We start from the raw sequence: 71,632 nt of genomic DNA, 5'->3' as shown, positions 1-71,632 counted from the left end.
ACTTCAGTCATCACTGAGCTGTGATTGCCTCTTGGGTGGCAGGCAGCACTTGTTTAACTGCTTAGTGCTTGAGGATGGAATAAGAGGAGAGGAGACACAGCCAAGAGAATTATACCTGGGCAAAACAGCCCAAATCCTCAGGGGTACTTTGGCTCTAACTCTCACTGACACCCATGGCAGTTTGGCCCTAAATAACCCCAAGGAGCTGTGACAATGCAGTTAATCCAGACAGAGTTTGGTCAGCATACAGCAGTAAATGCTCTGTCCTCACCAAGAGTGATGGTCTGCAATGGGAAGTTGAGACACACTTAGTTTTACCCCTCCTGCCAATGACAGCCTCCAGACAGAGCTATCAAGAGACAACTGTAATAGAGTTACTAGTCTCATTGCTACTTCACTGGGTGGATTATAATGCAGAAGGCTGCCCAGTGTCCATAGCAAGTCTAAACATTAGCATTTACATGTCTGTATCAGCACACTCCAGATCTGAGCAATTCACAGCAAGCTGCCAGTCCAGAGAGTATTGAGCTTCCGCAAGTCTGAAAAATTAAGCTAACAAAACAAAGTGTATAGACAGACATTATGGGAAGCAAATTATCAGAATTACTATGGTAACAACACGGAGTGAATGATGACTTCAAGGCCATGACAGCATGTGCATTTTATAGGAACAACTAATTGTCTGACTCTGCTTACTGGCACCACAACATATTTTTCACTAAATACCTTGGTATTTGAATTTTGCTGCCTCCAGCTACTATTAACATATTTTGCATTCATGCTTTGTATAAATCCCCAGTAATGTTTCTAGTTAAAGTTCCCAAACATACATTGAATTTATATTTAATGAGACAGTGTGAGTTAAGTGAGCGCTAATTAATTAAAGCATATGTATAGTGGGCTGTGAGGATTAATTAGTTAATGTTTGCAGAGAGCTTTGAAAAATGTAAGGAACCATGTAAACATGAACGGTGCTTTGGGAGAAAGGAGGAGAGTGAGGAGATACAGTACATTATATCTAACCTTTAATGAACACCTGTTTAATATCACGCATGGTTTGTCATACAGTGTTAACTGCAACAAGAAAGCAACTATACATAGTTAAAATCTGGTTTATCAGCTGTTACTCTTCTGTTAAAAGTAAATGGGCCAAGTTCTCGAGTTCTGTCTCTCTAGGGACACTGTCACTTAACACAACTAGCTCAAGTTATCCAGAGTTACTGGATAAGCACCAAGAGGTGACAGCAGGGGCCGAGGGGAGGACCAGTGGTTGAAGAGTCCCCAGTACTGGCTTGCTGAGTCCCAGTGGTCTCCAGCTAGATGCAGAAGCCAAACTTTTCTAATGCTCCAACCCATTTCTGGCAGCTCCATCCCTAGCTTCAACACCCAGTGTCTCATAGCCAGAGCTGCTGAGTCCTCAAGGGCTGTGTGGACAAGGACAAGCCCATGCTGGCACAGGCTGGCCAGGACCAGTGGCATACACAGCTTGACACAGGCTGAGTATTCACCAGAGTCTCCCATGGGGTTTGTAGTCACCACAAAGGTCACTGCTGCCATAGCTAGGGGCTGGCAGGATCTGAACATGGCCGAGAGGGTGACTGCATGGTTGGCCTGCCCTGGGAGAAGGATGACCGCATGCATGGGGACATCTAGCAAAGCAGCCACTGCATAAAGGGCCTTAGCAGCTCTGTGCCTCTGCTTCTCCCTCCTATCCTTTTCTGTAGGGGAGAGGCATTTCTCTCTGCTCAGCTCTGTGGCGGAGCTTCACCAGTTTCCTTCAAACAGAAAATTGTGATTAATTGGTGCTGTGGCTCTGTACAGAGGAAAAAAATAAATAAATAAAAAAAATATCAGACTGGAAGAAACTATCTGGGTTACCAAGTCCTGCCTGCTCCATTCAGACAGCAACACAGATGTTTAACCCAGGGCACCTGCAGAGCACTTACTGCAGCCCAGGCCACTTCCCTCCTCCTGTGGGGAACTGCAGTTCTCTCAGGCAGCTGCACACCAGAAACATTCCGCTGCTCACGAGACCTCATCTTGTCCCCACCTGACAAGGACACCTAACTCTTACCTGCCCAGTCCCAGTACTCCCAGAGCAAATCAACTTTTCCCACCACTTATGTTCTCTGTTTGCTTTGAGCAAAGATCTGCATGGCCTGAAGAGTAAATTCACACATGGACTTGAGGGCAAAGGCTAGCAGAGGAACAGCATAACTTCCAGCCTCAGGACAGTGGCACTGGAGGAGGTGGGATGTCTCAGATACTTAAAGCACAGATAGCTTTAGGCTGGGGTTTGTCTTCTGAACACATCACTGCATGAAAACAGCAAGGCACATAGGCATCGAGCCCTCTCTCATGGCTCCCATTTCCCATGGCATCCAGCAAGTCCCTGAGCTCAGCACGGGGACTGCCAGCTCCTCTCTGGCCTCAGGGTAGAAATCTCCAACACTCTCATCTTGCTGCTGCAACCCATAAACACAGCTTCCCTCTCCTCCCTCTTTCTCTTAATTATTTCAGTTCTTCTTGGTCCCTGTCTGTGTACTTGGAAACCTGCCTGGCAGCGTGAATGAAGAATGAGAGCACTAAGAGCTTTCTAGCACAGTCTGCCACTGGCAGTGAGAAGCCAGCTTGGTCAGTGTTAACTCCATTGCTCCCTGGACTGCCTGCTGTGACATCTCACCCCCTGCAGCCTGAGAAACCACCATCCACACAACCCCGTGGCTGAGAGCACCGCTCTGTGGGCAGCATCTCAGGGGAGTGCTGGACCCTTGAGAGAGACACAGCCAAAGCTACCCCACATGCTTTCACTAGCCCTCCTCAGCACTCAAGGGATAACCAGGGAGTATTTGTAGGCAGACAGCCAGGAAGATTTCAGTGTGTTTCTTTGACTTTTGCCAAGGTAGTTTGTTTTATACAGAGCTGGAGAGAAGGGGCAGAACAAAGTAAGCCACCCGGGGAAGACTTCTTTAGACAGTATAATTGATGTAGGCTGCATATTAGCAGAGCTTTCCAGGACAACACACTGGTAAACCTTATGCTCCTGCAAAACAGCCCTAGAAATAAATTTGGCTAACTGCAAACAGAGTAAGACAGCCTGTCTGACCTCAGGGTGACTCTTCCAGCCAAAAAGGGATACGGAATGTGCTTCCACCTTCACCTCCTGAAGACCTAGTAAAATAGGCTGAAGAAAGTGAGCCTACATGTGCTAGGCTGCACACCACCTTGGCTGTGCTGTATCCTCAGCAGAGCCAAGGACTGAGTGTGCAGGGGACCAAAGCTCTTCCCAGCTCCACATGAGGCACTGAATAGGGGGAAAAACAGCACAGTATCTGTGAGGGCTCCTGCCATGGTGGGTGCTGCTGGGGCTTAGGTGGCACTCCTGGTGCCATGGGAGGTTTAGGAACATCTAGGTTGACCAACAAGGGGTTGTATCTGGATCCTGCCCTACTTCCTTAGGACACAGTACTAGCTGCTAGGATGTTCTTGTCCTCATTATGTTGTGATGAGAAATGGCCAAGGAGAAACAACATGCCTTTGCAAAATGAGATGTGAAGGGACTGTCAGTAGGTAGGAGTCCCAGCAGAGAAGTGCTGGGATTTTGCTCATAACAATAGGGTCTGCTGCCCTTGTCCCAAGGGCTGGACGAGAGGACACAGATGACTGAGTGGACCCTCATCTGAGCCCCAAAATTCTCCCAAGCCCCCTTCAAACAACTCCTCAAATTGCACCTGGACGCCAGGACTGGGGAAGGCACATCAGTGAAACATTTAAGGCTGTATTCAGGGAGCTTTCTTGTGGGTTTCCTAGAGCCTGGTGGGTGGAGGATACCCATGTTCGTGTCCCCAGTGTCCTCACACACTAGCTGTGCTGGGTGTTGTGTGGTACCAGTGTTGCAGTGCCACTGGGTAGCCCAGCATCCTGCCAGCCTCTGCTAACCCTCTTTCTCCTGCCTGATGCTCAGCCAGCCTGTGTCAGTCCCCAACAGAAAGTGACTGAAAACCCATCTGATAGCCTGTGCTCTGAGCCACCAGAGCAGTCATCACCCACTCCATTTTCAGCTAGTTTCCCTGACAGAGATGAAGGGTTATCAGTGACAGGGCCAATGCTGAGTATGGATGTGTTTCCATGGCTGCCAGGAGCTTGGACAGAGATATCTGTCCCAGTAGTCAGTGGCTGCAGCCTGCATGTGTTCCCTGCAGAGTGAGCTCCATGACCAACACCCAAAATCCTGAACCAAGGACAATCATGTACCTATTTACCCTCAAAGTCAGTGGGAACCTCCCAGCTCTAACCCCCACAAGAGGGGACAGTCTATTTAAACAAGCTCTGGGCTGCTGGGATCCACCTTGAAAGCCCAGATACATAGAAACACACCCCTGAAAGGATTTGGTTAGTTATAAACTCCAACTTATCACAGCCCTGTGGCTGAAGATCGCTTGCACTTAAATCCCATTTCCATAGCCGCTACCTGGCTGGTGCAGAGAAAGGCAGCTTATTGCAGTCCTCTTAGGGAGAGATCCTGGCTGCTGCCCCAGGCACAGCTTCCCGCAGGTTAGGAGATGCTTCTGCAGTTTGTTTGGATACTGTTCTGCAGCAGTGCCAAGAGGAAAGGCCTTGGGTGGCAGGGGCAGAGAAAGCAATATAGCCAGATGCAAAGATGCATGGGGAGCAAACCAGCACAGAACAGCTTAGCTTCCAGAAGTGTCAGCCACTGGGCTTCATTATTCCCTGAAGGGGAGTGACCTGCTTGCATGATGTTTCTATTAGCCCATCAGCCACACTGCTAACTTGCAGGGCTATCTGGGCAGCATTCCCTAAGAAAAACCTCAGCTGCTCACATGCCTCCGAGCAGCTGCTGCCAGCATGCCTGGTGTGCTGCTTGGAGGAGAAGCGCCTCTCCTTTCAGGAAAATAATCTTCATTTGTACAATATACTTAGCAGGGTCCCATTGGTAAGGAATGCTTGATGATTTATTCAGCAGTGCCTTTGTCCTGGAAGGACATAAGCCATTCCCTTAGGAGACCTACAAAAATCACATTAACACTAACATGTTCTTTGATGATTAGAGACTTTCCCTGGCAACGCTCCATCAGTGCAGGCTGGCAAAATATATTGCCATAATTGGAGATAGACTTTTCCCCCTTTTGCATTACAAAGTAATCCAGCCAAAGGGCTCCAAGTGGATTCTTTCACATATGGTGCCATGGTATCAATTAAAACTATCTCCTTTGAGATGATGGAAGGAGCATGTTTTCAGGAATTTTCCCATACTGGCAATTGTGTGCCCATGTGGTTTAGTTTAACACAAACCAAGAACTGAATCCCCCATCTGTTGCTCAGTAGCTTATGCATCATTTAGCTGAGTGTTTTGTATTAATGATGATCACCATTAATAAAACAGTTTGTAGATTAGGAATTTATCCCACCTTTTATGCTTAATATAGGCAGCTCTTGCTAATCTCCTCTATGGTACTTTCTGTCCTAAATTCTCAAAGCACTTTTCCTTCCTATCTACATCTCACTGCCAGGCCATAACCTACCATAGACAACTGCCTCAGTTCCTAATTGGGGAAAAATGGAGATATGGCAGGGCACCAGCTGGTTCAGCTATTGCAAGAAATCACAACTGTCAGACTTACTGAGAAAGATCACGGCAACAATTACAGTAGCTGTTGCATCAAACATCAGTCAAACTTCTTTATTCTTCAGTAGACAAATACAGTCAAGACCTCTAACATTTGCTGGAAGTATTGATTAAGTTTGCAAGTACCAGCACCCACCTGGGTAAGCCAACCTGGCCATACTTCTCTGTGTAACTAAGTCTCAACAAACGGTTCCCTGGGAAAAAGATAAGAGGCTTTGGGAATTGCTACCTGCTAAGACCTGGTCCAGTCTGGCTCCTGATAAAATTCAAGCAGCTTCTAACCTCAAAGATAACTCTTGAAGTAATCACTGGTGAAAAGACAAAGCCTTGATCTCTCCCTAGAAGTTGGACTTGAAGTCTAATAAAGGGTCCTGAAGAAACATGAAGCATAAATTATTTCTGTTAAAAGTACAGCATTAAAGTTATGTTAATAGAAGTCATTTGGCCATCTGAGCAGTCTCCTAGCAGTTGCATAAATTACTGACTGAACAAGGACTTTCAACCAGATCATTTCATGGCCAGAGCCTGACTGATTTCCAGGCAAGCAATAACAAGCACTCTGGAGGGAGTTGCTCTATCCTCAGATGAATGGAATTAATAAGTCACAGAAAGCTGTTTAATAAACACATTCACCCTTTTTCTCTTGTGACCTGTACAGGAACAGAGTATGTGAACACAGAAGCCTTTTCTATTTCTGTGTATTTCCCAGACCATTTCCCCATCAAGCCCTCGCCCCTCACTTTAAGCCCATCACTTCTGAGCCCCAAGCTGCTTTGATCTGCAGCACAGACCCCATGGCACTGCTGCCATTTCCTGAGAGGGCTTGTTGTCACCTCTATAAATCCATATGCTCCACTCAAAGGCGGTTAGTTTTTCCACTAGTTTCTGCCTCCAGAGGCAGAGTGGCAGAGTTTTGGTTCAAATCTGTTATTCCCCTCTAAGACTCAGCCATTTGTAGCTCATAAATTGCAGCTTAGCAGATAGATTGAGACGTTTCAAGTTTATCTTCCCACACAAGTAACAGCAAATTGTAGCATGAGAATTGTGTGCAATTTTGCTCAAGTGCCCTGAGGCTGGGAAGCTGCTCAGGGAAGCTATTTTGCTGGAGATGCACACTTCCCCAGTCACCAGCTTCCCAACACAAAGCTCTCCTCCCTCTGAAGTGGCTCTGGGAAAGGTGATGGACACATTGCAGGCAGGAGCTTTATAAAAGCTCCAAACTGAAAACCCATGCAGTGAGCTAAAACTGCTTGTTTGAGACAAACCATAGGAGAACTTTTTATTGGGTTGGAAAAAAAGTCATTCAACTTCTTTTAATTGTACCTGATTTATATATGGCTCTGTACATTCCTACAGAACAGCAACAGTCCTGCTGAATCACCGTAAACAAAAGCCTGTATCTAGGTAGATCTGGGTTTGCAGAAGCAAGATTTCAAATTCTTTAGGACAAGAAGGATTGGAAAGACAATCTAACTGCACACATGCACAGCATTTAACACAAGAGAGCTGGATCCTCCAGCTACTATTGCAGTAAAATTTAGCATCACCAGCAGAAATGACTATGGGAAACTTCTTTTCCTGAGACATTTCCATGTGAAACTGTGGCTGTAATCACATCCAGTTTATCTGTACTGTGCCCAAAGCAATCTCAGCCCCAGCCATCTCTCCACAACCTAAGGCACAGAGATATCACAGTCTGGCTCCAGCAAAAGCTAATCTAGATTTTTCATCATGCATAAGCAAAAGACTTGTCGCAAATACTATCTTTAGCACTGTGATGGTGTCAGACTGGAAGGAGCATCTCTGTCCCATCTGAATCCTCAGCCTGTGCCTGAGTGTCACAGGGTGATCAGCTCAGAGGACAGCCTGGCACACCCGCAAAGCCATGGGAATACCCAGATCTCCTTATGACCCACCCCCACACAGAGCTGGGTTTCATGGTTTTGGCAGCACTTGGCAATTCCCCTGTGCAGACCCCACCAGGCAATGGTGAAGATTTTGGTCTGATACTTGCTAAGCCACATCGTCCCCTGCATGGAGACGCTGCAACACTCTGGCATCTTGGCCCCTTTCTGCCATTGGATTTTGCCTAGTGGGGAAGCAGATAGGGCTGTGGACTGGCCAGGACGCCTCATCTCACATTTCTATGGCATGTTTTACACCTGCAGCACTGATGGGGGCAGATCCTCAGCAGCTCCCTTTGGAAAGCCAGGAAGATTTGGGTAACCAGTTTCCAATTCGTTTGAAAAGCTGAAGCTCATTAAAAGAAACAAGCAAGGAAGGGGAACTGGCATGCTGCTCTATCAAGCCTGATCTCTGAGGAGCAAGCCTATCACCGCTGCTGCTTCCACCCAGCTCCAGTTCCAGCTTGACCTCTATTACCCACCGCTCTCCACAACCCACAGAGACATCAAGCGGCCAAATAGTCTAACTGCACGTATAAAGAGACTGCAGATTTTGCTGAGGAAGGTTTGAGAGGACAGTGGGGCATATCAGCTTGAGCAAAGTTGGGCTATTCACAGCCCAGCAAGTTTTCTTTCCGTGTCTTTACTGAATGTTATTTCATTTTATTCTTCCTTTCCCTCTTTTGAGTGTAAGCCTAGCAAAAACAAGATGAAAAATACAAACAGAAAAGAAACTAGATGATCCCTGAAGACTGAATGGTTTGCACATACCCCCCCCCAGCCCACACAGATACTGCCCCTACAGTGTGTGACAAAGCCCCTCGACACCCCAGTCTGCTAGAGGAGACCCAGGCACTGGAGCCTGTGTTCAGGCAAGGGACCTCAAAGTAAATAAACAGGTTGTGCAACTTTTATTTCCTTGATTTTGCCCTTTCTCTCCTTCTCCCTGTATAAAGTAAATCAGCATTGTGTTTTTTTTTTTTTTTCCCCTGAATCCCTGCTGTAAGGTTATCAGCAACACAAAGCAAATGGAAGAGAGCCTGCAAAAGCTGAAAATCATTTGCTATTGTCAGTACTGTGGGGAGAAGTCTTTCTCTCAAAGAGCTGAAAAAACATTTCAAAGCTAATCCTAGCCCAAAGCACCCATCAGCTGCTCCTTCTCTCCATGCCTTCGCTTGTGATAATGAGGGACTGTGGCTGGGGAGCTCGGCAGCAAGCCCAGGAGCCCAGAGATGCTGGTAGGTACCATCCCCAGCTGTTAATGCTGTCAGGAGCCTAGCAGTACCTTATGGGAATCAACTTACTAAATCTTGTATTAAATAAGTTGATTCAGAGAGGGTTTCTCTCACACCAGAAGCTAAGAAGGTGAGGAATTATGTGTGCAGGTGTAAGAGATGAAGGACAGTTACAGCTTTTGCAAGCCAGGTTTACAGGCTTCCTGTGATTCAACTGTTAAACACCGCAGCAGGGAGCAGTCCCAAACCTCACTGCTCCCTGCAGTGCTGTTCCAGAAGAGACCTTTGCTTTCCCACTCCTAAGCACTTGTCATCACGATCTGCACAAGAGCTGAGAGTGTGCCCAGAGGTCAACAGGTAGGTGTGAAGACAAGACCCCATGCCTCCAGGTCTGCAGTCTCCCCAGATATCGTTTTAATTAGACACATAATCAGCCCCTCCTGCTTGTAGCAAATAACTCTCTTCAAGTTTTCCCTTTCCTAGAAGGAAGAAGAACGCAGAGTCCTGGGACAGAGACTATGGACGCCTGAATGGAGAGGCCAGGCTGAACGCATGAAGAAGTCTTGCCCCAGCATAGAGGACAGGCTGGGCACCAGGAGTCACCAAGCACATGGCTAATTCAGCTCTCAGTCACCCTGCTATAAGCTTGCCACTACAGAAGGAAAGCACGTGTGATGGGATACAGACAGGGATTGTTACAGAAAACCCGTATTAAACCTGCCAGGAGACCAATGTTTCACATCGAGGTTCAGGCACCCACTTGAACCAGCAGCCCTTGCACTCCTGAATCATTGAGTCATGCCAAATTTCCTCCTGACACCAACTTCTCCTCTTTTCCTTCTCCCAGCATCCCACTGCTGCCTGTGGAGGTTCAATACCCAACACAAATTCAGTGTGCTTCACACAGCACCTGGGGAGATCAGCTGCCTGGCTCCTGGGGAGAATCAAATACGAGTTGCTTCCTGAGCAACAGAACATGCAAAGCCCATTTTCCTTCAGCAGCCACCAGTGTGGATTCTCTAGTTGCTAATTAGTTGAGCACCTGCTGCAATACTCAGCATGCCTCTGGCTAATGCCACTAAAATTCACCTGTAGAGTCAGAGGAGCACTGACAGAGTTTCAGGTCAAACCACAGGGAGCCAGGCAAGGAAAAAGGTACATCCCAAAAGAATTTCCACCCAGAAGAGTTTCCCCAGCTCAAACCAATACCTCCTCAGTAACCAGACAATAACTGTGTGTTAAAGAGAGCAAAGCTTGTTTTACTACACTTCCAAACTCCTATCTGGGGAGAGCTGAGCTCCCCAAGGCCGTGACCAGTGCCCTTTCATACACATTTGAAAATAACATCAAGATAAACCCTTCCAGCTAGTTTTGTCTTTCCAATGCTGGTTTAAAAGCTGTGCAGACTATACAGCACTGACACTGCCGCAGTTAGAGATGCATGAGGAAATTCCACTTTTAAAATCCAAAGTTTGTTTGATGTTACCCTCTGTCCAGCTCAGGAACCAGGAGCGCAGCTGGGACAGACATCACCTGTGGCTGCTCCCTTTCTGACAGCAGCACCTCGCCGAAACTGCCTTCCTCATATCAGCTTTAAGTCAGGACAAAAACGCATATAGCTGCTCTAGCTCTATGAATATCAAAGAGACAGCTCTATTAAACCCAAAGGACAATTGTCCTCTCTGTATTTCAGATTGGTCTAAAACTGTGCTACAGGGGACAATTAATCTTCAAAATCAATTTTTGTCAGGAGGCTAAATTTCAATTGTCTCAGGAAGGGCGGTGCTGGGCTGGTAATTACTGTCTGATGAGGCAACCTCTGAAGTCACTGCCCAAGAGAACACTTTTTATTAATAACTTTTGTCACAAACCCCAGGTCCTTTTTTGACTTTGAAAAAACATTTTGCCTTATTTACTGTGTTAAAAACCTCAAGCTGTCAGGAGTCAGATGATTTGCTGTGGGTTTTCATTGCATTGTGAGACAGGGAGTAGATATTCCCTTTTCCCCAGGAAGGCAAAGCAAAAACCCCAGTTTGTTCTAGAAGAAACAATAAAAATGCTAATTTGTTTTCCTTTGCATTTGTGTCCTTTTTCCCTATGCCCACTGCACTATAATCCTGACTCCCCTACGTCTCCCTCCAATTATTTTCCACACTGTTGCTTGTTGTCTGGCTGTTGCAAACACCTTAGCCATTTGGCTCCCTGCTTGCCATCACCCAGAGGGACGCAGTGCCCAGAAGAGCCTCTGAGCACATTCAGCAACAAGCCTTGGAAGCCACAGAAACACCAACTCCATCCGCCTACTCAAGGTGGGGCTGCCTCAGGACTGTCCACCCTGCGAATGCCAAGCTTGGCTCCCTACAGCCAGAGTATTTCAGGATTTAATCCAATGACGGTGTCAAATGCCTAAATCACTGCAGAAGCAGGACTGATCCAGGGCTCCCTTCTTTCTGAGGGACACGGAAGGATCCCCCTTGCACTGTTCTTTTGGCCCTGGGAGCTCAGTTCATCACAGAGCAGCAGAGCTTGAGCACCAGGGACTGGAGAGCAGAGTCTTATCAGGTTAAGCTTGTGTAGCCAGCACACTCTCCTGGCACAGCAGAGACATGGCTTTGTATCTCAGTGAACAGACGGAATAAAACATGGGTTTTCAACTTGCTAACCACCTACATTTTGGGTGCAGAAAACTGATATGCTAGCGCAGCGGATGTTGCCTGGACGGTATCTAAGTCTCCTCAAGCCATGAAAGCAGATGTCAGCCTGAGCCAGGCACACTCCCCATACACATTGAATTTCCTGGAAAATAGCTCAAAGTGTGTCAATATACTGATCTTCTAAATCATACTTCCAAAATACCGGATTTCCCCAAGAGAAATCTAGTGCTGGCAAGGCATTTCATATTCCTTGCTGGGCACCAGGCAGCTCCCACTGCAGAGCTCAAGTCCTTTGCTGGTACCCTCAACCCTGCCAACATTGCACTAGGAGTTTGCATTGAACTGGAAGACAGGTCCAGTTCTCCTGACTCCCAGTTTTGCATTTTCTGCTACAACTGTCCCTCGCAGTGGAGGAGTCCCAGTGTTTTGGGAAACTGGGCTCTGCAGGAGCTACCTTTTACTAGCAAAGGCATTCTACTGAATTTAATCTCCTTTAGGTCCCTGCATGCTCTTTATTTTCCAGCTCACCCAGCTAAAGTTCATTTGATTTTAAAGATAATCCAATAAGCATCAATTAATAAAATTAACTTTGCAAGTATTGGATTTCCTTAGTGCATGAGACAGTGAGATTAAGGGACAGGCCAAAAAGGAAACAGAGATGACATTTCTCTTATAAAAAGGCATTTCTGTTAAATCCTGGACATTTTCCTTCGTGCAAATGAAGGTTCAAAGAACTTCTGCTCTGCAGAAGGCCAGGCCAACACTGTATGTAGGCGACTAGATCCCTTCCAGGCATTGAAACAGGTCTTGGAAAACAAGCTTTGTCCAGCCTTGTTCTGCATGCCATGAGAAGCAAGAATGCTGCTGCAAGAGTATTACAAGCAATGCAGACATGCCAGGTCCCAGTTCCCTGTTGGAGGCTCTGCTGTCCCCACATTCACTCTGGGCCCTGCACAGTGTGCACAGGCTGGAGCTTCTCCATCACAAAAACACATAGTGATTTTCTTGGAGAATGAAACAAATAGAAGGAAAACTCCAGAACAGAAAGGAACATGGATGACATGCTTGGAAGTGAGGACGGTAATGTCTAAAAGACATATTGCAGTGTTTCTTTACATCCTGTAATGTTTGTATTAATATTTGCATTGGCTGGTCACAGCTGGAAGAATTCATTCTCTGTCACTGAAGATCAAATTAAGCTTGCTAAAAGCCCTGAAACGAAAAAGTGCAGTAAAAGCTCTCTGCTGTCTAAATATTCTGTTGAGTGGTTAGCACCAAATTAAGCTCTTTCAGTCTTAACCACAGAACCATTCTCTTACCACAGACCAGCATGCTTGTGAGACAGCTTACATGTATATGGCTAAAGGCAAGAGAGAGTCACGGGGACTCTCCTGAGCTGCAGGTGTGTTTTCTGAACAGGTTTCCTTCCTAGCACTGAAATGAGAGTAATCCATTTAGTGACCTCAATTACATTCTCAAGCACAAAACATACTTTGACACCACAATTCATATATCACAAAAACACCACGCATGTCAAGGAAAAAAAAAGGAATGATACTCTTTCTTTGTTACAAGGAAATGCCATTAACCAAGACACAGTTCAGGCCATGAAAAATTAAAGGCAACATAGACCTCTAATGCATCATGTATCAGGAGAACCATTAAGTAATCAGTCAGCATTCAGTTTTATAGGCCATTTTGGGCATAATTCAATCTCCATTCATTTTAGATCATTTCTTTAATGAAGTAATGCACTGGACATAAATATTTCAATGCAACTCTCTAATGCCCTTTGAGTAGCAAGCAGTCATCAGTAACACAGAACCCAGAATGCAAAAAGGAAAAAAGGACAAGATACAAGCACAGCTTAAGTCCATGGGATTCAGGCAAATAGATACAGCTGTGGTTTTGGAGTCAAAAAATTAAAGAGACAGGAACAGCAGAAAGAGCCAGTACTAGTGAGCTGCTATTCCTACAGCTAGACTGCCTCTCCCTTACATGTGTATCATCTCAAGCAATTTGGGGTAAGGATGGTTTTTCTGTTTCAGGTTTGTACAGCACCAACATAATGGGATGCAGGCAACTCTTGGAATGGAAGTTCCTAATATTCTTCACAGCAGTGATGTTTTTTCTGCCTTCATGCAGAGCAAAAAGGGGAATGGTTTAGCAGGAGGAAGGTTTCCTTAAGTGCTTTTACCCCCCTTTCACAGCACTAAGTGGTAGTTTTGCTACAGAACAACTCTCTTCCACAGGTTATGGTGGCTCAATAGGAGGTTTAAAATAGTTACTAGCAGTTTACTACAGCAGCTTGGCTGCAGGGCCTGGGGAAGTGCTCTGTACCAGCTTGTACCACAACCAGACCCTCCAGTGCTGCAGAAGCCACCCACACCAGTTCCCTTTGGAGGGAAGGTTGCAAGGCCAAGCTTTCAGACAGGTTGCTTGCATATGGGTATGCAGTATAGCTTCCTAAAAGCACTACACATCAAAAAGTCACTGCAAGCTTCTTTGCAAAGGAACAGCCACAGCTTTCACTGGGGTTTTGCTCACACCATAGTAAGAAAAGATTCTCCAAAACACAAAGCACTGCAAGCCAGAGAAAACCATTTACTCCCTTTGAACCACAGGCTGAAGTATTTCACACCAATAGCTAAAACAAATATGAGGGAACAAGCAAGGAAATTCATTTTAGCTTGTAAGAGCCTATTTCTACTCCTCTGAGAAAAAAAAAGTAAACCAAAATACTCACAACAAAAGCAGAGAAAAATTTAAATCCACCGGAAGGATAGGAAAAAACATCTTTCTAAGTGTGAAAGGGCCTGTCCTTAGGAGAGCAAGCTAGAAAGGCTGGCTATAAGAGGGAGGTGCCAGTTGCTTCAGGGCGTTAAGAGCCTATAAGAGAAGTTGGTGGAGACTCTGATTCCTGGCTGGAGCTGTAGGTGCTTGGTTATTTGTCAAGAAGCAGAACTCCCTGGTTTTTTAGGGACTTTTGGCTTTATTTAATGCCTTAAAACTTGTTTGGCTTTTTTTTTTTTTTTTCTTTTTATGTCCTCGTAGCTGATGTGTTGCTGTATTGCTAGTGAACAGTGTTTCTATGGCTGTTATCCAAAGTTTGAGGTGATGGCAGTAAGCAGCATCAGTCACAGCTCATCGCCAAGCAAGCTTGCCCTGGGGCAGAGGTAAGAGTCCAGGGAAAAATACTGACCCTGATCTTATCTGGCTTACGCTGTGTACTGGCAAAGGGACTAAATTAATATTATCATCTCTGCTATTTCAATTCTGCTATTTCCTAATTTTTGAGTGTTTGGCTTTGCCACATAATTGACATTATTTAAATCCATGTTTTTGGCACACAATTTCTATAATGAAATGAATACAAGATGTGCAATGCTGTCAATAAGAAAATTTCCCAAATATTACACTGCAAGCAATCAATAGTTTAGGTGCCAATGGTTATTACCAACCATGCTGCCAAATGATATAAGAAAAAATAGAGGCCTCCAAAGACCACTGGCCAACCCAGAGGAGGAATTGCTGTCGGTTCCCAGCTGCAGTGTGCTGAAAGGAGCAAGGCAATGGTACAGCTCTCAAACTGTGAGCACTGTTTTGTAGCCAATGTGATACAGCTGTAATGTAAATACCTGACCCCATCTAGTTGTATAAAGTGATGCTCAATCTATCAGGTGTTTTGACTTCTGGCAGGCTTCAAATGGCTTCATCCAACAGAGCCCACTTGCACTTTTTTCGCCCTGAGGGCTTTGCAGGACTGAAGCACCATCAATGCATCTGTCTCAGATTTGATTCCTCCATTGGCACACCTCACAGGTGGGATTATAGGCTGCATTTGCCAATGCAAATGGATTTGCCAATCCATTTGCTCCTGTGGCCTGCTTAGTCCATGCAGGAGGCACATCTGCGAGAGGGGAGCCTACAGCTTTGCTGCTCTCTGCTGTGGGGTGTCAGCACCCCAAAACGCAGCTCCCTTGGTGCAGTTACACACGTCGTACTTGAAATACAGCTCTGCCACTGAGCAGCTGTAGAATCTTTTTCTTGTCTGTGGTCTGGCCACTAGAGAGAGCCATGGTATAAAATGTGCTGCTCTGGAGCGTCCCCAGGCCCAGCACAGAACACTTGAACTGTCATCCGTGAAAAAAAAAAATCACTTAAAAGGAAAATAAAGCATTTTTCCACCTTCATTTTTTTTCAAGATTATTATAACTTACCGTTATTAATCTAACTTTGTTTTCAAGCATGTGTTTTTAATTTGCTCTTCATTTCCCAAGGGAGAGCTGGTTGGGAGGAGAAGGGGTAGGCAGACTAACAAGTGTTTCTCCCATCCCTTGTTAAGGATATTGGGGGAAAAGATTTCTCACCAGAAAGGATGGGATTGCACACCATGGCTGGCACTGAGACTGAGTTAAGTTCACTCATGTGAGGAACATGAAGTTGATAATATACCCAGTAAACGTGGGGTAGAGGTACCAAAACACGTCCATGGGAGCTGGGGACCCATTTTCATAGTGCGGAGGGATCAGTGTTAGCTGCGATGGAGTTTTATCTGAAAGTAAAAGCAGTTTAGTGCAACACAACATTTGAATGTATCTGCCTGGCTGTCAGGCTGGGTTGCATTGCTCCAGCCCTGACCCATGCTCATGCAGCTGAACCGCTTTTAGGACTGATCTAAAACCTGTACAGAGCTATGTTTTGCACACATTAAGGTTGCAGGGTGATCAGCGGATCAGCGCTAACTTCAGTCTTTGGGCTGTGTGGTACCCAGGGAATAAGATTCAAGGAATAAGCCCCCTCTGATGCTCTCCTTCTTGCCCAGGTTCATACTGCCTTCATGAATATCCCACTAACCAACTACAAAGGAGATTATTTCTATTGAAATGATTTGTTGTTTTATTTCTGCAAGAACTTTCAATCCTCTGATTTTTAGGGGTAGCAGCTCATTTTGAGTGTTTTCTGTTCAAAATTCAGGTGGGTTGGACTCAGTCACAGGGTTTGGTAGCCCAGATGGTGAAATCTTCCCTTGTTCCTGGGGATTTTATTTCATTCTCTCCTAGGGAATACTTGCTTTATTTGCACACCTGCAATTCAGCAAATTGGAAGAATATTTAGAGAAAACAAAATGTTTTCAGCTGAGCAGAAAGTGACTTCCAAATTACAGTGACTGGTCCTGGTGTCCTGTCAAGCAGCACATCCTAATTTCAAACAAACATCTTCCTGAGACCAGCTACCAATGTCTGTCTCACAGAGAAGAAAAGCCATCCCTTCTTGGCCTACCTGCTTCTGACAGGAGCCATTGCTGTCAGCCAGAACCCACCAGGGCACTGGTCTCTTCCCAGCTAAAAGTGCAGAAGACTGAGAACAGCAGGGCTAGGAGGGATTAGCTTTGGTCGGTTGTTTCAGCATCCTTAGGGATGAGGCAAGCTGGCATTAACTTGCACTTTTGCACAGCTGACTTAACTCCTGGCATCAGGAGAGCTGGCTTAGGTTCCCAGAAGAGCAAGCACCAGGAGGACCTGGTCTGCTGCTGCTGTTGGGAACATTACAGTTCTCCCTGGCAAATAGAGACCCACCCATCCCAATTGTCTGTACTGCTGCTCTTGGTCCCTCTTATCCCTTGGGGATGTCAACAGGACACAGCTGCTCTCAGATGTGCAGTCATGGCCATACTCAGAGCAGCTGTGGGTCCTCTCTGCCTCAGGTGCTGCAAAGATGCATCCCCTTCTCCTGTGGGATGGTCTGCACCAACCCTCCCAGTCTCCTTGTGGCAACAGGGGTAGTCCTGTCTGTGCACAGGACGTGTTTCCTCCAGTTGAGGACTTTTCCAGTAGGATGAGCTGGCTGGGTTTGCTGTCAGACTAGAAAATTCACTAAGAAATCCTTGTTCTTGGCGCCTGCCTTTGTCTTTGGAGAGGAGAATGCAAGCAATCTCTTCCTCCAGACCTGCCTGCACACTTTGTGGTGGGGATGTTCCTGGACATTAACATGCACCCTCAGGCTGACCTTCAGTCGTTCATCAATTGCAAGTAATTAACGAGTAAATAAAAGTACACAAATGAAGTGCTCGAGTGGGGTTTGTGTGTCCCTTGACAAGCTGAGCACAACTTCACGGGACAGCGTGCAGTGTGGCAGCTGGCAGCGGGAACAAACCTTGTGTAGCCAGACATCTCATCCTCTCCCCAGACACCACCTTCCCCTGGTAAACCTCCAACTGTTATATCAGTAACTGCTAAAACTACAAATCAGCTCTTTTCCAGCCTCACTGGGACAAAGCTCATGCTCCCCAGGTACCCTCTGGTGACACACACATGCATGGCCGTGTCATCGCCCTCCAGACACTGCCTGTACCTGGGGAGGATGAAGAGGGGAGGAAGGCCACGGTGTGGAGCACACTTTGGGTAAGCGCCCATCCCAGCTCCATGCTCAGCCCAGGGAAGGGGATGCTGGCGTGCTTCTGCACTGCTCACCTGGGCATGAACCCTATTAGCGAGACACACAGGTGTTCCTCTGGCTCATAATTAGGTATTGCATATGTCAACCGTGTTTTAATAAAAATGAAATAGCATCCAAATCTAAAATAGCCAGGAAAAAAATTGTCCTGTGACGTGGCATTATGCTGTTCATACATAAATAGAAATCATGTGGTGGTCCTGGAGCCCAGCACCAGCTGGGGGCTACTTGTGTCTGTGTTTGAAGCCTGGCCTTGAAAGGCCACGAGGTGAGTCAGCGAGGTGGAGTTAGGCTGCCTGTTTTGGGGGACAGGGCAGGACAGGGGAGCTATTACTAAGGCAAAAGCAGTGCCAGGGGAAAGGAGACTTCATGAAAACCGAGGTGTCAGTGCTGCTGCACACCACCACCACCATGAAACAGGAGGAGGTTTTGGCACAGCCGCCTGGGTGCTTGTCTTGGGCTGTCTGGGGTCAGAGAAGCGTGGACATCCAAGAAATACCCAGCTGCTAGACTCAAGTTCTGTACTTGTTTTAAACTCGGTTTGCAGTCTGATCCTAGGTCTCTCACTAAATCTCTGTTTTACCATTGACTGTTAGGAAGTCTGGCCAGGGTGAAGCAGGATAGAACTGATGGACTCAGGGTGCTGTTCAAGGATCACTGTCTCTGAAAGAACAAATCGTGGTGAAGGACACATGTACCTCTGACCTGAGATAACTGATTGGCGCCAGGAGCTGTCACTTGTTTGCTAGCATGGTGGCACAAAGGATTGGGATGTAGGGCCTGGTTTTGCTCAATATTGAGATTGAGAAGGAATAGTCTCAGGCATAACCCAGGGTGTCACATGGCAGAGGGATGTTCTCCACCTCAAGGCAAACTGTAACCCACCAGGTCTCCAGGAAACAAATTGAGAATGGTACATACATACCATGTGTAGTACACCAAGTAATTTGTATTTCAGCTACCCCAGCTTGTTTAGGCTTTGGGTCACTCTGCAGCCATGGTTTGCCTCGTGAACAAGAGGAGCATCAGTTCTAGATAAGAGAATCATGTTTCCCCACCAGCATCTGCTCCCAATGCAGAGCGTGAGCCAACACACAACAGCTCAGTTTAGCCCTGGCTGTCCACCTGGATGTGTAAAGCCATTTACCTGCTGTGTGTGAGCACCCCCAGCCCTGCAGTTCCTTCCGCGGGCAGCCTCTCAGCAGGGCTCAGCCCTCCCAAGCCATGAGCAACGCACAGCAAAGTCTTCCTGGACAAGAACCCCCAGTTACTCAGCATAGACCTGGATGAAAGACGAGCATCTGGACGTGTGCACAAGCGGGAGATGCAGCTGCCACCTGCAACTCCTGTCTTGCAGTGCAGGATGCAGCAGCCAAGCGGGCAGCAGTTAAGCTGCTGGGTACAGAGCAATGCTGACTTCAAGCAGTCTCTGCAGGCTTACCTTCTCTCATGATTGGAGGATACCTGGGAAACCTGGATCCCTCACCAATGGCACAATGGATCACCACCCATATCCATACAATTTGACAGCTGCATGTGAGAGATCAGCAATTCCTCTGATACAGCAAAAAAAGAAGAAAAAAAGTCCCCAGGGGCTCTTCAATGTTCCTTTTGTAGTTCCCACAAACAGTCCTCTGTGTGCACATCCCTACAGCAGGTGAAAGATACTACTCAGGGCTCCAGCTGGCCCCCCTCCCACCACAGCCTAATGCTTAACTAAGTGCCAAGGCTCACATGAAAGATGCCTTTCAAAGAAAACAGACCAATCCAGTCACTTCAGACAAGAAGCTGAAATGAACTCTAGGTTGGCAGAGCTCTTGGCAATTCCAAGTGCCCTGTTTTTACAACCAGGCTCTTCTAGTGCTAGCCATATCCTAGTATTTTTAATTTTTTAACTGTTTTGCTGGTCCCTACCTCCACTCCCTGCTAATACCTAAGGGACTCAGATGGAGTTGGTAGGAGGTAAAGAAGATGTAAAGGCATTTGAAAGCACTGGGGTAGTGCTGTGACACAGCCCCAGTCAAGCCCAAAACTGAACCCAGTTGGAGTCAGAGCACCCCTGCACCAACCCAGCCCCTGGCCCACGCAGGGACAGCCTCGCACACCCAGCAGTAGGGCGTGAAAGGGCTGTCTGCTTCCCTGTGCAATGGTTATACTTAGCACACAGAGGGAAATGAGTAAATAAACATTTAAGAAAGGTTTACAGTTTGGACTCAAGATCTGGAGTCTATATTTTGTAACCTCTCCTTTGTTTTAGCATGTTGCATCACCAACTGAATTAGTGACATGGAAATGGCTTTGTGTCTGCTCATGTTTGAGCTGCATGCGGCTGCATCATCAGCTAATGCCTTTGAAGACATCAGTCATGGACAGGGCATTTACCATGTTTCCTTCTTGTCTTCCATCCCACCACTGCAGGTGTGAGTTGTTCTTGAGAAGCTTCAAGTAGGCTTTTTGCAAACTAAAAAGCTATGTTAACGAAAAAGAAAGAAGTATCCTACGCTTGTGAACAATTACACTGCTTTATTTTTCAGTATCACAGTCTCAGGAAATGAAACAGTCTAGATCCTTTCCAAGATATTACATAGCTTTTTTTCCCCACTCTCTGGCCATAAAATAATCAAATTAAATATAAATTTGTTGTTTTGCTACATCTATTACATTGGAAGAACATAATTATTGGTAGAAGCAGCTAAGCTCCAGCAGCCAAGGGTGGAATGAAGCGCTGTTTTCTCCTGCTCTCCTGTAACCCACTTCAGCGTTACCAGAAAAGCACACAGAGGGACAGAAAGATGTGGTGGATAACAAAATACAGCGGTTTATTGAACAAAATGGGGCAAGGCAATGTTCCCTTTACATTCAATGAGAATTCAGGAGTATGAAGCAAAACATGCTATACACACACAGACATGATACTTTGGTTAAATGTCATTCAGAAGTTCTATGCCAAACCTGAAAAAATTAGAGAGTGAACAGTCAAAAATAAGAAAAAACAACCTAGATTTGCATAGAGGATTACTGTCAGTGTGCAATTTATATTTAAGGATTAGCTGTTGCAACGCAGGGTACACTTGCAGCTCTGAAGAATTTAAGCCTTCTGACTAATCCATCTCATCGCATGGCTAATATTTAGATTCAACAGGCTGAAAGTTTATCCTGAAGAGCTAAATGAGACAACTGCAGTTATTTCTCTGAGGCAGTTAACCTATATTGCAGTGCACAGATGCAGCTGGAGACACACCGTGGAGTCTACTTAGAGTGAACACTGATACAGTGGAACTTGTTTACAGTGACATAGAAAATACTCATTTGTGTGTGCCACTGTCCTCTCTGGGACTCTCCTGGAAGAGCCCAAACTGCACAGCTAAGCCTTGCCCTGTGCTACTCACGGGGAAGAGGTGGCTGATGACATCTCCAGCCCAGAAGCTGAGGGCAGTGCAGCTTCTCAACACAAAACCTGTGTCCTGCAGCCTGTCCTGGGCTTAACAGTCCAAGCGGCACAGCCAGAGCCTCCACGGCAGTGCTGCATAGCCAGAAAGGTGCTACAGCACGTATTTTAAAGAGTATAGTAAACTGGGATCTCTGTAGGTTTATGCCTGTTCTCTGCAATTAAAAAAAAGACAAGCTGCCTGTGGTATACGTATGTGAGGGGCACAGCTGTGCCTCGGCACTATATCCCACAGCCACCTCCCAAAGCAACTGCAAAACTAAGCACTGAGCATCTTGAGAAAGCGGGGCAAAACCAGAATTGTCCATCAGCTGGGCATGGATATGGGGCAGAGTAACCCTCAAAGTCACCCCCCGATAGGAATTCCTGCTGCAGCATCCTCCCTGGCATCACTGCCAGGAGCAGGACAGCAGAGAGCTCGGTCACCCATCGGTCCGTGCTATGAGCTGTGCTTCGTTTCCTATTGCATCTCAGACAGCCTTGCAGTGTCAGTGCTGCTTGGAGGAACGGCAGGAGCAATCTGCTTGGGGTGACAGACACCCAGGAGATCGTTCTGTGTAAGAAGCGATGAGTTTCATGGACTGGCTGCATTAGATTACAAGAGTGTAAACTAAGTAGGGGAATCCTCAACACTGTCTCCACATGCTCCCCTTTATATATAAATTAGCAATCTACAGTTAGTTTGCATACAGGTTAATATGAATTAAAATAAAAACCTTAATAATAAAAATATATAATATACACATTGATCAATAGCAATAAACTGAATAAAAACACTAGAATGTAACAGTGGCTGTAGTTTGGCACAAAATAAAAATGCACAAAGGTCTAGCACTGTAAAAAAAATCCATTTTTTTTTTCCCCTAAGTAAGAGAATGTTATTAATCCTGATTCAAATCCTGAAAGGTGGGAATGCAGAGATATAAAAATACTGTACATACAAGATCCCTTTTACAGAGTGAAGCAGACTGCAGCATTTGTAACTTCTGTCCTTCCTCTCCACGAGGAGAAATTCAATGATGAGACTTCATCTATCCCCTAACAACTGATATTTTCCCACCCCACTAAGTTCAAAACCACAAAGTTCTTTAAAAAAGATGAGATTAACCTGTTGGATCTATCCATGTGACGACAACCTCTTCTTGCTGCAGGAAGCCATACAGTCCACATTAAGACAGTGTTTCATAGCAAGGTGACTCAGATCAGCCTGCTGAAGACATCGAGTATCCCTGCATGTAAGGCACGATCACGCGGGTTCGCCCAGCCTCCCTTTTGCAGACCGTTGTGCTTCGGACGGAGGCGAGGAGGTGACGAGAGCTCTTGCTGGTGAGATGTGCCTACTATGGGGGATTAGGAAGTGCCAGGATTTCATGGTGATGAATTTTCCACGTGGTGCCTGTTGCCTTGTTAATGCACAGAGTGAGAAAGGGATGCAAGACCTGAATGACCTGGGCAGGGGTCCCAGCAAGGGCTCTGACATGCTATTAAATCCAGAGCAAAACCATAGGCAAAGCTACTGAAACTTGGCAAGAGAAGACAAGGAAAAAATAAAGTTACTTAAACATTTTTCTGTCATAGAAAGGAAATACTGCTCTGATTGTTTCTTTGTAAAAGATCAACTTCATTGTGCCTCTTTCTAGGGACACATGTGCAAGGTGCTGATTTTGCATCTCACCTACACAAGCTGCATCATCTTGATTCTCAGCAGAACTGTGGCAGCTGAGCCCCAAGATGAACCAGCTCCTTGTTCATCCATGATCTTAACTCAACTCTTGTTGACTTCAATGGGACCATGGAATCGCCTTCCAAAAGTGGTTACTAAACACACAAGTCCAGTTGCAACCTTTGCCTCAGGAAGTCTCTAACCTGCTGACCGCATGAGTCCCACAAGGTATATTAGATTAACAATCGCTCTATTTATACGTCATTTACTACATGCTTTCCTCAGCTACCATTCCTAGCATTTCTGTCTCTATCGACAGGCATCAGCCCCTTCGAATAAAACCTCAGGGCCCCCCTTTTCACAAGGGCTATGGAAAAATAAAACAGGAGAAACACTTATAAGGGACAGCAAATGAATAAAGGTAGGGAATAAGAATAAAAAGGTAAGGACTAAGGGAGGATATAGAGCAAAGCAGCCCATAAAGCATTCAGCACTCCCTGAAGGCATCCAAGGAAGCAGCAGATGCTCCTGGGATCCCTCCCTTGGGCTCTTGGCTCTTGGTGCCATGGCTGGAGAGCTTGGCTGGCCCAAGGAGGCCATTAAGGATATCTTGCAGCTCCACAGAGTAGGCACTGAGGCGTTCTTCAGACTTTACCCGGCTTCCAAATAAAATCAACCGGAGTTTTCTCTCATATCATTTCCACTCCCACTGAAGTCAACAACTTGGATACTCCCAAGCATCCCTCTTCAATTAATAGGTTCTTCAAATGTCAGCAGGCTCAGGACCTTCATGACTTTTCTGATTAGAGTAAGACAGAAGTTACATCAGCCAACTGCAGTGCAAGAAAGCCAATCACAGCCAGCTACAGAGGCCCAGGGAGGGCTGAATTCCTAGTTGGCCATTTCCCCTTGCCTTGTGCAAGGGGTCACCATTTTTCCCCATGCACAGCGAGTACAAAGCACAACCACTTCCTATTTGGCAGGATTTTTCCCCATCCAGTTTTCACAAGTGCACCAGATGATACAAGCAGCAGGGCCTTGACTGGGGTGTTTGTAGAAAGTATTAGCTCATAAAACCCCCACCAGGCATCCATTTCACAACAATAAATACTCTGATGACAATGGAGGGGAAAAACCCACAGAAAAAAAAATGGCATTTTCAGTAGTAGAAATTTTGACTGTTACTGAAATACAAAAATAAATTTTCACAAAATAAAATCATTGCAGATGAGGTTGCCACGTTGGCCCAGGTTGTCAAATAAAAAAGAAAAAACATATGGTCTATGTTGTTCTTTTTCCAGATCCTTTAAAACAATGTTAACACTTCTGAATGGACAGAGATGGAACTAGAAGAGGGAACAAGGCAAAGACAGTAAAATCTAGCCACGGGCTGGGATATTTCCTGAGAAGAAGCAGCAAGCAAGCAAGAGCTTGCAAGTCACTTAAGGGCTCATGCAGGTGAGCAAGCTCATGGTCTGGAAGCAAGGGTATGCAGCTAATGTGATGCTGCCAATGCACAAAGTCCTATGTTACAACGTTTTTGGCTAGTGCATGCCTGCAGCAGAGGTCTACTGGGGGTTAACTGGTTCTTCACAGGTAGTGAACTGCTGCCAACATCCCACTGGGGGTAGGAGATAGAAGTTTCTTGAGTTGTTGGTCAAGGCAAGGCATGGGCTCATGCTGTGGTATCAAACATGCGCTTGTAACTTATGTGAAGGAGTTGCCTTGTCTTCCTAGTGATTTGTCTCTGTAACTGTCCTGACCAAGGACAACAACCAAGCTTAAAGCCTTACAGCTGCCTTGGGGCTTGAATTGTGCATTAGTGCAAGAGCAGAGAGCCATAATCTCTTTGATTTCCTATCGGTGCTCCATGCCAGCATGTGCTCTCCACAAAGCTCTACAGAACTGTCAGGCTCCTTTCCCAGGCAGGTTGATGGTGAGGGCAGGTACTGTCACAGCTCTGCCTCCCCTCCTCAGCAAAGCCAGCAGCAGAACAAAGCAGTGTAGAGGGGAGGCAGTCAGCACAGACATTGTGTGGACTGTTCAGCACTCTGTGTCTAGCTCAAAGTTGCCTGTAACAGTAGATTTTGGATTCAGTGCTCAATGCCCATATGGCCCTCCTTCAGTCCCATGTTTCCAAGACGTATGAAGATTCAGACACAAGTTACTGTACTCAAGTACATCAGCAACTGAGCTAAGAGTTACAGTAGTTCCTGCTTGGCTTCAGTGAAATTCCTTGGCTTCTACCACACCAAAGCTAAAAGCAGGTAACCACAGAGGCCCCTTCAGGCATTTAAGTCTGTTTGTATGATTCTTCCCAATCCACAACTCACAGCCTCATCGACTCCCTGGCGTGTCTTGAAAGTCATGCACACAAGGTCTAATTTCAGTTGAAATTGTATTTCTTCTCAACTGTTCTATCCTATATCCTGGAGCTAAATGCCTGGTTACACACTCTACCCAGATTGCTGGAAACCCTAGAAAGAAATACAGCAGTTAAGAAATATTGTTCTATAGGTAATTTCTTCCTCGCCAGTCCCAGGTTCTGGCTCTTGCTGGTGTATGATATGAAGATCCTCTCTCCTTCCTGCAAGCTCGCATGACTGTCAGGTTGGCTCAGCTGTCTTACCCAGCACAGGAAGAAACACGTTTCCTCTTATAACTCTCTTTGCTAAGTCATCCTAATAGGGAAAGGACATGTACTTCTGACGTTCTGCTGCATTGTCACAACCCAGCTCACATCTTGGATTTTCCTCCCTGTTATACGTGCGTCTCTATTTGTCCTATTTGTCAAAGATCCAGCCAAAGCTTAAAAATAAAAGGAAAGCCTCAAAAGAATATAAGAGGGAGCTGTTAAGACAGCTAGTTGATTCACACAGCTCTGTGGCGGCTAGATTATACTGCATTACTTAGGTGATCACATATGAGTAAAAAATTGAAACAAGTGTTCCTTATTAATACGATGACATTTAAAGAGGGGATCCTGGGAGTGGAGGCTGTACCTCCCATTGGGTAAGGAATCAAGAAAGTTGCCTGGCAATTCCAGTAATGCTTGCTACAGAAGAGTCAGTACCAAAGCAAAGGCTAGCATGGTTTACTGCTTCCTACGGGAACCTGGAAAGCAAAACAGAAAAAAAATCTGTAAGGATAGATCCTGGTGAAGAAAATACTACCTGCAGTCATCTTTTACTTGTCCTGCCATCTCGGATGTCTGTGTGACTTCCAGGATACTGGTAGAGTCAAATGCCAAAGTGGGAACTGTACGTTATGTTACTCAAGCAAAAGGAAGGATAGGTCCACAAGAGAGGCATTCGCATTTCTTCTAGGCTGGGAATGGCACTGCAGCCACATTGCACAGTCGCATTAAAGAAAACTGAATGAACACTGGGCTTACAGACTCTATAAAGTGCCATCAACTTTCCAGCTTGTTTGATGAAGACAGAATGCAAAAGTTCCTCAAACTTTAAATTTTGGGAAGTAAACTGTCCACATTTAAGTCACAATCAGGGGAGCTGGAAGAAATCTGAGCGATTGAGTCAAACTCTGGCTGTCCCTTTCCTCCCCCAGAGAGACTACAGATAACTCAGACAATTGGCATTCATATTTAAAAAACTGGGGGGGGGGGCAACCCTAACCACACAGTTCTTGTGCAAAGTGATTTCAGGAAACAAGCCAACAAAGCAGTGCTGAGATGCTACAGGAACAAAACAAGCCTGTTCTCAGGACAAGCGTCTGTCTGATCATCCCATCCGCCCGCCAGACAGGTGATACTGCGAGGTTTTGTCTTGGATTGTTTGGTACTAGTGAGTCACCTAAAATCCATCATGTCATTGTCTTCATGTTATTTCTCCTTCATTTGCTGTCTGGATTTACAGTCATTCATCATTAAGAGATCACAGAGGACATGCAGAGAGCAGTTTGACAAACTCAAGGCAAACCAATTCAGCTTTTTAGTCTCTCAGCCTGCAACGTGCTCAGCAAGTACAAGTTGAACACTGACTATCATCAGCTGCCTGCTGGGGCAATAATACCCATTCCTCCTCTCTATTAGCATCTCTTTCAAACATCCTCTCCTGCAGGCTGCTTATTTCAGGGAAACAGCCCACAATAACCCAGGTGCTGGGGCAACCATGGGCTTGATCCTACCTTTAGGAGAGTGCTCAGGTTTGGGGATCTGGCGCAAGGGGCTGGGCTGGCTTGTGTAATACCGAGCATGTTCAAAGTCATTGAGGAGAGGCTGTGACCTGCCAAGCACAGTGAAAAAGAAGTGTTGGGGGGAAAAAAAACCTCAAAGACGTAACAGAATGGCAAAAGCAACACCTCAACTGCCTGGTCTGTCCCTATGAGTGTGATGCAAACTGTCTGGCCCAGACTTTCCACCTGCAGACCAGCTCCCCTGAGCACAGCCTGTACTGTTTCTGCAGCGAGAAATGCACAGTATTCACTGCTTCTCATGGACTGCTTTCATTTAATAATAGTTTCAAGTTGTCAGGAAACAAAGAATTTCCATTATGAAGTTTGATGCAAACCTCACCCAAAAGAGCAACATTTTGAAGTGTTTAATTCTTGCCCAGTTTTAACCCCAGAGTATTTTAGTAAGATCTGTCTCCACCTGAACACCTCATTTGTTGCTTCTTTTGCAAATTCAACAAGAACTTCTAGGCTCATATCTGGATTGGAGATCAAAGTCACTGGGGTCACTTCCAGGGTTCAGTCCCTCCTGAGGAACATCAGGCCAAGGTACCAAGTGATTCAGAAGCAGCACTGGGCTACAGCACGCTCCCATCAGCTCTGGGATGAGGTACCCCAAAGCACAACATACTTGCTTGCAGGAAGGTGTCCACACGCAGCAGTGGGAGCACTGTACAGGGCTTAACTGGCAGCAAGGCCCCAAGGGAGCAGCTGTGCAAATGCATCGTGATTACTCCTTCCTGCCCAGAGATGACATTTGGGTTTCACATCCCCAGAAGCTCTTTAACCCTCTCAGTGTTTCTCTGCCATTTAACAAATGTCACTGCATAAGCTCATCAATCTCCGTCAGCACCAGGCAGGGGGAGCGATATGGACAAACGCCACGAGCGCAACGAGTGACGCGTGTCACCAAACACCTCACGAGCTCTATGCCCCTCCATCTCTTTCCAGTGTTAAAACCACTGTTCTCTACCAAGCCCCTGTGAGTGCATTAAGCTGGTTGCCCCCACAACTCCTCCCTCAGCCTCCGAGCAGCTTCCTAACTGCATTTTCCCATTTTTACCAGCCAGTTCAAACTCACCTTGAAGACCTGTCGCCTTTGTGTCGCTGCGTTTCAGGCCCTTCTTTTGACCTCGAGCGCGTGGACTCGCTTGCATCATGCTTATGGAAAGAAGAAGGGAAAGCATCTCATCTGTGTGCCTTGCAAGACACCAGCCAGTGCACTGACGATGCCACAGCTCCATGCTGTCCTTTTGTGCTCAGTTTATACACACAACTAACTACAGCCAGACACATGCGAACGGCAGTATCAGAACTAGTTTCCAGTAAATGAAACTCAGCCTTGCTGAGCCAAATTCAATTTTTACTCTAAATATAAGACAGCGCCAGGGGACCCGTCCTGAAGCTGGGGTTGAACGCTTCGGTCAGTGTGTAATGACTGTGCACATGACTGGGCTGAGCAGGAGGGACCAGCTGCACACAGCTGTGCTCCTGCAACCACTCAGAGTAAGGAGGCTGATAACATCAGAGCTACCTTCAACTGGCCGCAAGATTAACCCAACACCCCCTTTAGCACCTTACCAGTGCAGACCATGAAATCTGTTTCCTATCATCTTCCACATTGGCTAGCCACGCCTCTGTAGTATTACTCATACAAAAATCTAGGCCTGATACACTCATTACTTTTCATTATAGAGCCAATTTTATTATGAAGCACAGTGACAACTGGAGCAGCTGCGTTGTCCTTATACCTGTGGTGCCAAACAGAATCAACTACTGCTTTTATTGCTACAGTCAGGATTTCAGCAGAGGGAAGATCCTGCACCAGGAGGACTGATAGTACTTGAGGGAGGCCACAAGGTGCTGTGACATCCATCGGCAACATCCAAGGCCAGAGCCCAAGGCTTACCTTGCTTGAGACTGAAGCCAAAGAGCATCTAACCAAGGAGGTGGCTCCAAAAGGCTTGGGAAGCAGCTGAATAACAGGCAGCAAGAGTCTGCATCATTCCTTTTGCTCTCACCACACACCCTCACCTCCCTCTGGAAACAGGAATAACATTATAGCACTTCATTTGTGTCGCCTCCTGAAGCTTGACATACCTTCCAGTCTTGATCATGCCTCCTCTTTTCAAAGGAAGACTTTTCTCTCTCCTTCCCTTTCTTGAAAGCCTTTTTCTCCTCGGCCATCAAGAGTCGGGCAATTTCCTACAAGGGAAAATACAGAGAGCATGTCAGACTTACTACTCCTGTGGGTTTCAGTTATTGAAACCCTTTCCTATGGACAGTGGCTGAATGGGAAGGGTGCAAAGCCAGGATTTCATCCATCTGTGATCCATAATTAAGTGACAGGGCAAAATTAAGACTGACTACATGCAGCATGCCCAGTGGATCCCTGATTTGCCAGAACTGTGTTTGCAGAGCCTTTCTGCCCTTTATCCCTTTTCCTTCAATGCGGGGCGGGGGGGGGTGGTGGTGTTCATCTCGCAGCATCTCTGATCTCCCATCTCCCTTGGGGCTCAGTTACAAGAGATGCTCTTACACAGACATGAACTTCCTTCCTCTGCCACGGCTGCAACAGGTAGCGCAATTCCCTGCTTGGTCAGCCTGAGCACATACATGAAAACCAGCCAGGAGCAAACCTCACTGGAGCCCTGAGCTTCCCCTACAAGGAGGGAATCAAACAACTAGAGGGTCAGAGGGGACAAGTAAGATTTAGCAGTTTCCACAAGTAAAGGAATACCACAAACATTTGACTTCTTGCTCACCTCATCTTGGGCTACTTGAGCTGCCTTCTGATCTGCCTCGTTAGCCTAGGAAAAAAAAAGGGGGGGGGGGGGTGGCAGCGGCGACATGGAGAAAAAACAGAGACAAAAGAGAAAAGAGTAAGACCTCTGAATTATTCATACCCATTAACCTACTGGCCAGGGCAAGTAGATGCCCATACAAATATGCTACCATCCTCTCCTCTTAGGTGCCTCAATACTTACCTCACAACCCAACACCAAACTGTCATTTCAGCTCTTCAGCTGAGTTTTGCCCTCATCTATCTGCCAGACAACACCACAACACATTGCCCACCCTGCTTCCCCCTCTCTCAAAGATGGGCACTGGCCTGTCTCACTTCTGGGCTGACCACACTAACTAGACACCATCTCTACCTGCCTGGAAACGTTCATTTAATATCACTCTGCTTCAGTCATTTAATTTTTGGGTGTTTATTTCAGAAAATAGGGCTCTGCTGGCTAGATGCAAGCTGTCGCTCCATATGTGTGTGTATGGGAGACAAAGGTAATTACCAGAACGCACAGTAGCAAGACCTTAGGTCTTAAAGTCACTATCATATATAAAAGCTTTACAAGTTAAAGTTGTCATCGCTGGCTATCTTAGTTCCTTCGAGTTGACTAAAGCATCCTCGCTACTTACCAGGAGCTCTTCCTCCTGCAGCTTCCGAGCAATCTCTGCATCAGACAACTCCTGTTCCCTTCGGGGTGTATCATACATCGTCCCCCTCAACTTAGTGCCTACAGAATTGAGAGAAAACAATCAACTTACCATTTTCTAAATGCTTTGGTAAGGAAATCCCCACCATCTCCTCAGCCAGCTGCAAAAGCCCCACTCAAGGGAACCAGAGACCACGACAGCATACCTGCCAGACAGCTGGTTTGAGTATCTTCAGCTGAGGTGCAGCACACACCTTAAGAAGGCTTCTCTATGCATATACAAATACCTGATACACAATGTCTTATATGATAAATGCAACTATATGGCAGAAGAGGCCACATCCCTTGAAGTCTTTGCTGACACAGCAATGCTAGCAAAGGAAGCGTAATTTTTGACACTCTGTGTTGATACAGATACACTGGCAAAACTGGGCAGAGAGCAGCCCAACATCTGTTACAAGCACAGCAGAGCCTGTGAACACACCACTAGAGCGGCACAGGCTGCAAAAGTTGCCTGGGACAGGCTCACATGAGGTTTCAGACAATTTCTTCCTTGGGCTGATCCATGAATTTTACAATTCACAGTGAGAAAGCTGCCAAGTAAACATTTTTGACGTTCATGCAAGGTTCAGCTCTTGCTTTGAGTACAGAGTTTATTTGTTCATTTATTTTAAAGATAAACCATCTCCAAGTGATTTAAAATGTTGCATTTTGAGACTCTCCATAGTCTATTTGTATGAGGCCCTCAAAGGAGTCTCACCGCATCCCTGTTATGACTTCACTCACATACAATGAATGCCTTCTCCTTCCATCTGCAGTCTGAACTGTATTGTTCAGACATCTCGGACATCCAAATGAGCTTTCTGCTTTGTGTCCATAGTATACAAACACTCCAGATGTCTTTCTTCCACCTCAAATCCATAAAGTTTCACTCAAAACTTTCATACCTCCAGTTACACGATTTACACATTTATTATAAATACCTGTTACATCTTACTGGGCCACCTATCAGTTTCCTTCCCATCTCATAAGACCAAGGGTAAAACATGAAGTAACCAACTGACCTCAAAAAACTTTATGTGCATCTACCAACAAACCACCATCATACTCCACCAAGTATCCTGCAGACTTCAAACTGCAGGGGGCCAGAAACTTCATGCATCAACCCAGAATAAGACTGTGGAATAGGAAACCACCTCTTCTACAGGTATTAGAGGAGGCATGTGGGGTTTTCTGCTTCTTCATTTGTTTGAATCAAGTGATCAATGATCTTAAGCAATTAACACCCCTCTTACAAGCCATCTTAGCATAGGAAGAGAACTTCAGCTCTGGCATGTTATGGGTAAGCATATGACCTGGCCTTTCCAAGCTGTGAAGAGCTGCAATCTCTGGCCAGCACAGAAACTCTGGCAAAAACCACCAGTTTGGTCAGAGTTAAATTATTCAGAAGGCTTCCAAGGTCAAGGTAAACACAGTTTTACCATGCTGGAATGAACAACAGCATGGCTAACAGGTTCCTGTACAGCATTACCTCTATGAAAAATAGAAGTACATTTCCAGGAATTGTTTGCTGGCTAGCCTGAGGCTGAGCTTTCTTCACACACTGATCTGTGCCAGGCTTCATTTGCCCAGAATACAACAATAAACGTTACTTCCCCATCACTTCTGCCCACGCTCGGGGGAGCACGAAGCTCATCATGACCACAGCTCACAGGAAGAGGATGTGAGCTTCTGGCTATTTTGACTCAATGTGATGGGATACTGAGTCACTTGGACCCACATTGTATCAGGGCAAAGACCTGCTTAACATCTTCCACTTCCCAAAGAAAACTTTTGTATGATGAAGACAAACAATAATTCTCCCAGCATCTCCAGAGACAGACACGCATTATCATCCCCACCTTATCCAAGTGAAGACCAGTTAGGTGGCTTAAAGGACAATTTTCCCATGCTGTGACAGACATAGATCCAAGTCTCTAAACACCTACTTTCACTAAGAGACAGGTCACCCTCACCCCCAGCGTAGTTTTAAAAGCAGAAAGATGGATCTGGATCTTTAAAGCCCACCAGTCCCCAAGTACTATTGAACAAGAACTACACAGGTACAAGTTTCCCAGAAATATCCACTTGTACAGAATTTGACAAGAACTCCATCTTACAAACAGAGCCCAGTCGGACACCTAGTGCCACTACCAAACTTTGCCCAAAGTGAATTAATTATGTTGCCAGCAGGGTTTTCAATAAGAACTGGATGGAAATTGCCGGCTTGTTAGTGCTTAAGCTTAACCGTCCTCACTTACAGCCCTGCATCCCAAATTAACAACACAAAATAGATCATGAAAGCAAAAGCTGGTTGTTGGTTCTTTGGGGGTTTGTTTTGGTTTGGTTTTTTGTTTGTTTGTTTTTCTTAAATGCAGGATACCAGGGACAACATTTCCAACAATACCTTCTTATTCATCCTCTGATGCCATGGAACATGTCAGGAAATAAACAGAGCAAGAACATTAATGGGCAAGAAGAATCTCACCAAATAAGGGAGAAACCTGGGCAGGATTCACCATGTACACATTGCAGGTGGATATTGGAGAGAAGCATCTTCAAAGGAAACAACACAGATGTCAAGACACCAGGATGGGGCACGCAAAAGGTCGATCCCCACAGGTACGTACACCTTCCCCATCACTTGGTTACCTGAGTGTCGCTGGCAGTCTCCAACCTTCCCCTGGGTCACAGCGTGTGGGGAGGGGGAACGTCTCCTATGTCCTGCCCTTTTGCAGTCTCTCTCCTCACCCCTCCTATGATCATCTCTGGATTCAGCATCATGGAGCTTCTTCTCATGCATCATCCTGTGTGACGAGTGGCCTTGATGACGAGATTTGTGTTTTGCAGGGCGCACCAGCCAGGTCTCCTGCTCAGCCTCCAGTTCCATCTCAAGAAGAGGAAGGCGCTTTTCTCTGTTTTGCCTTGTTGACTTACTGCTGCGCTGCACCTGGTCTGCGAGTCCATGCTCTGACTCCAGGTCAAGACTGAGAGGTCTCCAAGCCTTCTCCCTGCCGGCTGCTCTTCTCTCCCGTGGCTCCCAGCTATTGCTGTGGTCATAGGTGCTGCCCTCAGCCTCTCTTTCCAGGTCAAGGCTGGGATGTCTCCTGGACCTTCCCTGGCTGGCTGATTTCCACTCCTGCCGATGGCCATTGCTGGCCTCACCTGGTTGAGGAGACCTCTGACAATCCTCCGAGGTGGAATGCCTGTGTTCGGAAGCACCGTCGGACAAAGGCGAGGGTGTTTCTCTGTGCTCTCTCTGCCAGTGCATGCGTCTGTCACCACTGCGTGCCCTGTGAGGCTCAGAAACCTGCTCTCTGGGGTCACCCCAGGGGTGCTCTGAGCAATGGGGGGACAAACAACGAGTGGGTTAGTGGTGCAGGGGTTAATGGTGGTTCAGCGAGGCCAGACTCACAGCATGCAGATGAGGGAGCTTGATGCAAGTAGAAGCTAGAAATGCAGGCAAAGCATGACAGGATCAGAAAGAAGAATAACAGGAATATAACGCTTGCAGGATATTACAGGTGACAGAGTGAAATAGCAGCCTGGCTAGCAGCAGGGCAGCACGGGAGGCAACGGGGTTGGAACAGAAAGCACAGGTCCAGCCCAAAAGTGTGTCTCAGCACCTCCTAAGACAAGGACAAGCCAATATGGAGATGAAGGACTTTTAACGATGCCATTGGGGCTGAAAAAACAGCCAGCAGAGCAGCTCATCTCCTGGTGACACGTCACTGCTGCAGGACACTGAAACCAGCAGAGAAAGGCTTGCAAAGGAGGGTGCAAGGTGCAGGTGAGGCTGGGAGGCAATGGGGGTGGGGGTGTAAGGCCAGGAGGAACTAAGCAGAGGATCAGGTTGGGTCCTGGTTTATGAGCACCGGTGCCTTGCCCTGGCTTCAGGCACAAGGTTTTTCCATCAGAAAAAACAGCCTCACCTCATGCGGGGGGAAGACCCACATAAAGCAGAAGAGAAAGAGACAAGTGGGATGGGATTTTTTGTTTTCTTTTAAAAAAGCAATAATGAGATGATGGATAGCTGCAGATTCCAAATATCTTCCACCACAGACTGTCACGTATCTCTTGCAGACTCAGAAGTTTCAGGACCTGCACTTATTCATTGCCTAAATAAAAAGTTTAGGCTCTGACTGCAGAGAGGGCTACGGAAATTTAAGGGCAGGATAAGACTTTACGAAACCCAGGCTCCTGATCTCAGCAATGTAGCTGGAAAAGCCGCTTACTCAGCAGCTTGGCAGGGTTGTTTCCTCCGTGCTTTCCAAAAAGCAGGTGGAAATTTTCTTTGCTTTTAGTTTCAGTAACAAACCTGACACAGCTATGAGGATGCAACAGTCTGCCTGCATACAATCTGCTGATCGATTTATTTTCCAATCAACCTATTTGCTAAGAAAAATCATTGCACTTAGTGAACTATTATCTCTACCGCAGCTTTTCAGAATGAAGGCATATTTCTGAAGAAAAAAAAATTTCCTTGAAGCAGAGGCTGATTTGAAACAGAACTATACAAAAAAAACAAACCAAAAACCTAGCAGTGTAAGACTTTCCTTCTCCACTGCTGAGTTTTTTTATAGTATCTAAAAATATTTAAAGTAGATTTCCCTGCACATGAACTGCACTCTGTTCTAACAAGTAGTTCTGCCTTCCTTCCAGTCATCCAGATTTAAAAAAAAAAAAAAAAAACAAAACTGAATGTTCCCTTCAAGTCATTCTATTCAGATAAAACTTTTTCAGAGCCAGCAAAAATATACCCACAGAAAATCCACCTTGAAAACAATTCTGTGTTACTTTTATCCATAACAGGTCTATTTTTAAAAATCCAAGAAGTATAAGAGTAACCACAGCAGTTCCTGTTAACTGGTAGTTTTTTCTATTCAGTTTTAGATCATTCACATGATTTACAGAAAACAAATATCCAATAAAACAATCTAAGTGACTTACTGAACAACGGAGACCAGAGCCTGAAAGCAAGAGTCAGTTTTTGAACGATACTAACAAGGGTCTAAGAATTAATTCAATTTTGTCATTAAAGAAAGCTCAATAAATACAGCAGCAGAGCGCAGGAGATCACAAAAGAGCAAAGCATGGCCACGCTGGGAAAGGATCGCTGCAGGTAATATGACCATGCCAGACAGCCCGAGCAGAAGGTTTGCTTTTGGGGTATCTCGGGGCGATTAACTCCTCAGCAGGCACCGGTTCCTGCGGCACCTTCCACAGGGGCCGTGTAAACACTCTTTAAAGTCTTGGTGTTACTCTCTGAAGCAGCAAGTGACTGAGCGAATACAGAAATGTTTTTTGTGGCACAGACACTTCTGGGAGAAACTCTGCCTTTTTTCCATGTTTATTTTTCCACTTTTTTAAGAGCTCAGATTGCTCTGGAGCAATAGCCCTAATCCACACTCCTCCTAGATGCAGATAAATTTTTATTCAGTCTCAAGACAGACTAAAACCCAAACAAAGCCAGGGCTTTTTTTGCTTAAGTTCACAAGCAATGAGGATTATACAAGCCGAGGATGCTGAAGCCTAATCAAATGGTGCCCAAGCATTTAAGAGGTTCCAGATCAACGGACTAAGATGATCCAGGCACCAAAATCCACTGCAGTCCTTTCTAATTTTTAAGGAGCAGGGATCAAGAGCAGCACTGCTACGAATGGTCAGGCAAAACACCTTCTACCTCACCTCTGAGACTACAGATTACTGCAGGAAGAAAAATTAGACCCACAAGATATCCTGCTCCCCAAGTCCACACCACAGCCTCAGTTCAGAGTCTCAGGCTTTTGTCAGCTGATTTCCGCTACAAAAATCCATCCTGTCCTACCATCTCTGCATGGCAACACTATTACATATATTTTTTCAGGAACTTGTCCCATTTAATTCTGAAAAATTGAAGTGTGGCTTGGCCATAAGACTCCAAGATCAAAGTCTTTCCCAGCTCTGTACATATAGCAGAACTTGTGGTCATGAAGTTTCCACTTGGTTACTGTTTTGCACTTTGCGCTTTGTGTTTTCTTGGCCATCCTTGAACTTCTTCTCAATTGAAACTAAAATACTTTGTGTAAGTTCAAACAAAAGACATTTAAAATCACCAATGGCATTGACGTTAAAATGAGAAATAAGAGGTTTGATCTTCATCTTCACAATCTGTTAATCAAAAGCAGCCCGTCTCTTCCCCACCACATTTTTTTGTTTTGAAGAAAGAACACAAGAACCACCACCAGAGCACAGCAAAGCCAACCCCGGATTGCTCCGTAATTAAATACACCCTGATTCTCTCCTCCCAATTTAAAGAAGGTCTGTATTCAATCACAGAAGTCGACCAAGAGAAAGCAATACAGCACTGTGGGTCATATCTTTTCTACAACGTACAGTCCCAGATGATAATCACAGCAGAGACATTCCGTGGAGATGACCTTGTTATTCAGTAAGTCATTCAAAGTGGTTGTGCTAATTTTAATGCTTGGATACATACCTGCAAGGAGTTATTTTTGAAAGGCTGTTCCATGAACCAGCATTTATTCCTTTACACATGTAGCTGCGCCAGCATTGCAGATGAGCACACGGAACTGCTTCTCTTTGAATGCAAACGTGGAATTGCGTCTGAATTTCTCCCCCGCACGCTTGTGGTGTTACACAGAAGTAACTGTGGCTTATCACTACCATCAGCTACTGTCTTTTTCCACAAGCCCTTTCAAAACATGCATGCACGGGTGTGCTTGCACATATACACACCACACACCCTACCCCTGTCCTTTGGGCCATCTTCCAGGACATCAAAAGTTATAAAATTGTCTTCTCGACTTTTTTTTTTTTTTAATATTTCCTGCTTCTAGAATAAAGTCTGATCCTGACCCTGGAAACTGAGGCAATGCTACAGTGCTGAATGCAGGACTGTAGGATAAGGGAAATCTCCTATACAGAGTTGCCAGATCACCAGGTTCACCTATACTGCTATGACCTTGATCCTTTATCTAGCAGACACATACCTCCATTTTCTGCATAATAGCTATCTTCATAGCCTGTGTGTCCCTGGGATTCTGGATAGTGCTTCTTGCGCTTTTTTTCTTCCTGCAGTTCTTTTTGTTGTAGGAGGCGGGCAATGTCCTGCAGAGATGGAAGAAAATAGACTTTACCTTTCCCCCCCCAAAATATATCCAGATTCTTTTATTCAAATTCTTTATTCAGTTATAAAAATCCTGATAGTTTAATTTTTCAGACACGGCAACAACAGGGTTACTCTCAAATTCAACCCCTCAGCTGGATGAGGCTTCCAACTTAGTGGCTGACACAAGGGACCACCTCAGCAACACCAGTATCCAACCTCACCCAGGCCCACTGCTGAGCTTCCAGCCCCGTGGCAGACTCACAAGTTCCTGTTCCACCTGCACACAAGCCTGCAAAGCCCTAACAGCCAAAGCATTGCAGAAAGGACTGCAGGTGCAACCTCGGGCTTTCAGCAAGGATTTGGAAGTCACACAAGCGCACGCCCACTCACACGAGTAGGCTGGACCTCCACCCTGAACTCCACCAGGGAAAGAAAAACACAGAGGCAAAGCCTATCTCCAGCTGAAGGCCTTTCAGACTGGAAGGAGTTCCCAGAGCAAGTCATGAACTCACTTCAAACCAGCTGCAATTTACAGGGACTGTAGGATACCAGGCAGGGAAATGCATCAATTTGACAGACAGAGGCTAAAGGAAAAGAAAATCGAAAGGGACGTTAGGAAGAGGGGACTAGGCACAAGGCAGAAGCACTGTGGGGACTGCAGCCATTTATCTTCTGTCACAGTTTTGGTAGATATGCCATCAAAGAGAATAGCATTCCATTTTCCTAATTGGTTTTCTTTCGAGATGACTAATGGATCAACAAGGCTTAGCAATAGCAAACAGCTCCCTGGGGCTTGCTCATTTGAGGCCCAGAAGCCTGCAAGTCAGTGGAGTTAGTCTGAAACTAGGAAGAGAAGCTAGAAGATAGCAGCAAGGCATGCTAGCCCTTTGGATGCCATTCATTTAAGCCTCCCTAATCCTCAAGACCTTTGTAGAGCCACGCATGTAAAGTGTACATTGCAGGCAGGAAAGGCATCACTGAAATGCAAACTAAGAGCCAACACCTTCCAGAGCAAAGCCAGCACTGGAGGACATTGGACGGGTGTTCAAGTACAAACTATTATTTCAGGATTCAGATCAGATCTGCTCAGTAACCAGCTTTGTGGAGGACCTGGGGATGGCACAGGCTCTTTATCAAACAAACAAACAAAAAAATCAAACCAAAAAGAAAACCCCACAACCTCCCTCCCCTGACAAGGTTAGCCTCTTCTAGCAAGTACAGTAAGTCTATAAATACACAGGCTTAAGCACATTATCTCCAGGACTGAGACAGCTCAGGACTGCCAAATCCACACAAACCATTTCTTACAAACTGGACTTGTAAGCAGGTAGGCTTAGCGCTTCATTTAAGAACCCTGCGCACCAGACTGGATGTGCCTCAAGCACAGCATTGGCATAACGCTGCTAGCCACTACTGATACCAGGGAGCTATCACATATGCTGGGCAGCTACCACACCCTCACGTGTGACAAATAAAAGACTAGCCCAACACGTGGCCAGTACCGCTGTAACACAGAATGCCCTCCAGGGTACACGTATATATGCTGTGCCAAGGGCTACAGAAGGGGCTCTGATGTTTGTCGCTCTGCCAGCTGACAAACCTCTGGGGCGCTGCGCAGCCTCACTCACATTGCTCAGAGCTCTGCATCAGCACAGAAGCCCACCCAAAAGAAACGCTGGGGTGGGTGGGGGGGGAGGACCCTGGAAGGGAAGCAGTATCAATTCAAGCTCTCCAGAAGTCCTGTTGCAAAGATGGGCGGTCATGCCACACCCTGGTACCAGCTGCAGTCTAACTCAGTCCCCAGCTATGTTTCAGCCACACTTGGGAACTTCCCACATACCAGCAGGAAGATAAAGAATATTTATGGCTTCTCATCGCTTTGAGCCACATTCATTTGAAAATTGCTCCCAACAGCACAAGATGCCCAGCATGCTGGTTTGACAGGTTGCAGGGACCTGTTGTCACGCTGCTGACATCCCAGCAGCTCTCTACATAAAGCAGGAAGGAAAGGTGCAATTCCCACAGCCAACGTGAGTAGTATTGCATCCCCTTCACCTTCCTGATAAAAATGAGACAGATGGTCACATTTATAGCACAAATGCTTTAGTTGGAGTGTTCCTCCCACTCCTGTTATCACAAGCTCCTCTTGGAAGCCCTTCCACGTCTGCCTGGGCACCCTTTCAGTATTTGCTTGGACTTAATGGTACAAGAAGAAAATGAGGTCTTGCACAAACAAACTGCTGCATTTGTCAGGTAAGGAGAGATTCTTATTTCAGGCTCTTTCAGGAAACACAGCTCTTCCTACAGAAAAAAATGCCGCTAGGTGCCTCTTGAGCATCTTAAGACTACTCAGACTTCTCAAGAAACTATCTGTAATCAAAAATAGGGCCACACTCCAGGCTCACACAGGTGTTCCTCCACTCTATGGCTCTCTTGAATACCCAATTTGACAGGCTGACACAACAAAGTGATCAACAAGCCCAATCCTTTGAACACCATGGACAAGCCACACTGCCTACTCTCAAACAACAGCAGCAGAGCAATATTTTGCAATAAGAAAAGGAATCTGCTAGCAAGAAACTGCATCAGGGTGTCCAGGCTGTGAAAGACTAAATTGAAAATGAAAGAAGGTAATGGAGAAGCCAGAGATGGATCACTGGGCTGAAGGTCCTGCTGAAGTCTTTGTACCAAAGACTAAACAATCATGACCCACAGTTCTCCCAAAAGTAGCACCTGTCTGCTTGCATTTGAGTAAGCAAGCAGATCGCAGACTGCATAAACAATTACACTTTCCCGCACCAGGGCAATGAAGAGCTCAACAAGACCCACCTATTACTTGCCCTCTTCATTAGCAAGGCCACTGGTATCAACAACCCTTGTGACCCTCAAGCATGAGGACTATCACTATATCTTATTCCTGTAACAGGACTCCTGGAAATCGCTGTGCATACCAAGATCTGTGAGGACCAGGACTAACACCATGCAAGCCAACTCCTGTGGCTAATGACCGAGAAATGCCTGCACTGAAAGGGCTGCTACAAATAGCCCTGCCATCCCTGCTGCTTTAAAGGTTACCTCGTCTTTTTCCTCTTGCCTGCGGCGCTGCTCTGCTTCAAATACCAGCTTCACTTGGATTTCCTGAGCGATCTCGCAGTCCTGTCGTTCTCTAGAAGGCAAGGAAACAAGGATTATAGGCAGCTAAAGTCGCAGGCATCAGTCAGCCTGGAGAAAGGGATAAAAGAGCTAAAGAACCCACCTGATTTACACAGAAGAATTATTACTTGGTATTAATGCAGAACCTATGAATCCTCACCAGGGACCACAACTCCCTGTACTTACTGCTGGCCAAATTTAGAAAATAGCTCCCAAAACATTCACAATCAAAGTATAAAGCAAGCGAAAACAGATTCATAAGCAGTTTGCTAAGAAAGGAGGTAGGAACCATAAGATAGGGCAGGGCAAGGTAGCACACGGGAGTCTCTGCAAACAGTCTAATTCTGCTGAGGAGTTTTTGTACACGTGGTGCCAAAGGAGGGCTTTAGGGGTATGGTTAATGCAGGCATTTCTGGTAAGTGGTTTTCATGTGAAAGCCAAGAAAGAGACAGTGCAGAAGTGCTGATGGCAAAACACAGTACCTAGGCCAAGCAGAGGCTGGAGGTGGCAATTCAGTAATGAATGAAAAATGCCACTGAGGTGGGATGAGACACAAAAGCAGAACCAGTGCCAAGAGGCAAAAGAGCGACGTGCGTCAAAATGAGGGGTGAGGGAGCCATCGTCACAGTGCCAGCGCAGATGCGGGAAGAACACGAGACTGCATTAACCGGAGACAGACAGATACCAGAGTAATTGAGACATGAAATGAGAGTTGCGTCTGTGTGGATAGACGGGAAGGCCGTATTTCAGGGACATCATACCGAAAGCATCTGCAAGAATTGTGCCGTACTCAGCCGTGCACTCTGATGCCTCGTAAACAGGCTGGAACAATGGCCAGGGGTTCCTTAGGGCAACCCAGAAAAGGGCTGGGGGATTTGAGAAGACAGATTAAGAGCTTTTTTTTCAGCATTGTTGAAACTGAGCCAAAGCCTAGCTCTGAACAGGTCAGAAAAATACATGTAAGCTATCTCTGCAACTAAGACTACTGAAAGGCAAGGCATAGAAGGAGTTGAGAATGGGAACAGCAACAGGCAGAGCTTGCTTTATTAGAATACAATCTTCTGAAGAATATGCTGGCAGTGATCAGATAGGTGATGGGAGGACTACCAAGAGCGTATTATGGAAGTCAAGCAAATATTTCAAGAGAAGCAGGTTCAGCTATGTCAAAGTTGTGCCATGTGGGCTGGAGCAACTAGTTCTAGGCTTGAGCAAGGATCAGGGCATAAGTGACCTAGAGAGCTTGGAGGCAAAGGACTGGAAGAGAGTCTAGGACATGAGCAGAAGAAATTAAAACAGTAAATGCAGACAAGCACTTTTGGTAGCAAAAGAGAGAGAAGTTGCATGGCTCGAGCGGTCAATAGCACCACACAGCCTTCTTTTATAGAAAGTGAAGAAGAATGAGAGAAACAGAAAGAGTGGGTATGTGGCTTAGGGTGGGGAGGAAGTACACTGTGACAAGAAGAGGGTTTGGAGGACAAATGCCACCAAGAAACAACTAAATGTGTCATAAAGAAGGAAAAGGAACACGCAGCAAGAAGGAAAAGAAGCTTCTTTATTTCTGTCAATTGCTCCTTGGAAGCAGATCTGCAACTGGGTACAGCACATTATTTATATGAACCCCAAGTACACGCGAACCCCAAGGCAGTGTCACAACATGACATTTTCTCCCCTTTCCCAGACGACCACACTCACAAACACTTGTGCATATTCATAAATTGACCCACGTCTAGAGATGTCCTGGAAGGCACCCATGAATTTCAGTGTTTGTAGGGCTGGAGTTATCAATAAGTCAAACAACTTCAGACATCAGTTTCTTTCATCTAGGTAATAAAACCTAGCATTTTGTGTGTGTGCCTATGGGCGTTTCGCTTGAGTCCAGGGAGAGACCTGTTCAAAGGCACACAAACTCACATAGCAGCATATCTAGTTCTTGAGCCTGCCATATAAAAAAGGGACCTTGGCAAACCTGGTACCAGCAGAAAACCACAGTCCCCAGCAAAACAATAGCGGAATATGCAAATCCTGGGGAGCAGACTGTCAATGGGCCTAAGATAGTGGATCCCTTACGACCCCAGTCTCAGAGGACATGAATCCAGGTAGAAAATAAGTTAGAAAGGTCAGACATATCAAGGCATTGCACGTCTCCAGTTCCCCCGGCACCTGTGAGCAGAGCTAAGGTGCCAAGTTCATCACCACCAACTGACTGACTAAATGCTTAAAATACACCTTACTGCAGGAGACAGAAACAGCTAATAGTCTTTCAGAGCCAAGGCAACAAGGTCATTGCCTCTCCATTTGCAGCAAAGAACACTAGAAGTAATGCAAAAGCAGAAGCATTTTCTTGTTCCTGATGACATGCATCTTGGAATACACCGTAACAATCTCCAAGAACCACTGAACAGTAACAGAAGATTAGATTTTGGGTTTTATTGCTCAGTGGTAATTAAATACTGAGATTTGATTAGTTAATCGACATAAGCTAGTGTTTCAATTTGACTGAGCATAAGAAAATAGGTTAAAGAACTTTGACAGCTCTTCTTGTCCTTCAGTTTCTTCCATGTGAGTTCCAGTGCCCATCAGTCACCAGAAATCAGCCAGAGCAACACAAACATCACCATCCCCAAACATCATACCTAGGAGCATTAAGAGTGTCAGGGAAAGTTTACATCAGTTTAAGGAGGAAAAAAAAAAAACAAAACAAAACACACCACAAAACAAACAAACAAACAAAAAAACAAAAACCAAAAAAAGGTCAGTGTGATCAGAAAGCTCCCATTCACATTGGCTGTAACAACTAATTGTTGCCAGATGAGGAGAAAAAAAAATAAAGGGATTTAAGGGAACTGTTCAAAGGAACTGTTCACATTAGTGTTACAGAACCATGACAGCACTGGGAGCAAAATGAGAAAAGAGCGTATTTTCACGGTATTTCCGACAGTTATTTTAGCAACCTTGCTACTATGCTTGGCAGTGTGCAGGCTGCTCAGCTAGATGTGAGAGATGCTTTTAAAGAAGCATGAAAATAACGTTTGGTGTTTCCCTCAATTCTTAAAAAAGAGAAGAAAAGTTATTTCTATTCTCTCATTTATCTTCACAAAGTCCTTCTGAGAGAATCTAGGATTTGAAAGACAGAAGAAAGCCCATAAATTTAAAGAGGTTTTTTTATGTTCCCTGTTTCTAAAGACCACCCAGTTCTGCCCCTTTACTCCTCCCATCACCTTGCAGTGTCAAACCATCCCAGACAATACATAAAGCAACAACAGCGAGGATCATTTTGTTGCCAGAACATGCTGATCTTGCACAATGAAGAGACAGTGGGAACGTACAGAGAATTAAGGAATAAAAAGATCCAGTTACAAAAGGATGCCTCCAACTTTTTTACTATTCTTGCAGAAGAGTTCATGCTTTCAGGAGCAGAACTGCTGCTGACACAACATTTTGCATCAGCAGTTCTGCCTGTAACTTGGCTCACAAAGTTTGTAAATCCCATTTTACAGAGTCCTACAACAAGAAAATTGGTTGCAGTTCCCAGCAAGTAACAAAAAGGAATCGTCTCTGCCATACAAAATTAATTTTTATGTTGTCATTTACATGCTCACATCTCTAATTAGTAATGAAGACAAAACTATTGAAAGAAAGCAGACTTGAGAGATACACATGTATCTACCCAGTCCTGCCTGAGTACGCTGGGAACACTGAGAACAGTGGCTAATTTGTCACGCCCCAGCTTCAAATCTTTTACTAGCAGCTCCTTTGAAGCCAGTCCGATATCTCGCACATCTGCAGTACAGAGCTCTTCTACTCCATCGCTGTCTCTGCCACATGAGCCACCCAGGGTTTGTGATCCACCACCAACTGTACCTGGTGGGTGGCATCACAGAGCACGACACAAGCCGGGAGGCCACACAGCCCCTGGGAGATGCATCCTGCCTTGCAGACCCTGCATTTGCAGGGAGCCCCATCAGAAAGCAAGCTCCTGTCTCTCACCATCGGGATCTGACTGACCCCTCTCATATGACCCATTTGTTACACCTTGTGCATTGCAAGAGACTAAGTGGGGGGGAAATAAAAAAAAAAAAAGCAAAAAACAACCAAACACAACAACAACAACAACAACAACAAAGAAAAGCACCAATGTCAACTCTGGATTGGGAAGTACAGTTTGTTTTGCCCTGCACTACCATGTTTCATTTCTACACCAGCTCCACAGCCTAAGAGCCATGGCACACAGAAAGCCAAATCAGAGGCCACAGGGTTAGATCTGGTGTGTGGGGCCTGAGCAAACTGGATCACATATTAAACATTCTCCCAGAGTTGCGGCAGAAGTCAGCGACTGCAAGAGAAGGCCTGTCCCCCAACACCCATCTCCACCAAGCAACCCTGGGGCAGCAGCTCCTCTTCCCAGGTCACTTCACCCTGGAGTATCTGCAAGCGCAAGCAGCTGCTTTCAGCTGTTCCATGCAGCAGGACACCAAAAAGCATTGTGCCCAGTTCCTCAAAAGCACTGATCAGGCACAATGCAAACACACCAACATCTGCAATTTCCACAAGAGAGAGAATTGAATGTAACACTGTGTATTTCTATGGTGTGGTTTCTTCTTTCTCAGACTTTAGCCAGGGAAAAGGTCAATGTAAGTGGACAAGTTACCCCACTTTCCCAACAGGCAGCAGAACAAGAAGGCTCCTTCCCACGGTCAGACAACAGAATCAAAGACAGGACAGGCCCCAGGGCCACCTACTCCCACCCTGTCCTCATTACTCTGTGCCAGAGCCTAGTATCAATACTTTTACGGCAACGGATAGTCAAAGGAAAAAGGAAACAAAAGCAAAAGGCTCATCAACCTGAACCCCATGTACTGTCAATCAACTCAAATCAAAGCAGTGATTTTAGTGCTCTGACCGAATGGGACTAGCATTTCAACAGCTCCATCCCAAACTCACAAGTCTTTTCGGTGTTTCTGGATTTGAGCACGTGCTTTCAGATCCTCCTCTTCTTGCAATTGCTTGGCCATCTGCAAGTCATGTTGCACCAGACGATTACGCTGAACATTTGTTGCCAAGTGATGCTCAACTGGAAATAAACACAGACAAGAACCCCCAAATCAGCCTGCAGAACTTCACAGCGTGAACAAGACAAAGCAAGTGGGAGGGAGGTTCCAGGCCAGAAAGGAAGACAGTTCTTGGCAGGGACACATCATATAACATCCCTAAAGGTGGGGAAGTCCTGAACCAAAATTACGCTAGCAGCTTGAGATTGCCTCTTTTCAGCACTGAGGAGGCTGTATACATGTGTCTGTTACCAAACCAAGATCTGCATATCTTAATCGCATCCAGATTTATATGGAATGCTTTTTAGGCTTTGAATTTCATTTTTTCACAGGAAATTACCCTAGATTAATAAAGTGGGGCTGGAAGGGACCACCAGAGGCTAGTGAGGATGAGTTGAACCTAAACCACTTCTGATGGATGCTTCCCTAATTTGTTCTCAAGAACCTCTAGAGGAGGAAACTCCTCTCACTCTCAACATAATCGGTTCCAGAATCTCACTACCTTTATATTTAGCAACAGAGCAACTGAGTACTACAGCAAGTCCTTTACCATACATGGATACTGCCTGCAAGAAAAGAGGCTACATGAGCTGCAGCTGAGAGCCAGCTTCAATTCAGTGGTCTCAGGTTCCAGCAGCAAGGGCACAACTTCAGCACAAGCTGCACGCTTGCTGGAGTAGCTGGAATGGTATTAGCACCTAGTACTGGTAGATACCAATGGTCTTGGCACCCAGCAAAGCAGAACAGAGAGGTCACCACACCTGAAACTCCAATGCAAACATATCCCAAGTAACAGATAAGCATGTTAAAAAAAAAAAAAAAAATAATCACCAGTCACTTTGAAGTTCCTGTCTGTACTTTTCTTCCACCTTTTTACACCTTACAGTGTACAGCTGCCCTACCTCAAAATGTCTTCAAAGGAAGCCTCCTTTCAAAAGGCAGGCACCAGCGATTCTGAAATAAGTAAACAAACAGACCTCTTCTGGTTGCACCTCAGGTCAGCCTATAAAAACTTGAAGCTTCCAAAATTGCTAGTCATTTCTAAAAACATTGCACAGCAACAAAACCTCAAGTGCACTCCCACATGCAATTTTGTCACAAATGGCATAAACAAACTCAACTCTAAAGGAAAGCACAAAATTGAAACATGAAATGCAACTATCTCTAGGGTACAATGTGAGCTGGGGCAGAACGCAGAGTAGTGTTACAGGACAGTGAAGACAGCAATAATCTGTACTCCGTTAAAAAGAATAAAAATGAAATAAAAGCAGGGAGGATTTTTCTTAGCAAAACCAAAGTCAGATATCTGTTGGGACAAATTTGCTTCAGTTTGTTCCAAAGATCATTCCTACTTACTCTCTTGCTCCTGTAAGTTATAGGCCAAGGTATGATCTTCCAGAACAGCGAAGTCTCGACACACTGGATAAGGAAACAAAGCCAAGAGAATTAGCATCAGGAGCAAAAACAAACAAACAAAAACCCCCCCCACACATCAAAAGAGCTATGGGGGTCGGGGGAGCATACACGCAGAGAGACTTCTGTCACATTTGCTTTCTGCTAGCCAAGGTCTGGACTTGTGGGTTTTTTCCCCTCTGTGCTTGTGGCTATTTCTGCATGTACTTACTTTTTTTTGTCCCTGCTTGCATAACAAGCCTTCTCCACTCTCCCCACCACCTCTGCTTCTTTAGTTTAAGACCAGAATTGCCCACACCACCACTGGATCAGCCCTTGTATACAAAACCCTGTATTCCAACCAGATTTATACCAATGCCCACGCTTAGTATGTTCAACTAAAACCAAGGTCAAGCATTTGTGCTTACTATGACTTTCTTTGCCAGGTTAAAGAGTCTGAGAGTAGTATTTTCTCTGCACAAAGACACATGCTCACTGTCACCTCTGAGGATCTGAGCAGACTGAGCTCCATGGCTCTCGCTGCAAGGCATTTCTACTGGCTCAGGAATCATTTTACAGTTGTCTTCCTATAAGCTTCATCGACTTTTTCAAGTGCTGGGTTTGTACCTAGAACTGAGATATGGGATCAACCACAGCGCTACTGGCAGGGATAAGCACAGCTTCTTAAAAAGATGCTGAAAATGACCCAGAGACAAGCTAAATGGGAAGGGGACAAGCTCCCTTTGGCACCAGTCTGAAAGGAGCAGATTTTTGCCAATGCCTATCACTTTCGCACTTGAACTTTCAAAGGAACGCTCCACCTACACTGTAGAAAAACATCAGAGTTTATTTTTAACTTGCTATGATAGGCAGCAGGGCAACAAAGCACAAGTCACATACATATCGGGACCAGGACACACACAGAGCAACTGGTTCAGCCTTTTGGTGGTAGGTACACATCAGCTTCTCCGTGAACCAAGGACAAGCTGTGACCTGTGCCCGCAAACTGCAGGATGGGGCCCCGCTCCGCACATCTGCCAGACACGGGGTTCCCATACGCTTCAAGGGGAGTGTAAGGCAGGGGCACTGAAAAATTTACAGTGGAGAGGTCTGTCACTTGTTTTTCCCTCCATGTGACAAGCTAAGCAGCTTAACAGGACCCGAAAGGGGAATATCTCCCATTTGAAATGTATGACACAAAGCAGAGAAATACAAGGTGCTTCTGAAGCTGCAGAGGGAGGCATGAACCGCTGCTGCTGCGCTCCACAGGCGAAACCTCTGGGGAAGACCAAGGTTTCTCTTTAGCACAGCACAGTGGCAGCCTAGAAAAGAAAGTGAAAATAACCCCAAAACCCCCAGAACGTACCAAAACTACAAGGGGAATTTATAAGGAACCCGTTTATGAAATGTTTCAGAGTCAGAGAAGATAAAACATTTCCATCACCGCAAAGGGTGGAAAATACTACAAGGAAACGAGAAGGCAGACGCATCTTCCCAAGCCACAGTCCCACAAGCCTTTCCTCTTCTCGCACTGACGCACACGCTCCGCTACAGAAGCGTTGAGATGTTCCTCTGCACCCAGGTATCTTCACAAAATATCTAGAAGAGTTTCTAGTTGTGTGTACTAAGAGGTCAGATAAACACTTTCTCTTTTATCAAATTCAACAGACTTTTTGAGCCTTTCTGCATTGGAAGGTGTTTTACAGATGAGAAAAGCTCCTAACAGCTAGAGCCGCGAGCAGCAGGGTGGAGATGAGGACAAAGATTACAGTTACATGATCCCATAGTGACTCACTTTAAGCATGTACAATTCTGGATGGTGCAATTAAGGTTTTGTTGTTGCTTTTTTCTTATTGCAGCTTCTTTTAAAAAAGGAAAGAAGATACAAAACAGTAAATAGCACTGAAACACTTCCAGTGGGCATTTGTGTATAGATAAAGAAACTCTGCCTTCAGCCACAGATCTGGAAAAGCCACAGCTGAGTTGCAGGCAGCAGTGCTATTCACAAGTGACATACCCAGGGTGCCTGGTGGTCACGAACACGTTTTTATGGGACAGGGCAAGGGGATCTTGCCCGTAGAGACTTTTTTTCTGTGGTCGCTAATGCTACTTCAGCTTCATAGCACGATTGTGGAACAACCACCTTCTGCTTACAACAAGCATCGTCTGGCCTGCTGGAAGGGCACATCCAACTCAGAGGTTTGAGCCCTACTATTAGCTCAGAGCTAAGCAAAGACACCTCAATACAGAGCCACACACAGTCTGCCTAAATCTAGGGCTGTGCTTTTACCACCACATATTCAAGCAGCAGCACTTGCTCCTTACAGTTAAGAAGAAGAAAAAAAAAAAAAGTGGAAGGAAGTGTTATTTTTAACTGTAATAGGTCGCTGAGCAAGTCCACTGCACAGCTGCCTAAACAGCTGTACTAGCAAGACAAGGCAGGCAGCACAGGAGCAAGGATGAGCATTTCAGAGCTGGGTATTTTTTTGCATAAAGATTGCTCGTGTAAGAAATGCTTATGAAACTGCATCCCAGCCTTCCCAACTCCTTTCTGCATAGGCTCCCACACTGCTCTGATCCCCATGGTATTTGAGCTCTGCCTTGCTGGTCATAGTGCTGCTGGTGCTGGCAGACCTTTTCTCCATCCTTCCCACAGAGGCACATGTGCAGAGGAGGACTTCAGGTTTTTTTACTCCATTCTACCCACACCCAGACTTCTCTATTTGTTTGGAAAGAAACATGTTGACAGAAACATGCTTGGCGTACAGGCAAGAAAGTGGGAGGGCCGTGGTAGAACACTGCTGCTCTTCTCTTGACAGTCTTGCACCAGCCCCAAAAAAGTCTCATCTCCTCCTGTGAGCTTCATTCCTACAATGTAGCAATAATTGTTCAACCCTTTTTGATTGATGGGCCACTAAAAACTTCCTAAAAAAGCACAGACTCCTTAAATAAAAAGGCCAAGCACATATACTGTTGTGTTGTATAGGTAGGACTGCTTCTTCTATTTGCTCCTCCAGAGATCCGTTGGAAGGAGTTCATGGGTCTCTGAAGTTAAACAAACAGGGACAAAGCAAGTAGGGACAACGCCCTGGGACAAGCCACCAAGTTGCAGGGCCTAGATGTGAATACAGGGGCTGGGTCTTGAAACAGCAATGATTATCGCATCAAGACCCAGTACAGAGAGAGGGAAACTGGATGGCTACTCATGATGTGCACACTGGAAGCTCCCACATGTCTGGGCTCCATGGTGCCCCCATCTCACAGAGGAGGCTGCCAGGGCAGCAGCAAGCCTTGGGTTTGCTCACATGTTTGGATTCATTCATGCGCTGCCGAAGAAGCCACTTGGCTGCATATACACTCCATTAAGCCGCTCTTACAAACCCACGAATGGACAGCTTGAGCACACAGCCCTCACTTTGTGCTGCAGAAGTTGCTGGCAGGGCAGACAGCACGAGAAGACCTTTCATCACTGTCAGAAACTTGGCTAGGCTGGCTGCCTCTAACTCATCTGAGCACATTATTCCCAAGTCCCATCAGCCCGAGAACAACATGCAAAGGAAGATGAGAACATCCCATTACAAACACAATGAAGTGCTGTCAGCCAGCCAGGTGGCAAGAGATGGGGACACCTGCAACTCCTAGCAAGTCTGGGGGTGATGGCAAATGCCGAGCACTCCCTCAAGACTAGACCCAGCGCCCGTGGCACTGAGTCAAGCATGACCACAGCTGCAAGTGAGGCCAAGGAAACCAACCCTCCATCCCCGAAGACAGGCATCCAACAATGAGGCAACTACAAAATAACTGGAGATGTGGACCAGCCAGGCATGGTCTGAAATGAAGCTTTATTGATGCTAGTCCTCATCCCCTGCCCAGTCTCAGCATGGCCCCAGCACACTCATTACTAGGTATTATGTCCACTGGGTTTGTGCTGAGAAATAGGGTTGCCCCAACGACAATTGAGAGACTCACAATTTCTCCTCTCCAAGAGGCTTTGTATTTAAGGGGAAAGAAATCCATTTCCTTATTCCCTAACTGTATGCCTAAAAAATGAAAGGTAAGATTAACGTTACATTCACTGCTGCGAATTAACTTGACTTCCCATCTCTGGGCCCTGGCTGTGAGCCATCAGGCAGTCAAACAAGCAGCAGGGGTGCAATCACAGGAGCTACAATTGGCAAGTCCAGTGAAGCGTGAAACATTAACAACAGGTTTACCATAGCCTGATTAAGCCACTCTTCCTTGGCACAGCAGGGAGCAAGCCTGGGGATACGTGCTTCTGGCACAGCTGTCAATGATAGAAATGCCAGCCCAGGAATCCCAGCTGCTGCCACAGCCAGCAGAGGTGCCAGCAGGGGAGGACAGGGGCAGAAGCGTGGCTGGAAGCACCATCCTTTGCAGCAGTGGTGGGCTGCAAAATCCATGCAGCGGCACGACAGAGGGAGCTCACTTGCTTGAGGGACCCTGAAGAGCCTCTCCGCAAGCTCCAAGTACAGGTCTTCTCCGCTGGTAGCGGTTCACCCCGAAAATATGCCTTTCTACGCATCAGTGCATCTGAGGCTCTTGCAAGCATGGTTGCAAACCCTGCCTTTATGGCTGAGATAAGAACGTCTCTAGGTACAACAACTTGCAATATTTCACGAAATAACCTTTTCCTTTTTATATTCTGCCACCTGCCTCACTAGCTTTCACCAGTATCACCTCAGCTCCGTAACTCAGCACTTCTAACACCAAACTGCTTCAAAGAGAGTGAGGTAACCACAACAGAGGAGCAAAAGCAGCCTTAGATGTTGCTAACAATAGTTAGGTATGTGACAAAGGAGTAAGTAACGTCCAGGAATGGGCAGCATGAATGTGCCCTGTCTCTACAAGAGGTCAAACTCCACTGGCCTCTCAAGCAAGGCCTACAGCAAAACACCTCCCCCGCCCCCCCCCTCCCCCCCCATCTTCCCGAAGTCTTCGACCATGTTTTGACATCCGCTGAAGGGCCCAAGGGCCCCTTTGGTTCATGTGGCCCATATGACATGCTCTGGGACATCGGCCAGTTCAGTGACCCAGGGACCACACATGCATGCTCTAAGCATTTCCTTTCGGGTCTTAAAAACCATCTCTTCCTCCCCACCCCCTCCACTCCCAACATTTTCCCGTCAGCATCATGTGCTGGATAATTCACAAAATAAACTAGAAGGTGTGAGTCATGCTTAGTTTAGAGCATCTGCAGTTTTTGAATCCTGAACTGAGGGACAAGAGGGAGAGGAAAGACAAAAGTGACACAGGAAAAAACAGTTTCATCAGCTAAAAATCACTTTTTAGGGCCTACAGAGCTGACAAATTAAGTGGCATGCAGCAAGTGCAGCCTGTTACGAGCCAGCAGTCTCAGGAAGATGGTGAGTTATGAAGACCCCTGCAGATCAGAAAGTAAGCTGGGACTTCATAGAGACTCTTACCAACAGGGACTGGTCAGGCCACTCCAAGCCAGGCAAGCCCTCCAAAATCTGCAGATCGTTTCCTTGAAACAAAGCCAAAATGACCAAGCAGCCACCCAACTGGAGGCAAGAGGCTACCCAGAGGGCAGTTTCCAGAAGAAACATGCAACTGGGACATTTCCTTCTCACCCCCAGCAGAGCTGCTCTGCCAGATACATGGCCTGACCTCAGCCTTTCTCATTTCCATCCTGCCTTTCCCATCGCACCAGGAGATTCCTAAGCTCCTGCTACCACACGTGGGTGCCGATGAAGGCTGGCCAGGACACGTCTCGGCTGCTGCAGCTGCAGTTACACAGACAGCATTCCTAGGACCTTGTTCACCAGGCACTGTCAGTGCCAAGGACATCAGAAAACTCGCACAGGGAGAAGGTGGCTCCCAGGCAGAGAGCAGGGCTGGACAGACTGGGGAAGGGAATGATTTTTGCCTTTCAGCCACAGCACCAGAGCATCTCACATAGCCGGGAGCTACAAGGCAGCACCATGAGACTGGGTGGCTCCATGGGGAACCAAACTGAGGGGTCTTGGCATAATTCTTAAAAGCATAAACGTGCAAAGTAAAAAAAATATTGCTACAGAACCATTTTTTTTTTTATTGGCAGTCTTGGCATGGAAGCCAAGAACAGCTTGGGATTTGGGAAGGAGGTTATCCTCTCTGCTCTAAGCTAATGCCTTGAGGTCAAGGCCATGAGAGGTTTGTGCACTGTCTGCAGTGTTCTCCAGCAACAAGCTCTCACCTGCCCAACAATGCTTTAAAAAAGAAGACTATATATATATTTTGGAACCAAATCCTCAGAACACGAGTCTATTTTTTTAACCTGCCTTGAAATAGAAATCAGCAGCATTCACAAAATGCCTTCTCTGAGGCTACTCATTGGGCATTCCCACTTCTGTAGACCTGCCTGCAAACTGTACTGTAGAGCAGTCCTCAAGCTGAGAAAGCATCTGCTGAACACCCCAAAGCAGAAGGTGATGTGCTTGCACAGTACAGACAGGAAGGTGGAGATACCCAAGATTGCAAAAAAAATACCACCACAAGGGAGCTCAAAAGGTCATCCTAGAGCATGCCCCAGTCACAATATTTGATGAAATTTATCATTCTGCCTTTATTACAGGAGACTGCCATCTTTTTCATCATTGGATAATTGCACCCTACACCACCTCATCTGCAATCTTTCTAAATGTGAGCAATTATTCTTATTCCCCAAGCTTAAAACACAACTCATAGGTCAAGAATGTTGAAGATCATGTCTTTGACTTCCAGAAGAAAATGTTGAGTTGAAGCACTTCAAGCTTGGACATACAGACGTACTTGAAAATGACATTGTACCCTAAGGAGTACTGGCACCCATGCTTCAAAAATTCAGCCTTTTCAGCCAGGTCCAGCTGGGTCTTCAGATATGACGTACTCCGAGTCACAAGCACTTTCCAAAAGCCCTCAGTCCTATAGCCAATATTGCTGCTACAGCTGCTGCCTCCTATTCCAGAAACATCTCTGTACTGAGGGGCTGAAGACATACAGTATTTTGCCACCTTAAAGCAGAGAGCAGATATATAAGCCACAATACGTTAATGTCTGCAAGCCATTATCTGCCAGGCTCAGAACAGTCTTATCTCTGTAGGTCTTTCTTGAGTGCCCCAGTGTCCACCAGCCTGTACAGGGCTGCCTAGACCCAAAAGTTCACCAGTGAGCTCAGCCATCACACTGTGGACCCATCAGTAACATCCAGGTGGGTGGGTATAAAAACCTCAAGGTAGATATATCGGTCAGGGATGGCTTGGCTAGTTTGACACTATAGCCAAGCAGCAGACCCCAGGCAGCCAAACATACACTTCACTGACAATATCTCAGGCATAACTGGGTCTGTGTGTGGAAGTTAATCTTAAATCATCAGTAAGAACAAAAGTTGCTTCTGTAGTCGTTCTCTCCAGCATCTGACGCAGCTTCAGTTGACTCAGCTAACACCACATGTGCAAAATGAGCAATCAACAATAAAGCCAGAAGTTTTCCTAGCAGTGAACTTTCACCACTGCCTCCCAACCATGGATCACAGCAAAACAAGTAACACTGCCAACAGATGTGTTTTACCCTCACTTTGCCCAAGGGCAAACCACCACACACATCAGTGGAGAGCGTGGCAGGAGTTACCTTCATCAGGAGAGGTCAAAATCCCTGGCTCACACAGATGTCCCCATAAGCACTACCGTAGCTGTAAAACATGCCTTCAGCAGTGTCCCATGGATCATATAGGACTGTCCTTTTCTGGAGGCTTTTTTGTTTCTTTTGCAGACAGGATGTCATGGCAGTTTCAGTTTTAAGCCCAACACCACTCATTTAAACTGGTGTAAGGGAGAAGGAAAAGAAAAACAGTCTCCTTTCATGCATAACTCAAAACAGCCACCCACTCAGAAAACTGCTCAGGCATGGAGCCTGCATCTCAAGGGATTTGCATTATATACACTCCCTTCCCCCAGACCCATCTGAACAGTGATCACCGTATTTTACTTTGATCTGTTTATTTCAGCTTTTATTTCAGCATTTTAGGCAATTTTATACTACACAAAACTCTTGGAAGGACACACTGAATTTCCCAGATAGGCAAAACTTCTGTTCTCTGCTAAATGCAAGCCTAAATCCCTTGCTCAGTTCAGTAGTTTCTCTGCAGAGAGCTGGCAGGTCCACTTTGTGGTTCAGGGTGCCTTTCAGGAACCATGGCACCCTGGATGTCAGATGCTTCACTGGCATTTCTAAGCCCTCAGTTTCAGGCTGTAGTGAATAAGTTCACACAGCAGCTCCAGAGGCGCAGGCAGGCAGCTGGAAGCAGAGATAACTCAAACTGTCAGCTCTCCCAGGCTTCTCCTCCAGCTTAATCCTAAAAGATAATGTAGCAGAATACAAGGGACACAGGATTCAAAAAGGGAGCTCTCAATGCCCCTCTGGTCCAAGTTCATGCACTGCTTCAGTTTGGTGACTGTTTGCGCAAGGCTGACTTCTGAAAGCCTGATGCCCACGCAGAAGGTGCCAAGTACCAAAAAAAGGTTCCAGTTCCTCTCAAAACCCTATGGTGTGGTTTTACACCACAGGGACCCACAGCTGTTTGGAGGAACAAGCATCTCTGAACAGAACAAGCAGAAGAAAGACTCTGTGAGAGATGCCACTTTCTTTTCAGCCTTCAGGTGACTAGAGTCAAGCCCGAGACTGCTTCGAGGCTTGTAGCTAAACCAGAGCTGCAGCTGGAAGGACAGACCGCAGCATCAGTGCACATGCTAACGAACCAGGTTTTATTCATCCAGATCAGATACCAAGAGAAACAAAGCTCCAGCAGGATGGGCTTCAGGGCAGCCCCCCAGGTTTGCTGGAAACCTGGCCAGCCACTGCATTCGAAGCTGGAGGTGTCTGAACTGATCCTGCAATCGGCTCCGATTCTTGCAGATTCCTTATCAGCTTCCTTTTTCCTAGAAAGGCGGCTGCTAGGCTGCGAGAACTCCTGTCTGCCACCCGTTCAGCTGCTGCCAGCACTGCAAATCTGCTCTGCAAGAACAACTTGCCTCTACCTAACCAACTGAGGATGCTCTGCTTCATTTCAAACCCCCTTTTCTTTGCTCCACCAGCTCCTCAGGGGTACCCTCTCCTCTCCCCCCTCGCTTCCTGCGTTTAAGTTCTCCAGGTTTATTAGTCAGCTCTGGAGAACACAAAGTACCAAAGCTGGCCCCAGATCAGTCAAACATTCACATCCATCTACAAGAGAGTCACAAATCAGTAAAGTTGCAACACTAACAATGTATGTCCCCCTTCCTGTCACAGCCTTGTGTTGGCACGCTGCCCTTAGAGCAACTACAGATTTAAAACAGCAGCATATGAGGGTAAGAATAAGTCCCTGGCCTCTGGGGCCAGATGGGCAGGGAGGCAGAGCTCCTAGCATCAGCCTGGAGCAAACCACTTTGTGGCATCTGTGCCCACGGTTCACGTGCACTGCAAAGCACGAGGAAGAAGCAGGCTGGCAGCCTTTTAAATGCCACCTCTCAGAACACAAAATGAGCTCCAAGTCAGTCAGAAGTAAGGTTTTTTGCTTTGGGAACTAAACCACCTTTAGGTGATATTGCATACTCACAGCTTCTTAAAAAAAGGCCAATTTATATCAGGACCTAACAAGTTCACCTGTTACATGGCCAGAGCTGATGCTCTGGGCAACACCAACCGCCTGGAATACCAGGTAACCAAGCACTGTAATCGAAGCTAGAGGCAAACTTTCCTTTTCCACCTTGTATCAGGGATGTGAGGAATGCAGGCAGGGCTGTGCAGCCCTAGCCAAGGACCCAGTCCCTCCAGCACTGCAAACAAGGCCAGGAGAGCCCAGCCTCTTCCCAACACCAACTTCCTTCGGAAACCTGGCGCCGACCGAATCGCCTGCAGGAGAGCACAGCCCTGTGAGCAGCCGCACTCTCTGCGTGCCACAATAACAGCCAACAGCCTGGTGGCTTGGAAAATTCCCAAGTCTTTCCCTGCTGTCCTCCACCGCTTCACCCCAGCCCCCAACAGCACTACCAAAGGCTCCAGGAGGTGCTGGTGAGTTTAGGACATAAATCCTCCCCGTCCCACAAGCCAGCACCCCAATAATAAAACTAACTCCAGAACAGAGGGAGAAAAAATTTCTTCCCACCAGGATGCCACAAATAATGTTTGCCATATCCTTAACAGACATATGTGATAAGCTCAAGTGCTTTTGCAATGCAAAGCCATTCTGCCATGCAGAGGGGGAGAAAGTTTCCATTGACACCAGGGAAGGCTGCTCCAAGCCAGGCCAGCACTTCCCCAGCCCGTGTGCCAGGTCAGTGGTGACAGCCCCTCTGCAAGGAACATTCCCTGCTGGGGCACGGTCCGGCCTCTTGTCCTGTCTGGCTGTAAAGGGCCAAAGCTATAGGCACCATGTCTTTTGGAGAGGTTTCTGCAGAAGAAAAAAAAAAAAAAACCAACCAAACAAAACACAAAACAAATAAAACACAAAACAAACAAACAAAAAAAAAATCAACAAACCCACCTCTCGCTGCCAGGAAATATTCCTGTTCGCATAAACTTCCTTCCTCCCTTTTGTCCTACTACTTCTCGGGTCAGCCCTGTCAGCGTCCTTAAGGTACGCCTGTCTCTCAGTGCCTTCAAATATTTGCACGTTTATGTCCTCTTCCCCTTTGTCATCACTTACTGAACAACACATATTGAGCCCACATAACGTTTCCTCTTAAGCCGATTCCTCCAGCCACCGAGTCCTACAGTCAGCAGAAGGGCCAGGAAAAAAAAAATGAACCATACCCATATGCACACAGGAACTCAAATTTTTACTGCACGCAGGTTTTTACACCTCCTCTGAAAAGAGAAATGAAGAAGAGTGACTCACTTGCAAACCCACTTCGACTTTCTGTCCTGAATAGCAGTCACCACAGCAAGGCTGTCAGGAGTGCACGGACCAAACCCCTACCAACCCAGGCCCGAGTCAAAAAGATCTCACTATTTTTATTTGGCTGACAGAGCATCGTGGTGGTGGCACCGTGGGTTGGCGTGCAATTAAAATAATCATCAGTTATGCTTCCGGAGTCTGACAGAAAAATCTTTGGGCAGGGGCAGAAGGGCTGTGCCGGGCTCCTCAGCAGGCTTTCATCCACACCCTTCTCCCCAGGGAAAGTAACACTTCTGGCAAGCTTAATTCACAAGGTGCCTAGGGTTACAGGGTAGATTTTATGAGCACCCAGGCCTAACTGGTGTCCTTTGCTCAATGCAAGGTTCACAATAGCCCTGCCTTGCACCTCTTATGCATAGTGTGATGCTGCACTCTCCTGCTCTCTTTCCAGCCCTGCTAAAAGTCTCTCCCAGCTGCCATACAGTGCCAAGGCCATATAGCACTCACTCAATGAGCTGTGTGGTAGGTATCTTTTCATGTACCGAGAAAGAAAATAGTGGGAAGGCTCCAATTTCTATTTTTAAAAAGTATAAATGAAGCATCAAGGAACTTCCACAAGGTCCCATCATGTGTCCTGTGAAAAAGCCAGCACTCTAAGGTGAACACTGAGCATCCCTGACACACAGCAGCCTCCAGGGAGACTGCAGCCCTGCTTTGCCAGTGGAAATGCCCAGCAAAAGCCCTTTGCTCCCTGCAATGCAAGCCACCAGCAGCAAAACGGCAAATATCCTTATCACCTTTTTGAAGAAACAACAGGACAAGCCAGCAGCAAGTGCCACACCAGAAACTGGACCTAAGCTTCTCAAGTTTTAAGGTAGTTTTACCAACAGACCAGCCTCCTTCCTCAGTGCTTCAGCCTTCAAACCTGCACCACACAGAGGAGTGGCAGCAACCAAGTGGGAAGCCAGCCAGCTGGGGACACCCTGGGAAGGGGACGAGGAAGCAGGGAGGGAACATTTCACTTTGTCCTATAAATCACCACATTCATGTGAACTGGATGTCTCTGAGCAAGAAATAGAAAGCTTATTCCAGGAAAATAGAGAAGTTTCACGCAACCCCAAGGCACATCCCATTGCTTCTCCAAGCAGGGTTTTTCTTATGCTCCGAGAGAGCACAACTGGCCTCTCCTGCTCCTTGTGGCAGCCATCTCTGACTCCCGCCTGGCATGCACGCACCCTCTGACGTTGCTCACGGCCACGGGAAATTAAAGATTAAACAGAGGCCCATGGTCACAGCAAACACAATGCTGTCCGCAACACACCGCTCAGCTGGGATCATTACTCGGAGAGCAGCAATGGGTGATGGCCAGTGTCCTAATATTACAAGTGGGGGAAGCCCCCATTCCCGGGAATCAGGGCAAAACAGGGCAAAAACTGTGCACCCTCTTATACCAGTCCAAAAACTCGTCAGTAACTAAGGAAACATCTCTGCAGAAGGCATGAACGTGAGTCTGGAAGCTCCTCTCTGCCAAAGACTGCTTTTTGAGTTATCTTTTTGCCTCGGTACAACCTCCACGGCAGCTCGCAGAGGACAAGTGCTAAGGATTTAAGGGATGGGAGGAGGCAGACCTGCTTGCTCAGTTGTGTTTTGGAGCCAAGAGCATGAAATATGCTAATCCTGCCCATCTCCTCTGCCAAGCACTGCAGACCCAGAACAACTGAATGCATAATAAAACTTTCACCCAGCTTTAACCAGAAGTGAAATGAGTACCACAGCCTCAGCTACTGAATTCATGCATGCTGGAAAAACAGACCTCCTATTACTCAGAAGAGCTGGACATGAACCAGTGACCTAGAAAGAAAAGCCTGCATCTATGTCCCATCACTCTCCACCTCCTCATTGCCCTCGAGCCATCCAGCTTGCCTGAATCTTTCAGAGCCTTTCTCCAAGGAAGTCACAAAGCAGAAAACCGTGACACTGCACATCATGCTGCAAGGAAAAGTCTCTGCTGGAGCCAAAGGGCTTGGGACAGGTGGCTTCACAGTGACCTGGCTGACCCTCAGCTGCTCTCAAAATTGTTGCCCTGATTATATTAATCCAGTTAAAGGCCAACCCTTCCTTCACATGAGTACAGCTGACATCTCATCCCTCAACACCAACCCCCTGAAAAATCCCAAAGCAGAATCCCTCCTCACCAGACGCCATGCCAGCCATTAACACTTTCTGAACCCACTTCCACCTTTGACAGACATCAAGTTTCTCTTGTCCGCTGTTGTGTTGCTGAGCACACACAAGCACCAAAAGCCCTGATATAAGCCAATAACATCAGTCTGTTCCATGGGAGCCTGAGGCACTGCACCTCAGTGCTGACCCCCTTCCCTGGTCACTTGGAAAGTCAGCAGCCAGGAGGTTTTTACTGCAGGAGTCTCAGTGAAGGTCACGTTAAGCTGCAGAGGTCAGAGGGAAGGTGCTGTGGTTGGGAGGAAGAGGAAGACTGATGCTTACAGCAAACTTTTATTCAATTTGTGTTAAAGCAAGAGAGCCAGACAGGCTGCCTGCCCCAGAGAACACCGTGCCAAGACGGAAAATAAAGATTCAAGCCCTTCCTGTTTCCCCAAGGCCGCAGTCAGAGGTGTATCTTTTACTACCACGTTTGGGAAATTGGCCTCTCTGGCAGCAGACTACAGCTAGCAGCATTTGAATGTACAGCTCAGGAGCTTCAGAAAGTCAAATCAGATGCTTAATGAAGAGCAGAAACCATAGTGCAAGCATTGTTGCCGTGTCTCTCCGAGCACTGGTGGCACAATCAGCCTTTGTCAAGGCTGGAGCTCAAGAGACAGCAGCGTGGCAGTGCTGGTTCTAATGACTGGCACAGACATACTGCCCTTACAGTTCTTTATAGTACTACTAAAAATAAAATTAAATAAAAACACCTAAGCCACTGCAATTTTCCACAGTTCCAATGAGCCGTACACTGCTGGGGCAGAGTTCAGGGTCCCTCCCTTCCCCCCCCCCCCCCCTCCCTTTTCTCTCCTCACAGAGGATTCAAACTGGCAGGAAGACCAGGAGCCCCTGGCGAGGAAGCCCGTACCTGGGTTTTACCTGCCGCTGCTAACAACTGATGGCTCTCAGAGACTGCACTGGACAGGGGCTGAGCCTCAGTCTTAGCAGACATGGGCATCCCCTTGGCAAAGCCATTGCCACAGACCTCAGCCCTTTGGCAGAGGCAGCAACAGCAGACTGGACCACAAGTACACCCTCCAGAGAGGGGCAAGGTCTGCACAGCTCCAAAATATCTCCCCAGGAACGCCCCCTGTGCAGTTCTGCCTGCACACATGCAGGCAGGAATGCTTCCCAGGTCCAGGAGTGCTTTGAGATGGCATGGGCAGCTGCACCAAAGAGCTTATTTAAAACAAGCAGCCAAGGAGAGGGTATAGCTCTTCCCAATTTTAGCAGCTAGTAATGCATCAGATCACAAGAGATTAGAGACAAACGGAGATCAAGAAGACCCCAAGCCAGTTTCTTTGATTTGCTTTATAAGTAACTAATTAAAATAATATTTCCAGGATGCTTTTGTCCCCAAAAGGCTCACAAATGAGACCTCGAGTAAAAAAGATCTACACACACAGAGCTGAGCAATCCCCGGGGGGGGGGGGGGGGGGTGGGGTGGGGTGTCAAAAGAGCACACAGCAAAAGCTGCTTTATGAAAAGAGAAAATGTCACAGACACTTGAAAGGCGAATAGAAATACAGGCAGAGAAACTCAGCCCACAGTTTGCAACTAACACCAAAACCTTCAGCAAATAACTTACAAGAGCTTTACTGACCACAGTGGTCAGAACATCCGCTTTACTGCCCATGGAAAAATGGCTCTGTAACCCCAGGCTGCAGCACCAAGGTCTAGTTTATACTAGAAAGAGTGTGTTTTGGGGGTGTATTTTACACCAGTAAACCCCCACCCACAAAATAAACTGGACCTGCTGAGGCAGTTTTCACTGGCAAAAGGCCATCTATATCAGGCCTTCAGCTAATATAAATGCTTTTAAAGATAAAAAAAGAAAGTAAACACAAGAAGCAAGGCTTCCTGCAGCACCTAGCTACAGTTATCAGATTTTCACTGCCATCATTGCATAGAAACAACCTCGCTTGTAGTAGAGTTTTTTGAGCCCACACCAGAAGAGGATGACGCTGTCTCACAGCAGTCCCAGCTACCTGCAGCCAGGAAGAACCTGGACACTGCACCTCCTCTCCCAAAGCGGAGCTGGCAAAGACCAAAGTACTCAAACCAAAACAAAGTTCTTCATTGTTAATGAATGACTAAGCTGACCTTTACCTGAAATGAAAAAAGGGAATGTTTTTCCAGAAGGATCAACAGTGATTTCTGTATCAGGAACAATAAATATTTCCCTAGGTATGGAAGGCAATGCGTTTCTTTCCTTGGTTGGCATTAACACCAAGCATGAAAAGATCTAATCCAAAGCATAGCTCAGTTTCAACACTTTCCACAATAAAAAACAAATGATGTCACTAAACTAAAAGCGTGAAACATGCCTGAGGCTTTGCAGAACACGGCTCAGGCCTCATGTACTTTGCACGCTGGAGCTGCCCTGGGACACCACTTTAATCCAATTGCTATCAGGTAACAACAGATTGTTGTACCATGACAATCTTGAAACTTAATCCACGCTAACCATAGGTGCAAATTTACCAAGGACTGGTTGAGCTACATTGCAACCCTGTAAACATACTTTCATTCCACATGTAAACAACCTTAACTCAGTCCAGTTAGTTCACTTCAAAAATGAACCAAGCTAGATCAAATCAAGGCTACCTGAATTTTGAATAAGAGCATCTACACAGGTATTTAATTCACTTTAATTCACTTTAATCAACCCACTGGGAAGGATAATTGGATTAATTTTCTTGAGTAATCATGTGTGGACAGACTCTAAGGATGAGATCTTGACCACACTAAAATGACCAATAACAATTTTGCTAATGACTTAATAGGACCAACATTAACCCCTAAAACTTCAGCACATGGGTATTACTTTTCTTCCAGGAGCAGTAAGGAGTGAAGCATTAAAAGATGACGAGAGGTCAAAAGGAACCTCCAGCTCCCTACACAGACATACGCCTTCTACTCTTGACTAGCTGAATCATCAAATTCACACTTGCTATTTTGTAAGAATGGAATTTAAAAAAAGAAATAGCCAGTGGCAAGGAAAACAACTTTAAGGAATTTTGGTTGTATTTAGACAGGCACGCAGTGCTCTCTATTACTACAGTGTAAATCTAAAATAACTTGATGTTGACAGAGCTTCTACAGACTTCTATCACTGTCAGAAAGAACAGACTCTACCTCGTACAAAGCTTTTTAAACGCAAACTGGCTCCAGGGCACCTTTAATTAACCTTAAAGGCACACATGTGAAGCAGAGACTCTGCTAACAGGGAAGCTGAGGCCAATCTGGCCCAACTGAAGGTGAATCGCTGTACCGAGCACAGGCTAAACCGGCAGCCACACGCAGCCGGACACCCAGAAAGCGAGCGGGGCCGCTTACAGCCCACCCTTCCCCTGCACTCCTGGGGCGCGCAGGGATTCTGCAGGCTGCAGGAGGCTTCTTGGTGCTACAAAGCTCAATGCAGGGCAAAGTCTTCACAAAAACCCCGTAGGCTCAAGTATTTTTAACCGGGACTTGAACATCGCCAGTCCCCCTCAAATCACCAAATTTATGGATATTCACAGTTCTGCTCCCATTTATCAATGCCCCGAGCGGGAGCCTCCAAACCCAGCCGAGCCACAACTGCGAGGAACATATCTGCATGCCAATACCCCGAAGGGTCTGCCGGCGATTTCACAGCCCGGCTTAGCCCCGTGGGAGCGCACCCCGGCCAGGCTCCCAGCCCTGCCCCAGCCCCAGCCCCGCCGGCCGGGCGCGGCGGGGGGGAGCGGAGCGGAGCAGAAGCGCCGGCGGCGGCCTCGGCCCCGGCGCAGACAAAGGGCTGGCCCCCTCCCCCAGCGCCGCTCCTCGCCTCCTCCCGGGGAGAAGCGGCGCTTCCCCGCCCGGCCGCCGCCGCGCAACCCCGCGGAGGGGAGCCGGGCGCCGGGCTGGGAGGGCGGCCGCGGCTCTCCGTCAAGCTAACGCTGCTTCTTCCCCGCCGGCCCTCCGCCTTCCCTCCCCTCCCTCCGCCCCGCACGGCCGCCGAAGACAACGCACGGCAAAGCGGGACGGCTCCCGCAAACCCCGAAGGGCCCCGCGCAGCCCGCCCGCCCCGCGCGTCCGTGTCGCGGCCGGAGCACGGAGCCCCCCCACCCCGGCTCCCCGACCCCCCCAACCCGCCCCCGGTAAATTTAAAATAATAATTTAAAAAAAAGAAAAAAAAGAAAAAGAGTTTCTCCCGTTTCTCCCCTTCCTTCCCCCCAATTCCCCCCAACCGCCCCGTCCCGTCCAGCTCCCCCCGCCCGGGGACCGGCTCCGCGCCCCCCCGCCCCGGTCCGCTCCCCCCCCGGGGTGACCCCTACCTTCTTTGACTCCGGGCAGCTTAGAGTGGTCGATGCCGATCCCGGCCATGGTGGGGTGGGGTGCGCTCGGCCCGCCGGGCCGGCGCCGGGACTGGGGCCCGGAGGGGTCGGCCCTCGCCCCCCGGGTGAGGGCAGAGCCGCGGCGGCGCCGCCCGCGCCCCGCGCTACAAAGTTGCCAGCGGATGGAGCCGGCGCGCCCGGCCGTACGGCGCGGGAGAGGGGACAGAAAGCGGCGGGGCGGGGCCGCCGCTCGCCGCCCCTCTTCCCCGGGGAGGTGGGCGGGGGGCCGGGGGGTTTCCCCCTCCCCTTCTCCAGCGGTGCTCGAGTCGGAGTTCAGCGGGACGGGCACCCTCCCGGCGCCTTTATTTATAGTTCATTTTACTTTTTTTTTTTTTTTTTTTTCTTTTTTTCGGAGGGGGGCCTGGAGACCCCCTATTACCGCCGGGGCGCCTTTTCAAACCACTCGGACAACTCCGGTCCCCCGGCGCTTTCCCGTGCCGGATCCGGTTGTCTCTGCCCCCGCTCCCCCTTCCCGAGCCACCCGACCCCAGCGCTCGCATGTGTCCCGCCGGGCTGGGCAATGACAACGTGCCCAGGTCGAGCCTCAAACGAGTCTGGGCAATGACAACGTGCCCAGGTCGAGCCTCAAAGGAGTCAGCGGCTCAGCGGCTGCCGCAGTCGCCAAAGAGCCCCCCTTGTCCTTCAGGGAGGGGAAGCAAGCGGGATGCAATGAGTTTGTCTGTTGGGACGGGTACGTCTCAAGGAGGGCAGCGCGGACGAGAGATTTCTGGCCAAGCAGCACCTGGAGAGGCCTTTGAGCCCCAGTAATGCTCTGCCCCGTACGGGTTAGAGCCAGCAGGGATGGGGAGGACTTCCAGCTTCGGTCCTCCTTTGTTTTCCAGCAGCAAAGACACAGTATGAGATGATGTCCTCTGGGAAAAGGGAAGGAGATAAGAGGAAGAGGATTTGGGGATGTCTGAGCTCCGCCGGGCTGTGCTCAGCACAGCCAGTCACTCATGTAGACCATTTAGTGTTTTGATCACAAATAAGCATGTATCTCAGGGGTATGCAAGAAGCAGATGAAATCAATATTACCACATTTGAAATAAGTGGCCCCAGCTCCTATTCTAACGTCCCGTGGCCCCTATGCCACTGGTGGGCACAGGGAAGCAGGGGTGAGAGGGGGGCTGAGCCTGTCTCCTGCTCCCACTCTCCAACAGGCTCCAGGGAGCTCTGTGCCCTGGGGAACTGGGATGGGAGCTCAGAGGGAGACATAGCAGGGTGTGAGATCTCAGGAAAAAAAACGGCAAAGGGAATAATAATCTCAATTTTATTAAAAAGTAAAAACAATGGAAGAAACAGACTGCAAAAAAAGACTCAATTTTCAGAGGGTTAGCTGTGTGCTGCTCCATAATTTTCCAGCCCTGTTTTCTGAAACTCAGGAACTGTCCTTAATTCTGCCCCTTTGGAATGATGCTTCATCATCCCCAAAGCAGGTATGCATAGACTTTGTCTTTAATCTGACTGCCTTTACCTTTCCTTCAACCACTCAGCCTTCTCCACAGAAAAAGTCACTGAATTGTCTATATTTATGATCCCTTCTCACTTACACGCACCTAGCACACATCTCGTGTGCTACCACATGCTGAGAGCTGATGAGCCTTCTGCCTAGAAGGCCGTTGTACCGTTTTACAGAGAGATGAGTGGTGCACAGGATGGCTCCCACTACACAGGTGCTCCATATGATCATACAGATGGGGATTAGTCACAGGGTCTTGGCCCTCCAAGGGGCAGCTCACACAGATTATTTTCTGTGACAGTCCCAGCTCTGTCCAGCTCCTCCCTCTAATCCCCCTGCCATTCAACACAAGCTCACAAATTATCCTGGTGGTTACAGCCAGCTCCATGCTAAGAAAGGGTCTAAAAGTCCATTTCCAGTTTCTCCTAAATTTGAGTTTTCCTGAAGTCAGTATATTCCTCTGGACATCCTTCTCCCTTCACTAATCAAGATTTTTTTGCTGAATAAGCATTTATTATTGGACAAAAGTGAGGACAAAAGAAGAGCCCAAGCAACCAGGAAGATACAGAAGTGGCACAGAACGTACCAATCTGACTTTCCAAAACCGGAATATGGTTTTCTCCTGCCCTTCTCTCAGTATAAGGTATTCAATACAAAGCAGCAGAAGTTGAAAGCCTGAATCGTTCACATTTACACAGCAGCTTTAATGCAACAGCCAACTTCATGACACAACTTTTAATCTGTCCATCCCAGTGATCCTGCATTTTACTCAGTGCACACAGCTTTTTGCTCCAGTCTTCAGTAATGAATTTGTATCACATTACATTGTCTGGCTAGGGCCAAAACCAGCAACATAAATTAGTAATAATCTGCACTGTATTCAAGAGATACCATGTTGGACTGATGTGACTTTGGCCGCTGTTAAAAGAGAACTATGTGCCTGGCTATGTGTAGCTTCACTACAGCAAGATCTGGTACCTGATTCTCAGGGTCACAGCAGAGTAGTTCCTGAGGATCCCAGGTTCAGGTTTCTACTACACAAATTATGTGGCTCCTTATGTCTTCCAGTGGCTCCCTTAATCATGCAAACATACTCGTTCTTACAAAATCTACTGAAGCTCAGTAATAGCAGTTGGATAGTGAGCTCCACTAGGACCCAAGGAAACTACAGGCAGACAGTGCAAGTGACATTATTTTCTTGGTGCTGGAAATGAGGGGAACAGCTCTAGCTGTCAGAGCACAGAAAGGCTGGAACATGCTTCAGGGAGAGGTAACACCAGCAAAATCGTGTTCCTTAAGGCAGGGTCCTACACACCAAAGCAAGCTTTTTTTTTTTTTTTTTTGCATTCTTGACATTGGACTTCCCTCTCATCTTGGCTTGATTTTTGAGATGTATTCAGATGAATTCTCAGAGATTGGAAGATTGCATGAATCTCTTGAAGGCTATAGAAGGTTTCAAAGGCAGCTACAAAAAAAACCCAAAAATGACCACAGAGGGACTGGGCATGAGAGGGAATTAAACAGGATCCAGGGAATGAGTTACTGATGTAATGCTAACACTGCAGCGGCATCATATGTTATGCTCCCAAAGGGCTTCTCATTGTGGTGGGTCTCAAATCACCCTCCAGGCTCTCACTTGCATCTAAAAGCTGCTCCTTCTAGGCAAAAAGCATGAAAGGTGTTTGTCTGTTCTGCTAGACCAACATCAGCTTTTCCTCTGCAAATCGTACAGCATCTAGCTTGACAAATGGTATATGTTGCAGTGGGTAGATTAATCCCAATAAAGCTGGGAAGACTAACCACTTTAAGATAATAAGACAACAACACTTCAATCTTTTTTTTGCTAAAAGCAGGTACTTAATCTCACACGAGCTTCTGTTGGAAGACAAGGCCATCTCATTTCCCAGGACAAAAGTAACTGGGAAGCTGATGCTGAATTTGAGCTGAAGTGCACAGCACACGCCTCTAACTCTTCTCTCATGGAGTAACTTCACTCAGGAGGGAATTTGCAGGGCTCTAGTCCAACCCCCTGCTCAAAGCAGGACTGGCGTCAAAACCTGATGAGGTTGCTTAGTGCCTTGCCCAGGTGAGTTTTGAAAATCTCCAAGGCTAGAGATCACACCACCTTTCTGAGCTCCTGGTCCATTCTTTGCTCATTGTGATTTTTTCTCCTTATATCCAGGTGGACTTCCCCTTGCTGCAACCTGCAACCCCAGCCCCTTGTCCTTGCATTGTCACCTTTTTGGCTCTGTGCTTTCCAGCAGCCATTCTCCATGGCAAATCGGGTGTACCAGGCACACCATGGTCAGCGAGGAGTGTGCTCCAGCAGACAGCTGTAGGCAGGGGCTCAGAGATGGCACTGCAGCTGGGACCATGCCACCACACAAGTCTTAAACCCCAGGGGGCCCCAGGACTGGCACTTTCCCTACCTGCACCCAGGCATATGATCGTGCCCCCAAATACATGCTACTCCTGGAATGTACCCAGATTGTCACCCCGGTGCACCACACAATGCTATCCCAGCTCTCACAGCACCAAAAACACTTCTGAGGGGATGTGCAAAGCAGAGGCTGGAACTGTTAAAAACAGATAAAACCAATCCTATCTGGACTGTCCCTCAGAAAAGCCACAGCCAGCTTTTAGGGGCAGGAGCTGCCAGGCAGAGCATTGGGACCAGGAGCTAGGAGTGCCTTATGCCACTAAGCTCTTCCTGCAGGCAGGGAGAGACAATTTTGTGCTTGCTTCTTAAATAAACTGGGCACCTCTCCAAGTGTCCTGCTATCATTTTAGGTCAACAGGACAACAACAACTGTGAAATAAATTAGGCCTCATCAAGATGTTCACTTTCAACAGAACAGTCTTTGTTAAAGTTTCCTTAATGATGGCAAGGCTAACTTCCAACTGATGGGGCTGCTATGGGAACAGACACAAAGGATAATGATCCTGCAGGCAAGAATGTGTGCATCAGTTAATGGTCAATGCAAAGGGGTGGAAAAAATGATTCTAGGTGTCTCATGGTATCAGGTGCCACACAAACCCATGTCCAACCACTGTGGGTCAGTGGTGACTGATGCCAGGGGATTGACCTTCCTTCTCACCTGAGCTGGGGACACACACTTTTGTTTTTCTCCTCTTTGACCCACTTCAGTCATTAACGTCCCTGCATTTCTAAGCTAAGATGCACTTCAAGAGAGTTTTGAAGTCCTGTGCCAGAAGAGGCCAGTGAGAGGAAGCAAACATTACAGCATTGGCACAGAGCACCAAGCAGCAGGTGTGCAATTTCCATAGGTAGCTGAATAGTGCCTGTGGGAATTCAGGCTCCCTGAAGGACAAGGAGAGCAGGAGCCTGCAAAGATTAAGGTATTATAAAGCACACCAGGGGTAATGAATGGGGTGATTGCAAAGAATGAACAAAGAAAATTAAACTTGTGCTTACATGTAATATAACGAGGGGCACTAGGAAAATCATGAGCTGTGCATTTACAGAACAAAGGCTTTTGTTGACTTTCAAGTTGGAGAGAGAACCTATGTAATCTGAAGTCAGGTACAATGCTGCTCACAACGCAGTTATCTGCACAGATCAGATGTTTGTATAGGCTGCCCTGGAAACTGCAAGGTGCAAATTAGCTCTGCATCTCTGCCCACAATTTTACATATACATTTGCAAGGGTTGTAGTTTTGGTGATTTTTTTGTTTTTCCAAGTGAAACAGTGTTAAGTTTCACATCAGCAAAAGAGACCAAATGCCTTCCAAAAAATCTCCTTTACCAATAAAAGTGAGAAGTAATACTAAAAGTAGTACACTTGCTACTTTCTTTTTCCCTCATCCGCTCTGCATCTTTCCTTTACTCTTATAGGTCAGAAGAACAGACCCCCCAGAAGATATATTTGTTACTCACTTAGTGCTCCACAGGGAGCTACCTGCAAGCCTGCACAATGGAGGCACAATAATAAAAGCGGCAGGTAGTGGTGAAGCACCTTGGCCAGTTCTCAGTTATTCAGTCATTACTGCCTGATGAAACCTCACCACACTGATGTTAGAGGGAGTTTGGTGGGGGCTGAAATCGGTGCTGTTCTCACCTAGCAGTGTTTGCTATATTCCACTCTGAAAAATTAATAAACCTACCTAAAAATCACCTATTTTGATTTCCACCAGCCCATCCTTTTCTGGTTAAAAAAAAAAAAATGTGTTATCACTTCTGCTGCCTTGTTTCCCAAGCTGCAGGGTGGCAAGCAGGCCAAAAGGTGAGGGATGAATATGTCCTACAGTCTCAGTTAGATCCCTCATTTCTAGTCATGATTCTGTATATGCAAGTTTACATCCACAAAGCATTGGAGTTCACTCAACAGAGCGCTATTTTGCATGTGCAGAAGAGTCTCAGTCGCCCTGGGTGCAAACGAAAAGCTAGCTAAGATGACAAGCTCTTGGAAATGCAAGGATTATGGTTGCCTGTGCAAATTTCCTCAAAACAAAACGGATCTGTGTACCCTCTAAGCCCTCTCTTGGGTGAACTGCAGTGAAAGTTTTCCAAAAAAATGGGTAACATTTCTCAATAAAACAAAAGGCCAGATGATGGGAACTGAGAGAAGGAGAAAGGGGAACGACAGCATGAAAGTTGGCGCTGTTAGTAGACAGGGTTGACCTCCACAACCTTAAAAGTGCCCCAACCAGCATTTTTAGCAGGAAATCACCCAGCCTTGTCCATGTTACCCAAAGTAGTACAGGTACAAGCTACATTCAATTTAGACTTACTGAGAATGGCTGATTAAAGTAGAAGGAAGTGTGCAAAATTCAGGGGAAACATTCAGAGACAGATGGAGGCACACACTCATTCCCATATGGTGGTTCCTGACCACACCAAAGGATCCTTGCAGAGGTCCTTGATGCAGGTAGCATTAAGTATCTTCAGCCCAACATCTGCAACAAGAAAAATCAAGAGGCAGCTCATTGCTCTGCAGTCACACTGGGAGCTGCCAAGTCCACATGAGCCTGTACAGCAGCCAGCGAATTTCACCAGCTGGTGGCTGCAGCACAGTCTGGAGGACACAGTGCCTCACTAACAGCAGCCTTGGAAGTGCTGGGGGACTAGGGCTTTCTGAAGAAAACTCGGCGCAGACAGGCAGCGCCCTGTGGAGATGTGCTAGCTCTGCAGAAGCTACCCCAGAACCAGCACAGCTACCCTGGCAATTTCACCCAGAAGCCAGGCTAACTAGCCCATCCCAAGTGCCACACTAATATGCACATATGGCTTTTTGGTGGCCAAGCTAGGGTCTCCACCTCATCAGGGAGATGCATCAGCTCCCTGGGGACAAGATCAGGCAGCCTAGCACAGCCT

The 71,632-nt window shown here is 46.7% G+C and overlaps 1 protein-coding gene across 3 annotated transcripts; it reads right to left on the bottom strand.

Annotated features, from left to right (window-relative positions):
* Positions 1-20,399: 20,399 nt before the first annotated feature.
* On the bottom strand, positions 20,400-65,269 carry CCDC50 (coiled-coil domain containing 50). 3 transcript variants are annotated; one of them, XR_014229082.1, is made up of 12 exons: positions 64,779-65,269; positions 47,346-47,408; positions 45,883-46,012; positions 40,864-40,954; positions 37,670-37,787; positions 30,622-30,719; positions 29,964-30,008; positions 29,299-29,403; positions 28,280-28,359; positions 27,154-27,251; positions 22,453-26,121; positions 20,400-21,929 (listed from the first exon to the last, which is right to left on the bottom strand). XR_014229082.1 is itself a non-coding variant. In XM_082320685.1 (12 exons), exons 1-12 carry the CDS (start codon positions 64,825-64,827, stop codon positions 26,102-26,104), a joined length of 1,584 nt encoding a protein of 527 aa, XP_082176811.1. In that variant the 5' UTR covers positions 64,828-65,269; the 3' UTR covers positions 20,400-26,101. The 3 variants fall into 3 exon arrangements, 2 of the variants coding, with proteins under 2 accessions (XP_082176811.1, XP_082176810.1); XM_082320685.1 differs by adding an exon at positions 33,330-34,016 and having other exon boundaries at positions 20,400-26,121; XM_082320684.1 differs by having other exon boundaries at positions 20,400-26,121.
* Positions 65,270-71,632: the final 6,363 nt, after the last annotated feature.

The sequence above is a fragment of the Platalea leucorodia genome (assembly GCF_965183815.1).
Source record: "Platalea leucorodia genome assembly, chromosome: 8".
NCBI lineage: Eukaryota > Metazoa > Chordata > Aves > Pelecaniformes > Threskiornithidae > Platalea > Platalea leucorodia.
Note: the sequence above shows the minus strand (reverse complement) of the source record. Positions and strands in the feature narration are given on the sequence as shown.

What these genes read in the sequence shown, in the direction of transcription:
- CCDC50 (XM_082320685.1), bottom strand. Translation starts at nt 64,827, where the DNA reads ATGGCCGGGATCGGCATCGACCACTCTAAGCTGCCCGGAGTCAAAGAA. An exon ending in TAACTTACAGGAGCAAGAGA is followed by an intron (nt 46,013 to 47,345) that starts GTAAGTAGGAAT and finishes GTTTATTTCCAG; the next exon opens with TTGAGCATCACTTGGCAACA. An exon ending in AAAGGCGACAGGTCTTCAAG is followed by an intron (nt 27,252 to 28,279) that starts GTGAGTTTGAAC and finishes TGTGCTTGGCAG; the next exon opens with GTCACAGCCTCTCCTCAATG.